Source organism: Eretmochelys imbricata, chromosome 16, assembly GCF_965152235.1.
Source record: "Eretmochelys imbricata isolate rEreImb1 chromosome 16, rEreImb1.hap1, whole genome shotgun sequence".
In the NCBI taxonomy this organism is placed as follows: domain Eukaryota; kingdom Metazoa; phylum Chordata; order Testudines; family Cheloniidae; genus Eretmochelys; species Eretmochelys imbricata.
In genome coordinates, this window is record NC_135587.1 from 21,811,847 (window position 1) to 21,883,935 (window position 72,089).

The 72,089-nt window shown below is 43.2% G+C and overlaps 1 protein-coding gene across 1 annotated transcript; it reads left to right on the forward strand.

Annotated features, from left to right (window-relative positions):
- Window positions 1-5,269: 5,269 nt before the first annotated feature.
- On the forward strand, window positions 5,270-32,125 carry NACC2 (NACC family member 2). Its single transcript, XM_077836031.1, has 5 exons — window positions 5,270-6,134; window positions 17,314-17,481; window positions 22,056-22,161; window positions 23,167-23,264; window positions 26,257-32,125. The coding sequence occupies exons 1-5, from the start codon at window positions 5,270-5,272 to the stop codon at window positions 26,754-26,756; spliced, it is 1,737 nt and encodes a 578-aa protein (XP_077692157.1). The 3' UTR covers window positions 26,757-32,125.
- The last annotated feature ends 39,964 nt before the right edge of the window (window positions 32,126-72,089 follow it).

Below are 72,089 nucleotides of genomic sequence, written 5' to 3' on the forward strand. Positions count from 1 at the left end.
GAAACTCTCAGCAATTTCTTCAGGCGTGTACAGTGTCAAATAGTGTTTGTGGTTTTTATTCAGTCTTCCAAGATTACTTTATGTTCGCGCTCTGTCCACCAGTTGGATTCACCATGGTAGAACATGGGCCATAAAAGGGTGGAAGAAAGATAGCCAAGAACCAGAAAAACATTTTCTGAACACTGGGCCAGGACTAGTGCTTTGAAAAGCTTCCTGGTCCCGACAGCGTTTGCTTTGGTTTTCTCTTAGTGTTTCTAGACCTGGCAGGACGTGAAATATCAGAAATTAAAATTGTCATTTTGATTACTATCTTGCCTTTTTTCCATTTCAGTTTGAATTTGATTTCAGAAGCTTTTATCTTCTGAAAATCTAGAAGTAGAAACTATTATTTTATACTGTCTGAAAGACTGAGTCCTAACTCTAGTGGTTTGTGAGAGTTGTAGCTGCTACAATAGGTAGACGTGGAGAAAAGGCAAGATAGTAATCAGAATGGTGTGATTTTTAAATTTGGATCCTTCATGAAACATCATAGCAACAAATGAATATTGTATATAGAATGCCACTGGAAGTCCAGGTTCTCAGTTGCTTTCTAAGGGCTTGTCTGTATTGCCCCACAGTTTGGACAATGGAGGTGTGAATATCTGTGCTCATCAAAGTGCTGCACTGCAATTCCCTCTCATGGACACTGCGGTGCAAACGAAAACCGCCCACAGCATGTGCACGAGAAAATCACAGCACAGCACAACCCCATAGTCTGAACTGCTGGGCAGTGTAGACATGCCTTAAAAACTGTTTCAAGCTCTGGCGGTTCATGGGGGTTTAAGGTAAAGTCTGGTAGTACTCCTTGTGTCTAGTTGTGTTCTTTTGGTACTCATTAAGGAGTGTAGCCTGGACCATTGTGACTAATTCCTGGGGATAACAATGTGATGGTATCTTCTTGGCAGGACTTCTTTATTTTAAGGGAAAATACAAATTAAATCCTATTCCATCGTATCTAAACCCACCCAGCATTTCTAAGAGGTAACAAATATATTTTGAATTAAAATGGGGAGCAGACAGTAGGTTGATATCTTTAACAGGCTTGACATAGAAGATGATATTCTAGAATTTCATTGGAAGAGTGCTGATGTTAACTTCTTTTATTTTGCACCACTAAAAGAAGTTACTTCCAACTGATGTTATGGTAGATACAAAAGGTGAGTAGGCAACTGGGTGAGGTGGTAGATGAGGAAAGTTGCATGTAAATGTAAAGCTTTCAATGCTGTACTCCAAATCTGACTTGTGCTCTGTTGATTTTTTTTTTTAAAGGAAACTGTGCTGTAAGTTTCCCCATAAGATGTTTTTGTGTATTAAGTTCATTCCATTTTCCATGCAAAATAATCTTTGTCTGATATCCCCATTGACTCCATTAATTGATTAACCTAATAGTAGTGTTAAAGGAAAACAAAGCTTATCTACTCTACAGTACCTTTTCTTGGCTACTTCTGTTTCTGAAGATCAGCAGTCTTTACCTCTTTCCATTCATGTTACGTTGTCTAATTTTCAGAAGCAGGGGGATTGTGATTGAGTACCCTCCCACACACACAAAATAAATAAAAGTACCATCTGGTACTTCCCTAATCTCTCATATATCTCTGAGAGCTCTTACTATAAGAAAAGAGAGATCATTTTTGACCCAGGATTGGCTTTCCATATAGCAGTGGCTTCCTTCCTAGAAGGTGGAGTGGTAAACTTTTTTGCTTTTCGTTTTCCATTGCATGAGGACCCTGGGTTTGATACCATCCACTGCGATGTAATTCTGCTCAGGTTTCTTCTAGCAAGTGGGCAACAACATCAAGAGCAGCTGTTTTGCTTCCCTGGGTTAAGGTTGCTGTATAGTAATGAAATCTCTTGTGAGACCATGATCCCAAGCGTTTCCTCTTCTCCTTTAGTCCCAGTAGAGGTGATGACAAAAGAGAACCTGAAATACAATCAGTAATTTAGAGAGAATAACTGGTATGGGGAAAATCTCCGTTTTTTCAGGTATGATTGTTTTACTTTTAAAGCGATGGACAATTCTTGGAAGGCAAGATGGGGACAGTGTGGTTAGCGCCTGGGACTAGGAGCCAGGAGGTGTGGTGTCTGCTCCCAGCTGTGCACAGAATTGTTGTGTGACCTTGGGCACCACTCTGTGCCTTAGTTTCCTCATCAGCAAAATAGGGAAAACTTGCCTCATGATGTGTTCGGATTAAATTGTTAATGTCTTCTCAATGCGCTCTGAGATCCTTGGTTGGAAGGTTTAGACTAGAGGACTGCCAAGTATTGTTATGAGGTCGCTAGTCCTGTAAATGTGTTAGTGTCTTTTGCTGGAAGGAAAAGAAAAGCCAGGCTTGCTTCCAACCCCTGTAATCTCAAAAGTGGCAGTGTTTTGCTTTGATTCTGCACAGTTGAATTTCGTGCACCAAATATACATATGAACAGTAAAAACCAGGCATGCACACGCTAAATAAGAAGTGAGTGCGGAGAACCCCACATATTTGCATTATTTATAGCTACTTTTGACTAAAGGTGGCCTGATTTAATCTTTATTTTTTTTAAGTTTTGAATTTTATCTATGACACCATATGAGCAGAGGAATTGGAACCAGCCACAGAGCATTAATTGAAATAAAAAATGGTCTGTGCAGGGAACAAGTAAGAAAAGCCAGACCCCACCCTCTTTCCCAGAAAAAGCACCAGCATGCTCAATAAATGTTAAGGTAATTTAAAATCTGAATCTGGGAGACAATGTGACTAGGATTTCATTACTTAAGCAAATGGATTTGCTTTTAGTGGATGCAGCCACAGACTGAGAAGGGTTCCCAAGGGGTAAATGTTTTCCTGTGTTTGAAAAGCTTTCTTGTGTGTTAAGGAAGGGGGAGGGGGGCCATGAACGTTGCTCCATATGCACTTAGGACTCTGGAGCATCTTTATTTAGTACTGATTTGGGCACCCCCAAATATACATTTTTGGATGCTTGTTGTAGGGTGATTATTGTATAGGTTTTAAACCTTTCATCTGTGGTGGTGGGGCAGAGAGATTTGAGCCAGCGGGAAGAAACGAGGAGCCGCCTTGTCGGGATGGGTAGTTTTTTTTCTGGAGCAGATGTGCTTCCTTTGACTAATTTCTTCCTCACGCTGGAGGAGTTAAACAGCAGCAGTGCCAGCTCCGCAGCCTGTTTGGAATAGTTGAGATGCTTGGACTCTCTGGATGGACTGGATGGCAGAGGAGGCAGTTTACAGCGTAATTCATATGCAAAACTGCACTATAAATTTAAAACCTGTCTCAGTTGCTGTGGCACCACTAAGCATTTCATCAGCATACAGTACAGGGTTTCTGCCATCTTTGTTTGCATTGCAGTGACTCATCAAAAGTCTGTCTTGTACCAACACTGAGAGCATTCCTCTGGCACTGATATTTCTCTGTTTTTAAAGCTTCGGTTTGAAACTGGCATTTACTTCAGGTCCCTAATCAAAGGGCTCTATTCATTGCAGAGAGCAGCCTGAATGTTAATCTGCATCCGGCCTATTCATTTAGATGCTATGCACTGCCGTCGAGATTTGACTTGGTAAAAGCTTGAGCTACAGCAGATACAAACGGAGGTTTTGATACTATTTTCTCCCCCCCACCCCCTGAACGATCTTGGTTGCTGCAGTTAGTGTAGCAGACGGAGGCGATAAAAAGGGACTTAAGAGATCCTTCATTGAGCAGCAGTACCTTGGATCATTCGTTGTTTAAGGTATGTTCGCATGGTATCAGATGAGAGGGCATAGAAGTTCCTTGCTTTGAAGAATTCTCTCTTAAACCATGCAGATACAATTAAATTGGCTTTGTGCGTGTTCTCTTTTCTTCCTGTTCCTCAGTGGCTTTGCAGATAGGACTTTTTTCCAGCAGTGTGAACAGAGAAGTTCTTTGTAGGTTATTTTTCTTTTCAGAAGAGATTTAAAAAAAAATTTCAGGTAAATTTCTTTTTATGCCATTGTCATGAGGATTTGGTACTAGTTAAACACAGTTTACTCAGTACCGTCAAGTGCAAACATAATTTGAAATCTTCTGTTCTCTTAAGGGGGGGAGGGTTGGGTGATGGTGGGCAGGAGATTCTTGGGGTGTAGCCTTTATTTGGGCTAATAAGCACGGACTGGCTTTTCTGGAGTTTTATGCACTAAAATTACCTAATTTAATTTTACTGCTCCTGTGGGCTTGTTTCAGAGCTTGCCTCTTTCTGTACAGAAAAGGAGAAATTATTCTCATCCCCAAAAGGTGCCAATGTCCTAAAACAGTACACTCTGTGCTGTTGTTTGATGCAAAGTCGAAAGCCGTATAGGCTGTAGATGTATTTTTTTTCATTTGAGATTGTTCAGAGGCGTTCTTGATAGTACTGTTTCTGATTTCAGAAGATGGGGTTGTTCCTATTACGGGGTGCGTGTCTTGCCTTGGATTAGGCTTGCACTATGTCACCTACAGAATCCCTTTTTAATATGACCAGGAACAGAACATAGGGCACTTGCCACAGGGGGACGTATGTGGACACTCTCTTGCCCTAGTCTGTATTTACAATTAAAAACAAATGACTTGATGTTAAGTTTACTGCAGTACCTTGGTTTTGTTTGTTTGGGCTCAATTACCTGTCTTAATTTTGATTCATTTAAATTAAATGGCTCTTATAATTCCACTTAAAAGTAGTTTAACTCTGAATAGTTTCTTTTTTAAAACAAGTGTAGGGGCATCATCTAGGATCATTAAAATAGGGTTTTATTACAGTAACTGCTTCGATAGAATGCTATATTTATTTCAGACAAAATGGCACATCATTTTGTAACTATTTCATCTCGAGTTTCAGCAGGTTTTTTTATCCATTTCCAAAGGTCTGTTGAATATTAATAGGGCTACCTTACTATTCATTCCCACTCTGTTACCATCCATATTATCCTGTTTACTTTAAACTCCAGAGGAAAGAACCATTGATAATTTAAAAAATTTTTTTTGAGAATATTTGAATATTTAAATACGTTTTTTAAAAAAAAAATTTTAAAATGCATTAAGTAATTTTATAAACACTTGGTGTTATACATCAGCCCTTAGGGTTTAGTTTTGAGTCATGTTAGGTTGTTTGTTTTTGTTTTTATTTGTTTGTTGCAGAGAACTGTCTAAAAATGCTGTTTCTTTCTCCCTGCCTTCTTCATTTTTCAGATGTGCCCTACTTTGGATACTTCTGCATTGCATGTCTAAGGAGCTCCAACTAATCCTGAGCCATGTCACAGATGTTGCACATAGAAATTCCCAACTTTGGGAACACCGTCTTGGGCTGCCTGAATGAGCAGAGGCTGCTGGGGCTTTACTGTGATGTGTCCATAGTTGTCAAGGGCCAAGCCTTCAAGGCACATCGTGCGGTGTTAGCAGCCAGCAGCCTGTACTTCAGAGACTTGTTTAGCGGGAACAGCAAAAGTGCATTTGAGCTCCCAGGTACCGTGCCACCAGCCTGCTTCCAGCAAATCCTTTCATTTTGTTACACTGGGAAACTCACAATGGCCGCGAGTGAACAGCTGGTAGTGATGTACACTGCAGGTTTCCTACAGATCCAACATATCGTAGAAAAAGGGACAGACTTGATGTTCAAAGTGAGTTCTCCCCACTGTGACTCTCAAACCACCATGATTGAAGATCCTAGTTCGGAACCTCAGAGCCCTTGTAACCAATTGCAGTCTGCTTCTGTGCCCTACGTCATGTCCCCTTCCATGCCCATCCCGCTCCTGACCCGGGTGAAACATGAAAATCTCGAGCTGCAACCCACAGCTGTGTCAGGCCTTCCTGCCAAGCGACCCTTGGAAGCCAGCACTCGGGATAGTACAGGAGGGAGCGTTTCTAATGCTGCTCCGCTAAAGTTGTCTCGTGTTTCGTACTATGGAATGCCCAGTTTAGCTACTCTCATCCCAAACATACAGCAAGTGCAGTACTCCCAGGGGGAGCGGACGAGCCCAGGAGCCAGCAGCATTCCAACTACTGATAGTCCCACTTCCTACCACAATGAGGAGGATGAGGAAGATGATGAGGCTTATGATACCATGGTAGAAGAACAGTATGGGCAGATGTATATCAAATCCTCAGGAGGATATTCAGGTAATAAACCAAAACCTTCCCTTTCTCTAACCCCTTTGTTTTTCTCTTCCTCTTAAATCTTTTCTCCTTTGTCTAGAATATATTTTTTGGACTTTTCATCAGGTTTTTCTATATCCTGTTTGTTTACACATGAAGATTTGTGTTTGTGAATTTAATGCTGTTGAAAATTGCTGGCCTGACAGCCCAGGAAACTTGAATTCTCTATCCACAGAACAGGTACAGCATGGGCATAGGACAGTACAAACTTCACCACCACTCCACTACTGTGCCGCTTCTCGGAACTGGAGAGGCCATATGTAGGGGTGAGAGTGCAGTGCAGTGACCATAGTCTATTTAATCCTTAGCCTCCTCCTGTTGGCAGTCTCAGCCACGGACTCCATTTGTTTTGTGTTTTTGCAACATGGACACCTATCCATTAACTGCTGAACTGAGAGTGCCAACTAATTTCACATACAGTAGGTCATCCAAGAGCTACCTCAGCCACTACCCATCTCGGTTTGGATTAGAACAGGCAATCTGAAGGTGAAAGGCTTTGTATCCAATTGCAAATCACCTCATCCATTTATTTCCCCACTACTCCCTCCCTTTTTTACAAAAATCAGTTACAGTGTATGTCTTGCTCTCTCCATCCAAATACTTCAAATAAATCAGATTTCTGGTATATCAGAAAGAATTTAAACAAACCTTTCTCCCCCATCCCTAACATATATGTCCTTATTTTTATCTTGTACGCTGTCAGGTAAGTTCCCTTTTTCCCTTCAGAAATAATTGATAGGACTAGTTAAGTCCTCATTAACCTAACTCATCACCTGGTAGTACTGCACTGTGAAAGCATTAGCTAAAGGAGAAGATTGCTCCAGCAATGAATTGCTAGACAAGGAACTGCTGGGTTCTTCCACCAAGGACACACAGATGTTTTGATTTTTCAGTATGAGTATATGAGGGGACATTTTCTTTTCTGCTTCCCTTGCAAGCGATAAACTTTTCTGAAAAAGAACCGTTTTGGCCTTGTTCATCTTCAAGATTTTGAACTGACGTTTGGAAATGTCTCTGGTGCCTGTCGTGTTTTGGCTTTTTTGGAGGGCTAGAGACGAGGATAGAGGCTATGTGGTAGCAAACACTTGGGGAATCTAATCTCAACAGCTAGTATTTCTCAATGAGAGGCATTTCAAAAGAACATATATGGGGAGGTGTATGTTCTTTCTGCATTCCAAAAAGAGGCTCCTGGATGAACACAGGGGACTCTTAATTGGTGCTGCAGGTGTTTGAGAATGCAGCTTTGATTTGTATTCAGTTCCTGGGTGGAAACATATTTCATGGTTTTCTTGAGATTTGTCAAGCTGGCAACGCAGAATTTTCTTTAGTCTGTGCTTAGTTTTCACTGTTACTATTTCCCGTTGTAATTGCTGGATCAGAAATGACTAATTTGAAAATATTAACTCCCTCACATATGCTGAAAAGTTGGCTTTCTTTCCTTGGACCCATTTTATTTTTAGAGATGGGTAGAAAATGTTGCATTAACAACCTCTGTTTGATCCAGGTATGTAATTCATGGTGGTGGTAATTCTCAACACCAAGACACTCTTTCCAACCCTCTCCATAAAAACAGAACCCCAAACTTCTGTTTGAACAGTAATGTCCTTTCTGTACAAGTCTGTAAGTAGATAGATGAGAAGAAATCATTGCCATGTGTTTTACTGGAGGGGCAAGGGAAACTGTTGTGTTTAAACTAGCCTTTCCATTCTCACAGCAAATACTGCTACTGGCAAATTTTGAGGTTTTTTTTTTTTTAAATATTAGAACAGTCTCTAAAAAGCGGTCTGCTTTTTCAGTTGCTGTTTCTGAGGAAAGAGTCCAAATTCCTCATACTGACAGTAAACTTTCAGAAAGGAGTAGACTATTCTAGGGAATGGTGCGTGATTACTGTAAAGTCCTTGCCTGGCTAGCTAGTTGGTGGGATGGAGTGTGATGCATAGGATGTGTTTTAAAATGTCCATCTAACTGGACAGAGCTGAGGCTGTTTGCATGGATATTTGTTTTCCCCCCACACTGCAGAGCATTATGACTGAGTAGTGTTTGTCTTCACAGTGTTGAGCATTTCTAACATTGTTCTTTAGAGAAACGGGATTATACCCTTGTATACAATATTTTCTTTCTCAGCCATGGGGCCTATTTATATAATAGCAGAACAGAACAAATTCAATAGAAACATAGAAGACTATCATAGGAAAAACTATAGGATGGTATGGTATGCGATTACTAAGCAAGCAGGCTATTGCATATAACTCTTATTACTGTGTAAGATTAAAACAGAGCTGCTCCACTCAGAAAATTGAAAATGTGAACAGCTGACTTGGTGGCTTTGATAATTTTTCAGTTGTCCAGCCTTTAGGTTGGATCTGATGATCCAGAAGAAGAGTAATATTTTCTTTCTCCCTATGCAGATTGTGAGTAGGCTTCTGAATTGCTGGGTGAGGCATAGCCATGGGTAGTTGTTTGGGGAGGTAAGGGAAATGACGGAGCTCGCACCAAGTAGGAGCTCGCATTGTGTCACCATTCTGTCCAACTTGAAGGGCCAGCCAACACCCCCTCCCCCAGGGTTATAATCTATACAGTTCTAGCTAAAACATGTCTCTCCTGCACAAGCACATTGAAAAAGGGTTTTCTGTTTTAACCACAGGCATAGTCTCAGGGTTCCCCAAAATCTGGGGATGAGAGGGGGAAAGATTTAAAAAAGAAAATGAAAATCGAGGCTATTCCATCCTAGTATGGACTTGTGTAACTCTCACTGTGTTTTCATGACTCTGAATAAACCCTTCCTTCAAAAGACACAGAACAAAAAACCCTACAACATGGAAGAGCAAGGAAAAGCTAATCCTGCTCCTGCCACGTAGATCTTGACAATCTCACAAAAGACGGGGAAACAGTGTAAAATAGTGATTGCCAAAGTTTCTGAGAGCCTTTTGAGTCAAAACAAAAACAAAGCCAAAAAAAGAGCACACAGCCAGATCATGCATTGAATCTCATGGGAAGCTTCCCTCCTCCCCCCTTTTTTATTTCTCTCCTTGCACAGCTTAGTGTCATTCAGAATGGTGCCAGGTATCCATTGTTAGGGACGTTTGTCTGGTTCATTGTAAGGGGACATTTTAAGCTGAAACTCAAGTTTTTGTTCAGTGTCCTCTGTCGTCTTCCATCTCCATGTCGGGGCCTGGTTCTGCAAGGTGCTGAATGTCAGCGCTGAAGGCTTGTAGGATGGTCCAGGCCATTGTTCATTAGGTCTGTTCTGAAAGCATTTGGGTGTTGTAGATTCTTATTTATTTTTGTTTTCTCCTATATAAAAGCCTTTCTGAAAAACCAGACTAAATCTCTGAAACTTGGCACAAACCAAAGAAATTCATGACCTTGGCAAAGGGCTTTGATGGTAGAAAGTCAGAGTAAAGCTTAAGCGTCATTAAGTAGCTGACTTAGAAAACAATGGCACGGTGTGGTGAACCATAAGGAATACTGAAGTGCAAAAGAAACTGAAAATAAATCCAGGGGAAGGCTAACTCCCCTTCTAAAACACATTGCAGATGTAAGAATTAAGTTTAGCTGTCGTGAAAGAAGTCCCTAATTTACGGAGGGAAATATGGGAATTGCCATTATGGATCAGACCAGACTTCAGAAACTGGCCATTCCTCACATCACATTTCAGTATAGAGTCAGAGGATGTTAGGATTGTGTGTGTGCTTTTGGCTTTGGATGATATTAGTATCATCATCATCAGGATTTGCATAACTTTTGTGTGTGCATTAATAGCATTTCCATATGGTGGCTCTTTATTCTGTAAATAGGTCTAGACTTGGAGAACATTTAGGCCTTAAAGAAACTAGTTGGTCTTCATATGGGCTCTAGTATTTGATTTGAGAAGTATGCAGCTAGGTAGGATATTAAACAAAAGCAGAGTACTTATCGCTTTACCTGTAGCACCATGGGCCTGATCCTGAAAGGATTTCAGTGGAACTTGCAGATGCTCATCATCTTTCAGTATCAAACCATATTCTTTTCAGTCACCTTACTATTTACCAGGTGTATATGATTTTATTCCGTTTCAACAGGCACAAGTGAAATTGCACCAAGTGTCTTTAAATCCTCATGCAACAAATTGCTGGAGTATAAAGGCTGGACCTGAAAGTTATGAAATACCAAACTGACACATGGACATTTCATTAAAAATTCATCTAAAATAGCTGTTATAGGATACAATTGCAGTAATTAGCTAAGAGAATAGTTTTCTCTCCTGGCTCTCTGATTTCTTGACAGTAAGTAAAGAGGGCAAGAAACAATCCAAAATCTTTAGTGAGAGGATACATGGCATATTGTATGAAGATGATCCCAGACCAAGCTTAGAAAAGATATGTTACAATTTAAACCACAGCCAGTAGCAATGATCCCGTGAACATCTTGAAACCAAATAATTGCAATCTTTTTAAAACTGCTTGTTTTAACTGCAGTCATGGTTCTTTGAGTCAGTTGCCTCTGATACAGATCAATGAGTAGTCTGATCCTTAGGATCAGGCAGGAGGCAGTCAATAGAAGCCAAGAATGAATATATTTTCCAGGAAATATAAAAGAACACCAAACTAGGTACAAACATAGAGGAAAGGAGAAAAATGTGTGTCTGAAATGAACAGAGCGTCGCACTCATCAGACAGAGCTGGTCTTATCTGCTTCTTATTGTAAAAGTGGGAATCCTCTAATGGCTGCGAGGGAAAAAGGGGGAAGGTATAATGCTGACTAGAGGGGAAATCTTTAGCTTCATTGGCTGCCTCCTGTCTAATCAATGTGAATTGTTCTGAACTTATATCAACCACAGAAAACAACTTGCAAGCAAGAAATTCTCTTTCTTATTAAGGACCCAGCAGCGTAAGGAAACTTAAGATCCACATGGGTGTCACTCTGCTTCAGACCTTTTTTGGCATTAAACTTCTAGTCCCTGTTTCTTCACAGTAAAACACAGATGTTTAATTTTAGACTGGCAGATGTTTCACTCCCGACTGAGATGTGAAACAAAGGCAAGATGTGGGCATTTATAAACCAGTAATATTGTTCCTGCACTTCCAGATTAATTCTGTGTATAAATAGGACACGCATCATATCTCTACATTTGAGTATACTGTTGCAAATAGCACTATTAGTAAAATATGTATAGTTCAATGGTGGACTATATTACCATTTTTTCTTCTTGTGTGCACGCACGCGTGTGTGTATTTTTCTGTAAACATACATACCATTTGCCAGTAAATCTACTAAGAATCTGTGAAAATAGCTGCAGATGCTGGGTTCTGTTTTCATGTGCGCTCCCTACCAAGTGTGAGATAAGGATTCTTGTAAACTCTTTGTTTGAAAGGAAAAGTCTGACTCTTTGGGAAAGGGAGGGCAACTAGGTGTATGCTTCCAAACTCCAGTCATCCATGATAGTTGAGAAGAGGGTAATTTTGTGGATAAGGCAATGGACTAGGACCCAAGACTTCTGGGTTCATACTTCCTGTGTGACCAGGGTCAAGTAACTTCAGCTGCTCTCTCTGTCCTCTGTCTGTAACATAGGAACAATAATACTTCCCTACCCTGTAGAATAGTGAATGAGAAGAATAAGAAGAGAATCCAGATGAAAACCTCTGGAATTGTGAACTTCCAAGGGGGAATTGGTATTTCTGCTCTTTGAGTTGGCAAGAGCCAAGAAGATATTAAAGCAACTGGCCTTTAGGGAGTACAGTCAACAGTTTCAAATTTGGATGCCTGAAATTAGACATCAAAATCTTGGCACTGATATTCAGAGGTGCTGGGCACTCGCAATGCTCATTAAAAGCATTGGGAGACCTGGGTGCTCAGCGCCTCTGAAAATGAGGTCACCTATTTAGGTACCCAAGTAAGCGCCTAACTGCATGATTTGGGCACCCCAGTGTGAAAATGTTGGCCACTGACATATTACTGTCATTCTTTCTGAACTGATGCGTGTCCACGAGCCCCAATAACAGCCTGTCAAGAGAAATTTGAGGCCCTGGTACATTGTTTGCTGGGGCTGCAGCCCCTCCCTTTTCACCCAGTTACAGACATGGGAAGGGGGCTGAGCTTGGGGTTCAGGTACAATTGTCCCCCTTTTACCTTTCTTGTCAGCCCTGCCAGTTAACCTGTTCTTCATTGTCTAGGTAATCAGAATTTCATTTTTGCTGATAACTTCTACTTTTTTTAAGGTTTTTATATGTACACGAATTAATTTGTATTAGTTTTTTTTTAACATCATACGCATAATATTTACAAATGTATAGCCAGTCGGATTATTGCTTCTTACAACTGTGTAGTAAAAGGTAATAATAAAATACTTCTTAAGATCTAATGGTTTGTAACAGCCCATTGTCAACTAAAACAGTGATACTTAGAAATGGAGGACCTCATGTAACTGACCTCTGCAAAGCAGAGCGCATCTTAAAAGCGTGTGGAACAAAGGCACTCAGCCCCACCAAGCAGATGCTGGAAGGGTCCAATGCCACAAGTTGTTGAGTGCCACTAATTTCTATTAATTTCAGCACTTCCCAGGATTTGGCACAAAGTTTTTACCTAACCAGGTAGCTCTGAGGTAGTTTTCCATACTCCAGTCCTGGATGTGTCCTCTTGTAGGTCAGTTGTTGCTTGTTATGAAACCCTTCCAAGTTTCAGACCCAAATACGTGTGTGTGTGTGTGTGTGTGTGTAAATAAAATACATGGGTGCAGCCGCATAGCTCCTACTGCCTTTTTAATTATTTCTTCTTTTCCTCTGTGTTAGCTGGTAAGCTGCTTTCTTAGTCTAGTACAAAACTATGTGAGACAATACTTCACATTGTTTGCCATTTCATTCAAAGGAAGAGGAGCAGCTGCCCTCTGAAGATACAAATTAATTAGAAGTGAATACTATCCTGTTCTGTAGAGCATAAAGGCCAAACAGACTTGCTTTCTTTGAAAACATGGGACCCCAAAGTGTTTTGTACCCTGGTTTTTTTTTATGCTACAGTTCTGTGTGCAGTAATTTAATATATGTTGAATTGAAGTAGCATTAAAAAGACCTAAATCTTTGGTAAAGTTTGTTTAATCTTGTTTGAGTTGTACTAATTCTTTAACCAAAACAAAATCCACCAATGAGGTAAGTGTCCATATAGAAATGAGAATTTTTATAGACAGAGGCAATAAGCAAGCGAAACAGTATTTAATTATATTAGAACGGATTAATCTGGATTGTACTGTGTGGGGTTTTTTTTCTAGCACAAATTTTGGCTGAGGTCTCATGCGATGTTTAGCTTCAGAAAAGAGAATGCTATGACCTTGTTGTTGGTTCCTATGTTTAAACACAGGGCACTTCAAAATAAATCAGAAGAATATTTTTTTCTGCCAAAACGTCACTGACGTTTCCCAATATTGTGTGTGCGTGTATCTCCAAAAACAGTTTGGGTAGGTCAGTGTTGTCTGTACTGTTAAAGTTGTTTTTCAGAGCAAGTAGCAGGATTTCAGGAAATGGAGCTTGACACCAGCTTCAGCTGGAATTAGTTACTTTAGGAAGTTACCAAATACCAGGGCAGTACAGTCACTTGACTGCGTTATGTTGCTTTCTTTGCATTATTTATTATTGCAGTATCAAGACTGGCTGGCCCAAAAATTGATGCACCTTCAGAGTCACTCTGTGTGACGTGCACAGAAATTTACAATCCACTGTCTGTCATCTGGTGCAGTTTGTTTGCTGGTCTGAGTGTTGTGTATATTGTTTGACTTCCTGCAATTACAATAATAGTTTGAAAAAGAAATGCATAAAAGCTAATGGTGCAATGTACAAAATATAAGAGCGGGAGAACGAGGGCTTGGTTCTATTCCCAAACTTGTTGTATGACTTTAGGAAAGTCACTTAACCATCGTATGCCTCAGTTTTCCATGTTACCAACCTTTGTAAAATGCTTTGAAATATATGGATGAAAAGCATTCTATACGTGCAAATAATTATTGTTTGTTAATTCATTTATGGGGGGATCATGTTTTAGCTCTGCCTACTTTTAAAGCTGTTAACAAACTTTATCTAACAAGATAAATTAAAATCACATCTATGTGATTATGAAAAATAGTAATTAACCGCAATCTCTGTCTAAATGTTTTTGTTTAGAATATATGAGTATTTAGATGTATGACAGAAACCACAGTTTCTGTTGTGAAATGTTTCTGTTTTTGCTCTGTTGGCTGCAACTGTTCAAGGATACTTTCTCTGCAGTTACACCAGCTTTTTAACCTTACTTTAATTTTATTTTTTATAAAGACACTAACTTGGAATCATTTTAAAAGCCCTTGTGAAAATTAATGCCACTATGCACAACTTTTTGTTCTGACCCTTTTAACAGCTTACAATCTACCATTTTTTAAAGTGGAAATAAATAGTTTTTACATTTTTCACTCAAAGCCATTAATTAAAATTAATTAAAATTAAAATTGCAGCTTTAAACAAATAGAGCAGGGAGTTTTGTTTTTGTGTTTTGGTACTTCACGCCTTTGCTCAGCAGTATAAACCATGACTGTGTAGAAAGAATTGACAAGCTGCTGGAACACTTTCTCTGGCACGCTTGCCCACAATTAACACAAGCAATATGAAATAATATGGCCTAATCTTTATCCCTTCCTGTGGCTCTTGCATTTCAAAAACATTGTGGCTTCACTAAAAAAATCTGCTGCCCTGTTTTGAAATCTGTTGACTCCTAAACATATGCTGTCCTTTTCTTGAACAGCATCTGTTAAGGACATCAGACATCTAACCTAAGTGACCCACGTATCCCCTAATGTTGTGTGTGGTATTTGTGCTATACCTGAATGCTTCCCTGTCATAGGGAGACGTGTAAAGGTGTACAGTATATATGTGCTCTCATGGGCTCTAAATGGGAAGAACTGAAAGCAAGCAGTGTCCCCGAACCGGTCCCCAGGATATATTTTTGAAGTGGCAGTTGTGATATTGGTATGTGTTTATCTGAGCAATTTTGGCAAAACCAAAGGGACTGTAAGGAGACTAGAGTAGCTTTTGTCTGAATGTTAGTGCTGGATAATATGCTCTCCAGTTCTTGATTTATTTAAATTAAATACTTGAAATATTTTTCAGTTTAATATCCTTCCCGTCTCAATGTCCAAAAGCACCAGCAAGATACCAGCCCCTTTAGATACTTCCACTGCAAGAATGAGCAATTTCATTCTAAAAAAGTGCATTTGAATATTTGGAAATTCTCCTTATAGGAGCTTTGAAATAGAGAATTATTTCTATTGTTGAAAATTTGTTATGTAAGCGAGCTGCGCATCAGCATTACAAAATACTTCTACTTTGCATAGATAATCAGGCCATACTGGTAGGAGAAATTATGCTTTAAAATGTCATCTGGATTGTTCTTCCACTATTTGTTCCTCATCCATTCAGGGTAATGCCAGGCTGTTGTTCTGGGTGTACCGGTACATTGAGATGATCTTGTTTTAGGAAATACTTGCTGATGCCATGATTCTTAAAACAAAACCACACACCTCATACAAACAAAAACTTTCCATTTTAAAAGGCTTCTCACCTAAGAATAATATTGCAATACATTGGTACTCAATATAGCCTTACATTTTGTTGGCTTTTACAACTTTTTGTCCTATAATGTGCTGTCACATAATAATAGAACGTTGCAGGATATGTCCTAGTTAGAACACAAATTTCTTTGTAAAAGAGACCTTTCTGTTGTGGTAACTGTAGCAACATCTATACAAAAGTCCCCAGATTTGCTCTTCTACCTGAAGAATGGGAAACACCAAAATAATGAGAGTAAGATACATTTAAGAGGCTAAGTGATTGCATGTTTGATCCAATGCTTTTGTCTAACTATTTTTTTTTTTAGAATCATAAATCTACATCCAATTGTACTAAGGCTGTATTTATCCTTTTCAAGGAGCAGTCCTGATCATATGTATAGAGTTTGACATATGTTATAAAAACTTGTTGATCAGGGTGTAGAGCATTATAGAATTGGATGTATTTTTATATTGTATATATTTATATATTTATATATATAAATATATTGTAGATGATGCGGTTGGCACCTATGCACACTTGTATGAGTCCTCGTTTGCTGTGATAGGTAATTTTAAGCATGATAATGGACTTCCATTACAAATACGTTTTAGAAAGCTAATCCTCTGTATGTTCACAAAACCTAGCATTGTGCAGTGTTTGTTCATAGTAAAACTTATTTGTTTTAGCTTTTTAGTATTAACATCTGCTAATAGGCAGTGGTAGGCCCCATCAATTCTATATAAGGCAATGTTTTAAGGGAAATCACAGCAATATCCTAGTATTTCAGTGTAGTTTTTTTTTTTTTTTTTTTTAAGCTAAAGCTTAATAAAACCTTGGGTTTTTTGGTGGCGTTGAGATAAATTTTATGCACTTAGAAGTGGGAATGGGAGAGGAAAGGAAACCTAGGAATCACATTTTGATTTAGAAAAAGTGAGTGCTGACGGATAATACTGAGTTGCTAAGATTAACTTTTGTTAGTTCAGCGTGTATATAAGGTTTTTCAGCAGCAGAAGATTAAAGAAAAGAAGTTATAATAGGGAAGTAGCTACTAACCTAATCGGACAATTTATGACCTATTTGGGAAACCTCTAATAGATGTGCATAACGTTTTATTTTTTGGTTAGTTGCATACAATAGTTTGTGTCTTCTCTTTAGAAAGCTGATTCTGTATACTTGTCCACATTTAGACAGTGATCTCAGATGTTCAGAAATAGCAATTTTTCTAAATGATTAACATTTAAAAAAAAATAAATGAAAGCACTGTTAGGTTACATTAATCCCTCTCCCAAAATCCATTCAAGGCAAAGCTCCTGCAGGAGCTCTTCTTTCCGAAAGAGAGCGGGAAAAAAGGAAGGCCTTAGGTTTAAACTTCAGGACAAGAGAAGCTTCATTCTGAAGATCACAGATATTAGCCCTGGCTCCAGCATAACGGTGCCCATTGCCTCCGCATATAAAATGATCATGCTTTTTGAGTAGATGACTGTTTTCAAGAGCAATGTTGTGAAAAATATCTTGAATCATCAAAATCTAGCTGTGTTCATTTGGATCCTGCTCCTTGAAAGCATTTAATGATTCTCCCTGTTAATTCTTTTTTAAAGTGGCTCAAGAGAAGCCAGAGCAGATTCCACTAGAGAGTCGTTCCTGTGTCCTCATTCGACGTGATTTAGTTGCTCTCCCAGCAAGTCTTATCAGTCAAATTGGATATCGGTGCCACCCAAAACTCTACTCGGAGGGAGATCCCGGAGAAAAACTTGAACTTGTTGCAGGTAATAACTTTTATTTCTTTTTTACATTAGAATGATTGAAGATCAGCCATTTTTCTTTTTAGAATTTACCCCTTATCTCCCTTGAACCTTAGTTTCAATCATACATATTGGATGCAAATTTTCCCTTTTTGTGTATTACTATGAACAAATGTACCCATCGCTAATCGGTGGGGGGGAAAAGATAGAACATCTTAAATTTCATTTAATTCACTGTTAGAAGAATGTGTCATTAGCAGGAGTTATTCAATTGAATTAATTTAGCATTTAATTGAATTCCGTAAACTTGTATTCTCCCTGATTGGTATGGGCTGTATCACAACTGTGTTTTAATTTCGCTTCACAGATGAAAAAAATTAGACTTTTTTTTACCTATCAAATTTTAAGATTTACAGAGCAGGGGATTAGGATTTATAGAAATGAATACAGATTTAGACATTTTAAAATATAATTAAAACAACAAATACTTTAATAGTGGGTAAAAAAATTATACTCTTGGGCTTGTGGGTTTTTCCCTAGATATGAATGGCAAGAATCGATCCCTAGTGACATATTTGGTGTATCTGTGGCAAGGATGAGGCTGTAATCTTCTGGCTAGTCACAGATGGAATTGGTCCCTTTTTGCAAGCAGTAAGGCAGTAGGACCCCAAGGCTGGAAACCAATTTAACAGCTCGGGGGGGAGGGATAACTCAGTGGTTTGAGCATTGGCCTGCTAAACCCAGGCTTGTAAGTTCAATCCTTGAGGGCGCCATTTAGGGATCTGGGACAAAAATTGGGGATTGGTCCTGCTTTGAGCAGGGGGTTGGACTAGATGAACTCCTGAGGTCCCTTCCAACCCTCATATTCTATGATTCTAAGGACAGATACCCTTGATATTGGGGGATGTTCGAGAGGAGGCAAGGTTTTTAGAAGCATTTCCCTCTTTCCACCAGATTATTCTCAGTCTTCTCGAGGTTCAGCCGAATCCAGCTATTGTTTATCCGGATACATATTTTGGCTAGGCATTCAGAAAGCTGGGAGATGGTACTGTTTAGGTTTGATATATTGGAGTTGTAGACGGATATAAAATATGCAAGACTTAAAACTGTAGTCCTGTCCTTTAGTGGCCATTAAACATCTCATGGCACTGTATGTAAGAGGGGTGTGTTGACCTTGATGATCAGACCAAATTCCAATTTGGGTAATTACAGTCTACCTCCCTAAATGCACATTGCAGTTTCAGTTGGATATGCCCTCCACTGTTGTATAGTGTTATGAACTGCTGTCTTCTACCCCAGAAGTGACTCTGTTTGGGTGATGTGAATCCGATATAATGGTCCTTACTAACTTCACAGGTTGTTGTGAGGATTAATTAATACCTGTCAAGTGCTTTGAGTTCCTCTGATGGAAAATGTTACAGAGGGAAAAAGTGAGTGAGCACGATCTATCCAAACCAGTTGTCCTTTCTTTCTAACCATTTTATATCTTAGATACAATGTTATGAATAGCACACGTTTATTCTCAGCCTGTAGTAGGAATGTTAATTTCAAAAATTAGCTGGACAGGTTTCTCTCTGATCAAGGACATATATTTTCTTCACTGGAAGGCAGAAATAAAACGCACCCACTGTACAATAGCATAAAACCACAAGTATTTATTTTGTAGCTGGAATATTCATTTTGCATCTGCTAACATTTTATGCAAGACTTAAAAACACCAACTTACTTTCACAGTGAGAGCTGCAAATTGACTCGGGGCATCTTTGCTCGATTTACATTTTTCAGTCTGGAAAAAAGTAGATTAACACCGGCAGCCACTGTCAGAGAGATTATTTTTTATTTATTAAAGTGAAGTTACCCTTGGTGGCATCTGACTTGCTCTCTGATGGCTTATCCCTTAAAATGCTGTGACTGGATAAAGGCTCAGCGGCTCATTACAGTTTCAAACTTAGCCAAAAACCGATGGGGGTTGGTTCTGCCCAAAGTACATAAGAAAAATCTTTCAGTGAAAGTTTAGTAACCTCCATACACTAAATACTTTCTTTCATCTCAGATTTTTCATGCCATAATTGATTCTGAAAACTTTGACAGATTTCTCTGGAAATGATCATCGTAAAGTGGATTGATAGATATAGTGCACCGAGCATGGAGAGAAGCTGCAAGGTTCAGAAATCCCACAGTGCCACTGGCTCTTCTCCCCTCCTTACCCTTATATTCAACAAATGTGTGTAAGAGGAAAGGAGCTAACCATCACCTGGTGAAAGATCAAGCAGTCATCTTACCGCCTGCGCTAGGACAGCACAGATGTTGTTTAGTTCTCCATTTCCCCACAGAGGAAAAGGGTCAAACTCTGATCTTCTACACTGTAAATCGGGAGTTATTCTATAGAGCTCAATGCAGTTGCTTCAGATTTACTCAGAGTCTGTCCCACTCATTTTTTAACTATTCTTTTATTCTTCATTTTAAAGGTAAGTATAGAACTAGTCATGCGTAGGCTTTCCTGGAAATGCAAGAAGTAATTTTATTTCTCTGTATATCTCCGCTTCTGCAAGAACTTAGTCTGTTACAGCTCTAGATATGACCTACTATTTAAGCTTTATTTAAAAAAAACAACTTTTATATTGTAACTGTGCTTGGAAAGAAAATATGCACGTCCACATCTTTGTGTAAGCAGGCAGATTCTGAGGCATACAGTAGGTTTTACTTTTGCAAGCTATGTGCTGTATAAAAGTGTTTGATAATGAAAGGGTAAGAGATCTACTATAAAACACTGACAGTCTGTTTCTAAACCTCTGGACATGTAAAGCTTCCTTAGAAAGGTTGATTTCTCACCTGCAAACATACTCTAAGCCAATATATTTGCATACTTAAAGCCAATATATTTGAGACCCAGCAATTCCTAGGCACTAGAAACTAAATTCCCAGCTCACCAAAATTACCAGTGGGGGTTGTGCTGTGTTTCTTGGAAATAAATGCATTTGTAAAATAAATATATATCTTTTCCATGCCAGCCTTCTTTTTTTAGTCTAAACGTGTATTCTACAGCTCTTTCCTTGACAGAAGGAAAGGCCAAATGGATGGTTGCTCTGGAAGGATGGTAGTAGTCTGCTATGGATCATTTTTAAAATAAAATAAATCATAGCACTGTGTGTCTTTTACATAACTAGATCCTTTCACCAGACTGCAGTGGATCTTCTTTCTGTTTGGATAAAATCAGGAGATTATTAGTATGGGCTGTGATTCTCACTAGACCCCAACGGAGTGAGTGCCCAGATCCCATAGACCCCTAACTCACTTAGGCTTCTTTGAAAATCCCAGCCATGATTACTGTTGTTTATATGCATTACAGTAGTCCCTTGAGGATGCAACTGAGATCATGGCCCTGTTGTGCTAGGCACTGTATAAGAACAGCCACACTGGGTCAGACCAGAGGTCCATCTAGCCCAGTATCGTGTCTGCCTACAGTGGCCAATGCCAGATGCCCCAGAGGGAATGAACAGAACAGGCAAATGATCAAGTGATCCAGCCTGTCGCCCTTTCCCAGCTTCTAGCAAACAGAGGCTAGGGACACCATCCCTGCCCATCCTGACTAATAGCCATTGATGGACCTATCCTCCATGAATTTATCTAATTCTTTTTTGAACCCTGTTATAGTCTTGGCCTTCACAACATCCTCTGGCAAAGAGTTCCACAGGTTGACTATGCGTTGTGTTAAAAAATACTTTCTTTTATTTGTTTTAAACCTGCTGCCTCTTAATTTCATTTGGTGAGCCATAGTTCTGGTATTATGAGAAGGAATAAATAACTCTTCCTTATTTACTGTCTCCACACCAGTCATGATTTTATAGACGTCTGTCATATCCCCCCTTAGTCGTCTCTTTTCCAAGCTGAAAAGTCCTAGTTTTATTAATCTCTCCTCATACGGAAGCCGTTCCATACCCCTAATAATTTTTGTTGCCCTTTTCCCAACCTTTTCCAATTCCAATATATCTTTTTTGAGATGGGGCGACTATTTCTGCATGCAGTATTCAAGATGTGGGCATACCATGGATTTCTATAGAGGCAATATGATATTTTCTGTCTTTATTATCTGTCCCTTTCTTAATGATTCCCAACATTCTGTTCGCTTTTTTGACTGCCGCGGCACACTGAGTGGATGTTTTCAGAGAACTATCCACAATGACTCCAAGATCTCTTTTCTGAGTGGGAACAGCTAATTTAGACCCCATCATTGTATATGGATAATTAGGATTATGTTTTCCAGTGTGCATTACTTTGCATTTATCAACACTGAATTTCATCTGCCATTTTATAGCCCAGTCACTTAGTTGTGAGATCCTTTTGTACCTCTTCGCAGTCTGCCTGGGACTTAAACATCTTGAGTTGTTTTGTATCATCTGCAAATTTTGCCACCTCACTGTTTATCCCTTTTTCCAGATCATTTATAAACACATAGTAGGAGACTGCCCCTCCCCTGAAGAGTTTGCAGTCTAAATAGGAAAGCAGAAATATTTTGTGTTGCATTCTGTAGTGGGATTTACACCTTTAGGGAAAATAAGGGTGTGGATTTTAAACTCTGTACACTTTAACTCTTGCAGGCTCAGGTGTTTATATCACCCGGGGGCAGCTCATGAATTGTCATCTATGCGCAGGTGTCAAACATAAGGTTCTTCTGAGACGTCTTCTAGCCACGTTCTTTGACCGGTATGTTCCTTTTTGAGTTTATATCAGGTATTAAGGACCTCAGAGTGGTTTCTGTATTTTAAATGTACTTTACAAAAAAAATAATTTGAGCCTTTTTTCCCCATACTTGTTTTTGCTTTTCTGCTTTATGGTGGGTTAGTCTGGAGCACGGTCGCTGACTGTTGTTTTTGCCAGTGGGTGCATTTGAAGAGGTGTGTGTTTGGGGGGTGGGGGAGCTCTGCTAGTTTTGGAGGGAAGGTTATTTTCAGCATATTTGTACACTTCTTTCATATTCCAGTTATTGAATATGTGTCTATCATTGGTATCGTAACAATTTAATCATTATTAAAATAGTAATGAACTACATAATTACAGTATCATGAATTACAGTATATTAAAATCATGCACTCACCTACAAGTTGTCTTCACTAATGTCCCAGTTTAAAGATATTATGTCTCCTGTAGCTTTTTGGATGGGAAACTGTCAGCCACACTGTGGCTCATGGGTGCTCAGTACCGGGTTTACAGTGGTGCTGTGGCACCAGGCCCACACACAGAAGGGGCCCCAGTGCCAGGATTGTGTCCCTTCCACCCGCACTCTGCCCTGAAGCCTTTTCCCCCCAAAGCCCCATCCACCACTTACTCCTCTCCACCCCCTCCTCCCGCTCGTTCCTCTCCGCCCCCTCCTACTCCCGGGAAAGCCATGCGGGGCCTCAGGGAGAGGAGGCTGAGCAGGGTTTGGGTGGAGTTGGGAGCGGTGCCAACAAAAAATTAATCCAGCCCTGCACATGCAAAGCACCCCCTGGTTTTTTGTGGTGGGTGCTTGAGTCTCAGAGCACGCAAGAAGTCAGCACCTATGAGCTGAAGTGCCAGCTTTTCTGATTCCTCAACTGAAAAATATACAGTTCGGTTGCTATCTGAAAGAGAATAAACTCGACCAGACAGTATCTCTCTGCATCACTGTAAGCTTTCACTCTTACCTGAAATCCTGGATATAAGCTCCGCATTTCTCTCCCTTTCTTGCAGGAACACACTTGCCAATAGCTGTGGAACTGGAATTCGGTCCTCCACTAGTGATCCCAGCAGGAAGCCCCTGGACAGCAGGGTTCTTAATGCAGTGAAATGTAAGGGGGGAGTGATTTACTGCTGCTGTGTTAGAACAGTCTGGCAAAAACAAAAGCCTAGGAAAGAGCTGAAATTTAAACAGGGCAAGGCCATCAAGAGTGTATAATAATTGTGAATATATACATTGAAATCGGTTATGTGAACATTCAGATCTTTTCACTTAAACATTTGATATTTTTTTAAAAAATACTTTAAAGTTTTGTCCAAAGTTAGTATTTTGTGTTTGACAATATCACAGTGTGAAACCGAACATTATTGTTCACATTATCTTGAATTTTGTTTGGTATTTTTTTAAATCGCTAATTTTGCAGTACAATGCTTTTATTACTAGATGAGATTTTTGATCCTGGCCATAGCTGTGCCTGAAAGTTGCAGTGCTTTATGGCAGTGGTTCTCAACCTTTCCAGACAACTGTACCCCTTTCAGGAGTCTGATTTGTCTTGAGTACCCCCAGTTCCACCTCGCCTAAAAACGACTTGTTTACAAAATCAGACATAAAAATACAAAAGTGTCACAGCACACTGTTACTGAAAAATGGCTTGCTTATTTTTACCATATAATTATAAAATAAATCCATTGGATAGAAGTATTGTACTGACATTTCAGTAAGTACAATACTCATGGAAAGAGTATCCAGGGGAAATATTTGATCACTTGTAAAAGAAATCCTTTCGATGCCCTTACATTTCAGTGTGATACTGAGGCTGTTTTTCACTTGTGAGCCTTGTTTGAAGCCCAAAATCTGCTGCCAGGGCTGAAGCATGTAACTTAGCTTTCCGGGGGCCCCCTATGGCATGGGATCCCAGGCAATTGCCCTATTTGCCACTTGTTAATGCCAGTCCCGGATTTGCCACCCCCCTAAACCCGTCCCAGAGGACCTTTGGGTACCCCCAGGGGTACCTGTACCCCTGGTTCAGAGCCACTGCTTTATGGCACACAGTTTTTTGTTCTTAATGAGTAAATTGGCGAGTGATCATTAGAAATTATGCAGTCTGCATCAGAACTTAATTGTGGATTAATCTGTTTCATCATCTGGCTATAAGCATTTGTGATTCACAGCCTATTTCCATGAAAATGCTTGTTTATAAATCTTTTTTTTGTTATTATTTGGTGAGTAAAGAAGGGAGTCTTTCTGCAAATAATTACATTTTAACAGGGATATACATAAACAATAATAGCTTTTTTTTAAAATCATTTTTTAAACTTGGAAACTGACCAAGGTTCTGTATAATATCAAGCAGTTTATCCAGTCCGTACATAGAGGATCTAAAATCCATTTTAGAGCTGATAGTGTAATAGGATCAAGTGTTTCAAAAACTGAAACTGTCCCAAAAGGCCATAAGGTAAGAGACTGTACATTTTAACTAATAAATAATGCTCTTTAACTTCAGTGATTCAGTGTCGGAGATGCTAAAAACTAATTCCTGTGTTTGTGATCTCTAAATGCATAGTGCCAGCCCCCGGAGCTCTGCTGATTTATACTAGCTGGCCCATTTTTTGTGTTCTGAATATGGGAAAATAATGATCACAATATAGAAATCCTAATAGAATTATCATCCTAAAAAAAAATAATGAATTTTTATACTTAAAAATATGTCCCTACAAGGCACAAAACAAGTGGTTAAAAATTTGCCTATTACAGTACTTTTTTTGAATAAAAGAAGCATATTAGTAGAGCAAATGGTGCTTGGTGTCGAGTGCGAGTGAGGAACTCTGTGGTTTAGAAAAAGCTGGCGTTTCAGTACAGTGAAGCCCACTTAATATATGCTTGATGTACAGTACAAGCCAATGTCCTCTCATACTTTCCCCCTCAGTGGATTCTGTCTGGATAGTAAATATTTATGTAAATATCTCACTACAAGATGAAAGTGGAGTGAATTTTTTTTTTTTTGGATCTGTTAAATCTTTCCTCGCCCTAATTGTTGTTCTGCTGCTGAACTCTGAGGGCCTTCTAGCCCCAATTGCAGATCTGTAGGGCGTGGAGGGAGGCAAAGAGGTAGTAAAAGACATTGATCTGTAAAAGTCAGAAATATTGGACTGCATTAATTATTACCTGGGCCATAGATTGTTTGTGGTGCTTTACAAAGCAAAGCCCAAGTCCCTGAGAAGGAAGAACCTTCCTACTAAAGGCTCAGTCTTGCAAGGTGCTGAGCACCTCCCAAGAGGCACTGAGCACCCTCCACTACTGCTGTAGGAGATGACAGCACCTTCCAGGGGAATTTTAATAAATAGCCATGGATGCCCTGAAATCATAGTACAGGGCCACATGGATTCCGGACAATAGGGCAAGACCCTATGTCCAGAAAAATCCTGGGGTTTTTAATCTGTATATTACCCATTTAATTACTCATAGTTAAATGAAGGAATGAGTTGAATACCCCAAATATACAGTGAGATCTGAATGAAGTGACCACCAAGAAGTAGTCACCTGATACAGAGACTGATGGTGTACCTTTACTGTCCTGATAACATCTCATTCATCACTGCTGCAGAACTCTCTCCTTCTGCCCACAACATATTTAGTGATGATTTACCTCTAAATAAACGTCTAGTAAACTCCTACTCAAAAATTTGGGAGCAATTTAAGGCATGAACTTCCCTATTGGATAGTAGTGATACCATCTGGAATACAAACTCTCGTGTTTCAGTGTGTAAGCCAGCTGGTAACTGCTTTGGTTTTAGCAATAGACTTCCCCTATGGATAAGTTGTCCCATAATTGTCCATCAAGGGATTTCTTGTACCTTCCTCTATAGCATCTGGTACAACTACTGGAAACAGGATATTGGATTAGATGAACCAGTGGTCTCATCCAGTGTAATAACTATGTTCTTGTGATAAAACCATATATTTTCTGTCAGATATAACCGTAGCTGCATGTTATTGATATCTTGTGGTACAGTTCTGAGATGGGACAAAGGCTGTGATCACACAAACTTCTTTGTGTTGCTTACTGTAGTAGTCCTCAGTGATATGTATCCCTGTCTTTGCAGTGTATTGTCAGAATTTTGCCCCAAGTTTTAAGGAAAGCGAGATGAATGTTATCGCAGCCGATATGTGCACCAACGCCCGACGAGTCCGCAAGCGCTGGCTTCCGAAGATTAAGTCCATGTTGCCAGAGGGGATGGAGATGTACCGCACAGTCATGGGCTCCACAACAAACAGTGTCCCCCTGGATCCGGAATTCCAGCCCAGCACTGCTCAAGTCTTTGAGCAGCGAATCTATGCAGAAAGGAGGAGTGATTCGGGAACTATCGTAGCTTTGAGAACTAACGCAGTAAATGTCGATCTAAGCAATGGATCCAACCAATCATTTGAACAGAGTGAGGATGCCGAAGGGGCTGGCTCTGTTATACAGGAGGCAGCTGGAACAGATGCCATGGCATCAGATACCCAAAGCACTCCACAGCCTTTTGAACAAGGTGCCGGTTCCACTAGCCGGCCAGAAACTCCCGTGAGAAGACAAGATGGTACTTATGGAGGGACTTTATAAAAGAGTTTGTGACCTATAAGGGATCTGTAATACTAAAGCTGCTTGCATGCATTACTAATACAAAAAAATGTGATCAAGCCACTTACCTACTGAACTGCTACTGTTGCCTGAAAAAAATGTGATTTTTATTCTGCTTATATTTAAAATTTATGAAGGAAATAATCGCATTCGTTACACTGTAAATGACTAGGTCTCTGCCGACCTACTGAAGAAAAATATTGGACTCCTTTTTGATATTCCTGAGATTAGCCTGTAAGATTGTAGCTTTTTTTTTTTTTTAAAGAAGGGGAGGAAAAAGCTTGACACTCCCTGCTGCTGCGCCACATCATCACCCCCTGCCCCCCCATGCATTATTCAGCTCCGTAGTAAAACCATCATTAACTTCTGCCTCTAGAGAAAGTTTTACCGTCACTTAACAGGAAAGAAAGATGTGTTAAGGTAGAAGTCATCTGACTTAGTCATTTTTGTGTATACACTTGGCTCTAACAAGGCAGGGTGGGGTGGGGAGAGGAATTGCTAAAAAAAAAAAACTTCTGTTAAATGATCAGAGAACAGATTCTTAACATTAGTCTTACTAAGTGTGATGCTGTAACCAAGTTCGGAGGGCTCTTCAGTGTCTGTCCACTGATATATATATTTTTTTTAGTTGCTATAGGATAGGGGTGGCCACACCTTTTATTTTATATTTGTATGAGTCGGGAGGACTGCGTGGTACTTGCAGATTGAGACCCTGGGTGTGATATTCTTCCACAGTATGACTGCTGTCTTTCTCTCCCAGAGCTACTCCTTTTTCCCCACCCTCCCTTGCCAGAACGTGGTGTAGCTTTATACTACTGGCCTTCTTGATTTAATCAGCTTCTACAACCTGACTTCCAGCTGCCACCTCTTTTACCTTGTGGCAATGACGAGAGCGAACAGTCAGTCAACTGGCCCACTTACCGGGCAACCCCTTGGCCACCTCTTTACTAGGCTAATACTCAATATTTTATATCAGTCCAATCGCTGAGACAGATTGTAACAGTTTCAAAGAGAAACTGAACTGCAGAAATGGGAAAATAGATCTAGATCTACATAGATATGTTTTTTTTCTTTAAAAAGGTATACGCAAAGGTTGTAGGGGAATGATACTTGGAAGTAAGTGTAGCAGGCAGATGGAGTGAGCCTCAGTGAGAATTCAGCTATACCTGGTAATGGTTTGAATGAACTTAGCTTCCAGTGGTGTGCTTGTTACATGGCTTGGAGTGAGGGAGCGATCTGATTTAACTTGTAGGCATGCACTAATAACAGCTATCCACTGGTTGGAATGCACCGTTGATCACACCCTCCCTCACATTTAGGTGCACGAGATAGGGTTAAAGAAAATGAAGATTCCCCAACCACCTACCCACCTCTTTTAAAATTTAACTGGGCCCTGCAGGAGCCAAGTCTACAGTAGCTTTCAGGAACCTGGTTTTCGCCAAGCCACACAGCAGAATGTAGTTGTCAGCTTAAGAGGATGCATTCAGCCCCTCCAAAAGCAGTATTACTAGCAACAGGAACAGAAAGCCACCTCGCTCTTTTTACTCTAAACAACAGAAAACTTTGCTCCAAAGAGACCATACTTGCTTGAAATAGCAACTCTTCCTCCAAAGATGTCTGTCAAAGTCAGACTGGCCTAGGTTGAAACACCTGGTTTCCTTGACAGCTGCCACAGTCTGTAAGCTCCTAAAGAGGCCTATAACCTGCCCTGTGCTTTTAACATTTAAAGTATATTAAATACAAAGGGAAAAATCAGATTTGTTTCCATAATGTTTTGTTCTATCCTTCCATGAAGTGCTTTTTCCTTCTGCATTCTCACTCCAAATACCTCTTCATGGAAAGGGTATCCAGGGGAAATATTTGATCACTTATAAAATAAATCTTTTCGATGCCCTTCTGGGTACATTTTATGGCACTTTGCCTTCTTGGCCATGTGTCTAACAAGACACTTAGGCATGCATTCTTATGCAATAACACACACTGTGTTACATCTGACTGTTAGAACCGTGTGCTAAGTGAAGGGGCAGCTGGTATGTATGTAGGTATATGAGCAAGTCGTAATGGAAGTTTTGTCCTCCAGAGCTATGGGTGGACATGTGTGCTCTCTCTATGTTGACTTCTTCTGAGTGCTTTCATTTTTGAAACCGAAGGTCAGACGAGATCAGAAAATCTCCAGAGTGACAGTAAACCTTTCCTGAAAGTAACGACATCCCCACAACTTCTGAAAACATACCGAGTGCAAAGCATGGCACGCAGTTCCCGGATTGCGCTTCTCATTACCGTGCTTCTTGCGTGAGTTCCATGATTAAGTTTGTACTACTTGCAGAGGCGAGAGAGGATTGCAAGGTTACCTGGATGGGAGTCAGGGAGTCTGTGAGTATGTGCTGAGAGCCAGCATGGAGACAGTGGTGTATGTAGAAAAGGGAAATACCAGGTGCTCATCGGCATGACGCTGATGCTTGATAATGCCAAGCTTGGAATGCTTTTAAGATTCAGGGAGAGGGGGAGTGATATAAAAGCCAAATACGGCTTGTTTTTGTTTGTTTTTCATTTGTTTTTACTGTGACTAAAATGCCTCCTTTAAAGTTATTTACAATTCCTTGTAAAAACAAAGTTTGAAACTATGAACAAGTGCAAAGTGCACAAATAGTCGTCATTTACAAAGGCTATTGATGGCTATTTAGAGTTGGTTTTGGTAACTGAATTCACAGACAGCGCTTTGCTCAGGGGTTTACTCCTCTCTGTATGTAAAAGCGGAGAATGGGGGTGACCCAGCCTTTGGCCATTTTTTTCTTCAATACTTGAAGCTGTGTTTGCATCTTACTAGCTAAATTCTCCAACACTTAAGGTGTTCCAACCTCCTTCTCAATTTGCCCTGAATAAAATACACAGCGGGGTCTATTCTACCTTACATCTTGTGTAGCTCTGAATTGTGTATGATTTGAATCTGGCTCTCTTGAGATGTAACTGAGCTGGTATTCTGCCCTCTCCAGTCACATGGATTGGTGCCCTTAAGACCTATGCAAAGTTTTGTGGCTGAGTGGGTATTGTTTGTGTGTATTAAAGAGCAGGGCATTTGTGGGCCTCACTTTGCCCAACTCTGCAAATTAAAATTTTCCTCTTGCTATGTTTGAAATGCCCATTCTCTCCTACACGCAGTGCCCAGAGCTCACCATGTGCTCTGTTTGCATGGTTTATCCAAGTGGCTGGCAGAATATCACACAGAGTATGTACCTTCTGAGCTGCATAGTAGATTGGTGCTTATGTACCACTTGTTAAGATATGGCCCTTGGAACAAATCTTATTAGGAACCATAGAACGAGACTTGCATGGGGCTGCTTTTTTCAGGGAATTGACTGGTCCAGTTCTTTAGCCATTTCACTGTCACCCCAGATTAATGCTGGGAATCTGTCTCAAATAGACTGACCCAAAACCTCATGGTAGCACGTCCCATATGAAATGAGGGTTGGTGGGTCAGCAGTGTTCGCCGTAAGCCTCCGTTCTCACTGCAAATCCTTCAGCTACTTGGCAGAGTTCATTGCAAGTCAGCAACTTTCCTAAATCTGAGATTAAATGAGCTGGGAAATAGAGATACAAGATTTAAGTCTCTGCTTTACATACCTGCCCTGTGGAGTTCAGTCCTATAATCAGAATGACAGTTTAAGTACTGACTATCCCTTTATATATTTTTTCAGAATGATACTAAAAATTCCCACCTTTTGTGTGGCATTTTTAGTGTTTGATAAATTTACTGAACCCTCCAACTGAGATTCACAGTTGGCTAAAGCTTCTCTGGACCAACCTGACTGCAAAACAAATGCATCTAATGCCCTGAACTGGGAGACCCTAGCCTGAATTAGCAGCAGAAGTACTTGAATGATTTAGAATGGCTTAGGACAGAGAATCAGAAGAGAGTCAAGTTGCACAGTGAAAAAATATATATTTTTATATCTAGCACAACTTCCTGTAATTTCTTTTTATTTTTTTTTTATTATTATTTTTTAAATTAGGAAGGCAAACTTTTAAAATGTGAAGGGTGGAGGTTTTTTTCCTTATCTGGTAGATGAGGGCAAGCATTTTGCACTAATGTTTCCTGTGTGTGGAGGATTAATGATATGTTTGAAAATGTATATGGATGATGATTGTATTCTTTGGGGGAAAATAATCCCTTTAAAATACTGAATGTAAAGTGATAACAGAGCAGTCCATTGATTGTATGGGGCTTTCCTGAGTGCCTTAGAATTTTTTGATCATTTTTTCCCAGGAAAACCGATTAAGAAAATCAGATCATAACCAAATCCTCCCTCCTCTTTGTTTACGACACCCTTTTAAATCATAGAATTTGGGGCTGCTTTATAATGTGAATATGAAACTGCATTCATCTAGGTCTGGTAGTACAAATCGAAGCATCAGTATTTATGGGATGTCTGCACCTTTATTCATATGCTTGACTATTAGCAATATTACATGTATATTCTATATCTAAAGTTATATCAAGCACCTTTTGAAAAAACTGAATGGCGTTCAAGCTTACAAGTTATATGCAGTTGCCATATGGTGTAGATCCCGGACTCTCTCCTCCTTGCTAGCTCAAATTAAAGAACAATGTCCAGATTACAGTTGCTGTGTAGAAGGGTAGCATGACCTTCTATTGTACTTCTATCTCTGTGTGTTAATAGTGTGCGATTCCAGTTTTAGCTAAGATTCGTAACGAAAATGTTATCAGCATGTGATGGATTTAATGCACTGATAGGCAGTTCCACCGTGCCCCTCCTTACTGCAGGGTTGACTCAATGCCAAGCCTTCAGTTTATTGGAGGTTGCCCAGTCTTTCTGGACCTGACCTCCTCACCTACGCAGGTGGGAATCAGTAGTAAGGTCAGTGGAGTTACTAAGGTCAGTGGAGTTACACTGCTGGAAGTCCCGTGAAAGTGAGAAGAAAAACAGGCCCCCTGTACTTTCCTAAGAATGCTGCTTTCACCGACTGGAGAGGGGGAGACTAGGGAAAACTCATGAAGAAATTCACCTTCGATTCTCCAAAAGCAAAACATGGGTCCACTTTTCCCTGTGTTGTAGACTGTTTGCTTTGATACTTCCTTAGTGAGTGTAACCTTTTTGCAGTCTGTTCTTACTGAAGACTCTCCTAAGGGGGCTAGAATTATTGCTGTGTAAATTCCCAATGGATTCACGCCCAATTGCATACACTTTAATCTTTCTCTTTCCTCTTATTCATTCTCTTGCATAGTGCAGCGCTTTAATATGGAAAGAGAAGCAAAGAATTAAGCTCATCTTATTAGTCTTTTTTTGAACAGCGACACAAAACTGGAATTGTTCCCTATTTAACACATGTTTAAAGTACCATAGCATTCTAGACATGGTATCCTGGAGAGGACGGATGCATTTCCTCAGTCATTTTACTGCTAAGGTTTTGTTCAGATTGCTTATTTTTATGGAAATATCTTGCTGCAAGTGGAGAAGGGTGTATGGCCCATTAACCAACTGAAAACTTATAGACAACCCTTGTTTGCTTCTCCTGGCAGTAAATTCTAAACAGAAAATTGAGAGTTCATAGCTGTCTTGGGCTTCAACTACTGTTTCAAAGTGTTCCTGCTGTATAAATTCGTCATTATGTCAACAAGCAAGCTCCAGACATGATTATTACCATGCCCAAGGTATTCATGGCTTGCTATGATATGGTTATAAAAATGAGGGTTTAAAAAAAAAAAAGTAAATATAAAAAAAAAATGTTGAAGTCTAAAGCACTCAAATTGGAAAACCTTCAAGTGTTCTGATCAGTTTCTTCCATTCTAAGCATTTTGCACACGATTGTGATTTTTATGTCAAAATAAAAGCCAAAACTTGCAATACTATTTTTAGCAGACAAAAAACAAAACAAAAAAAACCTAAGTATAAATGTATAAATATTTTTGACTTGAACATGTGGATGGCACTTGATTCAAATAGAACATTAATCCTTTGGACAGAATGTTTGGAAAAAAGACTTAAAGTACCAGGTTGTTTTTAAAGAGTCTGTATAGGGTATTAAGTAGTACTGTAATTCATGACTGTTTAAAAAAAACAACTTTCTGTTCTGTAAGAAAAATTTCACAGTATCACTGAGTTACGTTTCTCAACTGTCTCAGCCACGAAAGATGCTAGCTTTTTTAAATTGTGCATTATTCACTAGTATTTATGTGCTGTTACTCCGTATAGTTAAGACTGTTATTTTGTAGCCATGGCTGACACAATATATCAGTAACTAAAAAAATAAATAAACCCCAAGAGTTCGGAGTGTGCTCATAGCTGTTTTCATATGATGAGAAATCCATTAAAAAAGAACCAGATGTGATCATTAATTGTAAAATTCACATTTACAAAATAATAAATTAAATTAAATTAAAAGCTCTTCTGTGCCTTATTTCCCCCTCACCTTTTGGAATAGGGACTCTAAGGATGGTTAGTAATCATGAGTGGGTGGCTTGGAGGTAGAGAGATGAGAAATCTCTGATGACTGGACGAGGCGGCACGGTGGTCTTCAGTGAATTTTGGCTTTGAAAAAATGATTGAGATGTTGCACTGAGAGGCAAGATGGGGGGGTTAGGAGCTAATCAAAACTGCAAACAAACATCGCGGAAGAGCAGCAAAATGACTGCCAGTTTTCTATGCCTGGGTCTAAGTGTTTGATGCAAATCCATTGAAGTCAATGGAAAGATTCCCATTGACTTTGTATCCATCCCATAACACCCTGCAGTAAGAAAAACAGTTCTACATTTTAACCTCTGCCTGGTTCTTGTAATATGCCTAATACTCGTCTAAATGGTCCATTCTTAGAATTAAAACAAAAAAACAAAACAAACCGGTATGTCGTCTTCACAAAGGCAGTGACTGCTAATTGCCTGGAGTTGCAAAAATCCCAGGTGTGTACACTCTAGCATTTCTGTGGCCCCACAGGAATTTTATAGAGTTGGACATTTGAATGGGTGTCTGAGCCCTGCTTTGCACTATGCAGGCCAATGTGGATGGGTGTATGTAGACTTGTTTAACTGCTTGTTTGCCAGGAGGCAACTGGCCAGCAAGAAGGGTTTCAGAAGTCTCGAGTAAAGATGACTAACGTTGCTCGGTAAAGGCCTATGACGTTGGTGTATATAGTATTGACTGCATATTTTATTTTTTTTAAATGGACATTACAGTATCAAATTCAGCACAGCTGGTATGTAAATGGGTTCTATTGGTATAGTACTAATAGAAAATACCTGTGCAAACCAGTTCCATAAATAGTATTACATGCATAATTTGAAATCCTAGCTAGACATTTCCAAAAGTAGCACGGTGTGAATCACGTTTTTGGATACACTCCCTTGTTAGTATTTATTATTTGTATTGTACAGTCTGGGAGCCCCAGTCATGTCCTGAGACCCCATTGTACTCAGTATAAAAGGGCAGTTCATGCCCCAAAGAGATTACAAAGTATAAGACCAAATACAACAAATGGACACACGCTGGGGGGAGGTACAAGAAAACGATGAGAAAATATTGGTCAGCACAATAGAGAGTGCACGCAAGCCATCTACATGTCACGTTTGATGTAGGCAACACAGCAAAGAAGAGTTTTAAGACACAATTTGGAGGTGAATGTAGAGGTAGCTTTCCCGATGTTTAGGAGGAGCTCCTCCCAAATGGGAGGGTCAGCGTGGGAGAAAGCACAAGGGGGGGAGCTTGTTTGAAAATGTAACAAGTGGGTGATGGAGGCTAGGATCGTGAGCTGATCTGTGTTCCCAGTCAGTTTATATGGAGACCTTATCAATAAAGGGTCAATCTTTCCTTGCATACACACAAAGGAGTCAGACAATTCAGGGACTTCTGCTTCATAGAGCCTCTGAGGCTTGTTTTTGTACTGCACAGACAGGTACATGGATAACTTTAGCTGACCGCAAACCGTGCCCAGAAATTTCACCACTTCAGCAGCATTGTGAATTAGAGCTGAAGCTTCCATTGCCCCAGGGGGTAGAGGGCTCCCATGATGTGTAGAGCGGTGCACACCCACCCTGCTTCCTCGTACCAGCAAGCTGAACTCCATTGCACTTGTCCAACGTGCTGCTGTCTCTATCACAGATTTGCCTCCTCCGCTGTTCCAATGCCAGATTCAGATGGGTATGCCCGCTGCATACCGTATCTGCCATTCCTTGTCCCGTATGGCTAATGCGTTATTAGAATAACGTATTCCTGGTACCATCCATCTTCATTTGCCAAAGAGTGAGCCAAAAGAAATCCCCAGCGTCCACAGAACTGAGAGTGTGCACAATGAAGTCCCCCCAACCAACCCTAAATGAATAAATTAAATTAAGGAAATTAATTTAATCTAAAAAATCAAAAAGAGAAGTACCACAGGCTTCGATATTGCTATTGGCTTCACAGGGAAGGTACCCAGATACCATGGTGATGGGCAGTAGTATAAAATTAAGATAAATGGATAGGAGATAGCAATACGGGAAAGCTGAACAAAACAAATTAAAGCTTTTCCCCCATACAGCTGAGCTTATGTTGAAAGCAAAAAAGGTTTAATTGATTAAAGTACTGAGCACGTGGTAGCACTCCGGGAGTGTCTCTTCTCCACAGGGACCCAAGATACGGCATTTTATATGAGTAACAGAGCCTGGCAAAAGTTAGAAGGGGGCATATCTACCCCCTCCATGTGGTTGGGCTTATGGAGAGATTCAAAGATAGAAAATAACCGGCTGGGAGTGTGGTCATGGGAGTCAATAATGCTGGAGAAATAGTGCTCTTTGGCAAAGAGGGTGGTAGAACTGGAGGAGGAGAGAACAAATTTGTCTCTGAGGAAGTCTGCATGGTCATGGGGCTTTTAGACATTGAATGCCCTGCCCTCTGCCTCCAGCTGTATGAGAAGACAGTAAATCACATCTCAGGAGCTGCGTTCTGCAGGGGCATGTGAGAACTGCCTCCTAGAACACAAACTTTTTCATCTGGTTTCTTTCAGGACAATGTGTAGCTTGGTAAGATCATCTTTACTCCCGCCTGCTTTCAAAACCTGTTAGGGAAGAGAGGGCAGAGCCTGCCATGCACTTCACATTCTGGAGGAAACCCACTTTTGCGCAGAGCACCAATATAAGGTATATGCACCACATCAGCCCTCAAAATAGGACTTACATGGGTGAATTTCACCCACAGTGCACAAAACAAAGAATACAGGAGAGGTCATTTTCCTAGTCTGTCACTTTGACCATGTTACCCCCTCTTTTAGTCCTTCCACTGGCTCCCCCTTCTGTGGCTCGCAATCAAGCTGTTGATACTCTCCTCCGATCTCTTCTGAAAGTGAATGGGTTCCACCTTCAATCCCCATATAAGAGGGTATTTTCCAGTGAATCAAATGGGCTAGTGAGATGTTGCATTCAGCCTCTGAAAGTGAAGTATTAATGCTATGTAACCTGTCAGCTGTCTCCCTTTGCTCACCATAGCAAACCCAAATACTACTAAGTCTTACCCAACCAGCCTCCAGGGTAGACACGATGATGGGCAGTTCACTACCCGACGCACATTGGAGCAAATCTTATTGGTCCTGCTATGGCAGAGCCTTTGCCGGGTGCATCTCGCATCCTACCGCCGGCCTGTTTGGGAGTGATGTACCATCCAGTGGGAGGTGCCTGAAAGGGTTGTCATAGAGATGCATACCTGTGAGGAGGGGCTTGGAAGGAGACGGAAAGCCATATTGGGCATTCGATCAGCTTAGACCAACACCAGAGAGAGCAGCTGAGGAATTCTGTCTCCTGGGGAAGAGTTTTCAGGACATGCTGGGGTCTCGCTAACTTCATTTTTCTTTCATGTTGCTGCCTGTGTCCTGCTCACTGCTGCTTTCCCTAGATTTCTTCCCAGTGCTACTGGAGAAAAGGTTGGTATTTTTCCTTATAGCTGCTCTCTGCCTCCCTCCCAAATCTGCCACTGATTCAGTGTGTGCCTGTTAACCTCTGTGTGCCTCAGTTTACCCATCTGTAAGTGATGCTTCCTTTTCAAACAGGGTGTTTTAGGATTGTTTCTAAAGTACCTCTGTTGGAAAGGGGTAGAAATGCAATATTGCTATAACTTCCAACAGAAAGAGTGGCTTCTGGATAACATATCCTTCCTGAATTTCGTCAGTCTCTTTGCTGTCTGCTCCTGGAGGAGTTTGCAATGATTATCTGCACCACAAATGCCTTCTCTGTGACATCACAATGCAGCAGTGATTGCAATATTGAACTTTAAATTGCACCACTGCTAGTAACTGCTGAGATTTTGTATTTTCCAGGGGGCGGCTTTTAGGATCCAGTACGTGTGTGTGCCTGCCTCCGGGAAATGGGTTTATAGATTCATTTACAGGAGTTGCAAAGGTGAGTGTACTACATGGTGGGAACCGATAAATGGGTCGAGTGTGGTGGTTTTATATAGATTCCAGCTATGAGAAACATCACCACAAAAATTAGCATTTGTCAGGGCAACGTTTCTCCAGACTTGGTTTTACTGAAGAGCCTCTCCAGCTCCCCTCCACATCACCATCTTTTTTTTTTTATTTGCTGCACCAGTTTCTATGGAAATAACTTAAGCCTCAGAATCAATTTATTTTTTTTAAAGAAGAAAAGAAGTCACAACCCCCAAACCCGCTCTCCGGCTCTTTGTCTGAGTCAAGTGCTGAGGTCCAAAAGGCTGCAGTGTCAGCCAAAAAATGTGGCTTCTTTGCTTCGCTGAGCGCTTTATGCAGCTTCATAAAGGAAAATGTGAAACATTTTCCAAAAATACAGGCACCTCAATTACTTTTGTTGGGGCAGGAGCAGCTTTTGGAGTCCCCTTAACTCCTCCATTGTCTCAGACACTGGATACATGTGCAGTGCAGGGCAGGGTTTTACTGGATCAGTGGTGGAGAACACAACAGAGTCAAACTCAGAAACTCTGGAAACAGAGGGTTCCCTCCTAGGTCCTTGCCTTGAATTCTGGTCCAGGTTGGTAGTGTCAGAAAGCCTTTACCGGTCAATAGCTTAGTGTGCCCTGTGTGAAATGAATTTGCTGGGTCTCAGTCCAGTTGCCTAGTGCAGTGGTTCTCAACCAGGGTTGCGTATACCTCTGGGGGTACACAGAGGTCTTCCAGGGGGTACCTCAACTCATCTAGAGATTTGCCTAGTTGTACAACAAGCTACATAAAAAGCACTAGCAAAGTCAGTACAAACTAAAATTTCATACAGTGACTTGTTTATACTGCTCTATACACTGAAATGTAAGTGCAATATTTATATTCCAATCTATTTATTTTATAATTATATGGTAAAAATGAGAAAGTCAGCCATTAGTAACAGTGCACTGTGATGCTTTTTTGTATTTTTAGGTCTGATTTTATAAGCAAGTAGTTTTTACGTGAGGTGAAACTTGGGGTTACGCAAGACCAATCAGACTCCTGAAAGGAGTACAGTCGTCTGGAAAGGTTGAGAACCACTGGCCGAGGGTAGTACACAATCACCCGTTCATGTCATACCAGATTCAAATGCGGCAGGCTGTAGCAGCTGTGTATTAGAATGGGTGGCACAACGGAGATTCCTGCGATTGATGGCACTTGTGAATGCAACTCAGGCCCCCTCACACTGCCTTGGGCATGGGAACCAGAGGTCTAGGTACCCGATGCTGACATGAAGGGTGTTCTTGCTGTGAAAGATTAGGAGTTGGGAGATCTGGGATATGTCCCCAGCTTTGCCATGGCCCATGTGTTTTTCCTAGGATTTTCTACAGCACCCAGCTCCGTGCCTTAGTTTCCCTATCTGTAAAATTGGGATAATGATAACAATCTTCATGGATGTGGGTGCAGCTTAACTCTTTAATCATAGAGTCAGAGACTTTAAGGCCAGAAGGGATCACCAGATCATCTAGTCTGACCTCCCGTATATCACTGGCCACCAACCCCACCCAATGTGCTAATGCTTGGAGAGCTTTCTGTGAACCTGGCAGGAGGGCAAAGCATCATGGTGCTGCTTGGGGGATACGGGATGGAGAATGTGTCAGGGTTTCACACTGTTACTATAAAAATGTTCTCCCATTGCTCTTTCCATGTCACTAAAGCAACAACAGCCTCTAATGTGGAATCCTCTGGATTGTCTCACCGTTTCTCAGGGAGGAGGGTTAAAAGTGGATTCCTATAATGACAGGGAATCAACCCAATCTGTCTGCGGCTGATCCCGTTAAAAAGACCACTAAGCACCATTTATCATTGCTCATTTTCCATCAGTGTTAGATGCAGTTAGCATTTACAGTTCTACTGCTACAGTAAGAGCATGTGTGGGTGCTTCCTTGGCAAGGCATTCTATGTCAGTCACGTTGCTTAATGCACTGCTGAAAGGTGCTCGGACATTACAGTGATCATGATGGTGGGAGAAAGAATAGAATAGAATGGAGAGTGAGCCAACTGAGAATCTTGATCATTGCATTTGCTTTTCATGGGTTCATTTGTTTGCATTTCTCTCAGCTAAGACAATCGTGTCACTTTTGTTTATAGTCAGATGCATTTTCTGGCTCTTACTATTGCAGACAATGGAGGAGGAAATATTCATTTGTTTTCAAAAACATCTGTTTGATGCTGGAATTGTGAAAAGCCATTCCAAAGTTTCCATTGATCTTAGGGTTTTGTATAAACAAGATCTATATTGAGAGCTAAATTTCACAGTCTCTATATGGATGGAGTTCTTAGCAGACTAATACTTCAGCAGCTGCCTAGGAAGTTATTTTAATCCTGCTTGAATTAAATTTGCCGTAGCAATGAAGCACACAGGTACAGCAGTGCATGCAGTGCCCGGGTGATGTTTTACCTTGAAGGTCATGCAGTAAATGGATGTGAATTATCACAATCAGACTGTATCACAAGCGTCTACAGAAATATTTTGGCCGCCACTTTTGTCTAAGCCCCTAATTCTGCAAACGTTCTGAAGCCAGTGTGTAACAGGATGGTTTGCCTGAGAGCTGGAGAGACTGAGGCTAAGCTGGCCCTGATTACAGGACCAGCCGCACCTGGGTGAATCGGGTGATTTCCCCATATGAAAAGAGCAGGAAATTTCTGTTAAAGGGGGGAAGCCCAGGAGACTGCACTATGTTTGAAGACACTGCAGGGAGCAAGACAGCCCCTGCAGGGCCCGGAGTCAACAGAGGAAAGCTGAAAGAGGGGGAGTGAGTGGGAGAAAGCTCTCCAGGTAGGTAGGCCTGGGAGAGATGGTAATGGTCAGATGGGCTGGAAAATGTGTGTTTGATTAGCCCCAAACAACGTACAGCACAGAGAGAGAGAGACTAAACTGAGTTTGGGACCTAGAGGGCTTGTATGCACCAGAGGACTCAATACCTTGGACCACAACAGAGGACTGTTTGAACTATTGTTGTTATGAGTGAGTTCTTAAAGGCCCTCAAGAGGGGGAAAACTTGGGTTTACAACTTTCTAATTGCACAAAACCGAACACTCTTGCCCCGCCCCTTCTCCAAGGTCCTGCCTCCACTCACTCTGTCCCCCCTCCCTCCATCTCTCGCTTTCCCTCACCCTCACTCACTTTCACTGGGCTGGGGCAGGCAGTTGGGATGTGGGAGGGGATGAGGGCTCTGGCTGGGGGTCCGGGCTCTGGGGTGGGGCTGGGGATTAGGGGTTTGAGGGGAAGAGGGTGCTCAGGGCTGGGGCAGGGGGTTGGGGTGTGGAAAGGGTTGTGGGCTCTGGGAGGGAATTTGGGTGTGGAAGGGGGCTCAGGGCTGGGATTGAGGTGCAGGAGGAGGTGCGGGCTCTGGCTAGGGGTGTGGACTCTGGGGTGGAGCAGGGGATGAGGGGCTTGGGGTGGAAGAGGGGGCTCAGGGCTGGGGCAGGGGGTTGGGGTGTGGTAAGGGTTGTGGGGTGTGGGCTCTGGGAGGGAGTTTGGGTGCAGGACGGGGCTCAGGGCTGGGGCATGGGGATGGGGTGCAGGATCTGGGAGGGAGGGGGTTCTGACCTGGGGCTGGGGCTTGGGATGTGTCAGGGTTCCCTGCCCACTCTGAACTCTAGGTGTGGGGAGCCATATGAAAGACCCTCTAAGCTTATTTCTACCAGCTTAGGTTAAAAACTTCCGCAAGGCACAAATCCTTCCTTGTCCTTGGATGAGTACTGCTGCCACCACCAAGTGAGTTAGACAAAGATTCAAGAAAAGGACCACTTGGAGTTCCTGTTTCCCCCAAATATTCCCCCAAGTCCCTTCACCCCCTTTCCTGGGGAGGCTTGAGAATAATCTACCAACCAGATAGGTAAACCAGGTGAACACAGACCAGACCCTTGGGTTTTTAGGACACTAAAAACCAATCAGATTATTAAAAAACAGAACTTTATTATAAAGAAAAAAAGTAAAAGAAGCACCTCTGTAAAATCAGGGTGGAAGGTAATTTTACAGGGTAATAAGGCTTAAAACACAGAGGATTCCCCTGTAGGCAAAACTTCAAAGTTACAAAAAACAGGGATAAACCTCCCTCTTAGCACAGGGAAAATTCACAAGCTAAAACAAAAGATAATCTAATACATTCCTTGCTATTACTTACTATTTCTGTAATATTATATGTATCATTTCAGTAGGAGCTGGATTACTTGCTTGGTCTCTTTCTTTGTCTCGGAGAGAACACACACAGAGCACAAAAACAAAGCCTCCTCTCCCCCTTCCCCCCCGATTTGAAAGTATCTTCTTTCCCCATTGGTCCTTCTGGTCAGGTGCCAACTAGGTTAATTGAACTGATTAACCCCTTACAGGTAAGGGAATTCTGTACCTCTGGCCAAGAGGGATTTTATATTACTGCATACATAAAGGTTGTTACCCTTCCCTTTATATTTATGACAGGGTGCAGGAGGGAGTTCGGGGGGCGGGCTCCAGCCAGGCTGCACTTACCTCAGGCAGCTCCCAGTTGGCGGTGCAGTGGAGTTAAGGCAGGCTCCCTGCCTGCTCTGGCTCCACACGGCTCCTGGAAGCAGCCGGCATGCCCGGCTCCTAAGCACAGGGGCAACCAGGCAGCTCTGTGCACATGGGCGTCGCCCATTCAGCTCCCATTGGCCACAGTTCCTGGCCAATAGAAGCTGTGGAGCTGGTACTTGGGGCGGGGGCAACGCGTGGAATTTCCCTGATCACCCCTGCGCCTAGGGGCCACAGGGACATGCCGGCCACTTCTGGGAGCCACACAGAGCCAGGACAAGTGGTGCTGACCGGAGCTGCCAGGGTCCCTTTTCAACCAGGCATTCCAGTCAAAAACCAGATGCTTGGCAATCCTAGAAAAACAGAGGCAGGGTGCTGCAGACCGATCTCCAGCCATGAGGGGGCACTTGGGAGAAAATTGGTATAGTACTAAAGTTACACAAAGGAATAAGTCTTTGCAGGATTTGGGGCCTAAGAGTGCAAACTAGTAATGGTGTGTAAAATACCATTTATCGGGGTGTGGGATAATGTGGCATTAAAATCATAAGCAAGAGCAGGAAAAAATAGACTCAAATTTCGGTCTAGCTCTTGAAAAATGATTCCTAAATCAAGGAAAGAGTGAGCAGGAGAGGCTGTGAGGACTAGAATTCTGCTCTCTGTAAATTTTGTCTTGTTTTCTCCTCCCTCGCCCAACTGGCCACAAAATTGCTGAAATGCTGGATTTCCTCTAGTTATAAATATATAGATATATTAAAATTCAAACCCACCCAAACGCACTGGCATTTGGGATTTCATTTAATCTCATCTCTGCGAAGGGAGAACACAAGCTTGGATTCTTATGTACAACACATCCCGCTGAGTTATATAAACCGTTTCAAACTGATTTATTCTAAATGGGTTGTTATAATCAGAATTTTCCTTATGAGCAGCTTTCTTGCAAACGTCAGTATTTCAGAAAAACCATCATGTGGCTGCTCCAGAATTTCAAACTGATTACATATAAACACCATTTCTAAAATTAGGTCTTTGGTGTACGCTTTTGTCAGAGTGGGTGTATTATGATCTGCAGAGTATAAAAAGAGAAATGAGTTATTTAACCAAGTAAACGATGTCACTGGAGAAATGCGGAGAGGGAAAAGGGGGGGAGGGATGGCCTCTTTTAAACAGCGATACAATGTTTGTTTCATTATACTGTAGAAATTCTAGAAGCTTGAAATGGGCTAGGCCAGCAATCCCTAGCCCACCCCAGACAAACTGGTGGAACCAACCCAGTGCAAATAGGAAGAAGCTTTCTTCCATTTAGTATTATTATTATGAAATGTCTGGCCTTCCTCTGCCTGTCCCAGGGAGACTGAAGAGCTGTGATTTATGTAGACTGCATAAAATTGTCAATATCGTACCTAGTACCAGTGAAAGGAGCAGATGGCAAGACTACAGGCAAATGGCCTCCTGTTTTTTAAATTTGCATTTCAGCAGCACCTGAAGGGTCCTGCCTAGATCAGAGCCCCACTGAACTAGGCCCTATGCAGATATAGGCCCTGCCTTGAGGCGCTTACAGTCTACAGTAGACAAAGACACAGTGGGAAGGCAACTTGCCCAAAAGCACAGAGCAGGTCAGGGGCAGAGCTGGGATTAGAACTCAGGTCTCCTGAATGCCAGTCTAGTGCCTTGTCTCCTGGACTTTGATCTCAACAGGAGCACTGGGAGCCATATGAAACTCTTCCCATACATAGAGTTGCCAACATTATAATATTTAAAAACTGGACACTCCAGCAGGCATGCCAGAGCCTCCCCTTCCACACCCCTTCCACCTGAGGACCCACCACTGCCCCGCCCCTTCCCTCCAGGCCTCACCCCTGCCCTGCCTCTTCCCCCAAGGTCTCACCCTAGCCCTGCCCCTTTCCCCTGAGGCCCCGGCCCTGTTCACTTTTGTTTCACCCTCCTCTCGCTCGCTGCTCTTCCCCTCCCTGCGTGGGTCGGGAGGGACTCACCTGCAAAGCCAGGGCTGGGAGCTGCAGCTACCTGGTGCAGGTAGGAGGCGGCCCTGGCTGAGTAGGGGCTGGCGTGGGTGATGACTTAGCGCCTCCCCTCCTCCCCTGCCTATAGTAACTGGACTTTAGGTGTCCGGTCAGTAGATCTGACCGGACGCCGGCAGGTCCCCTTTTTCAACCAGACTTTCCAGTCGAAAACCAAACACTTGGCCACCCAGTTTGTTGAACTTGGGGCAAACTTTTTCGATTTCCTTTTCCCTAACTTGCCATCCCCGGAGCATTGGGAGAAACATGCCACCCACACCCCCAGTGTAAATTAAATTGAGCCTCCATCCATGTTAATTTAGCCCCATGGGACTGAGTGGAAGGATGATGCCAAAGGGAATATCTGCTGCCAAATCCCCTCCCCACCTGTAGACTTGATCCTTGCAGATCACCCACAGCAGGATGCCCTGGAGTTGGAGGGGCTGAGGCTCTGCATTTGGGCTTGAAGGATTTTCCCAGGAAACGTGAGCTCCTGGCCTAATAATTCTGCAGAACACTGCAAATATTTTCTACTATCACAATCAATGTCTGCTTGAATATGTATGACGTCACATTAAAATGATTCCCATGAATAAATTAAGCGCAGGCGGATGACTTACGAGGGAGCCCGACTTAAAGCTGTTCACTTGCAAATCCTGTGTTTTAGTCATTAGACGTTTTTGGCACGGATGCTAGAAAGAGCAGATAGTTTATAACTTGGCCTGTCCCAAAAGTTTATCTCTGTGTCCATGAGGCCACAAGTTCATAATGTTCCATCCAGTGGGCTGGGTTTTACGTTTTCCTCATGAGAAGTTATTGCTCAGCGTCAAGACTCTATGATCCGCTTGTTTTTCATGTTAAAAGTCCCTACAGACAACAAAACGTCCTCCCCACGGACTGAATCATGTTTTCATGTGGACACTTTCAAGTGCTACTGCGGGCAGAAAAGGTCATGTAAAGGCGGCTGCCTCTTACCCAGCCAGTGTGCTCATTCTGTGCAGTCGGAGTCATGTTCACTGACGTCAATGACCAAAATTAGTTTTTATTCCTATTAACCCTGCAGAGGCAAAATTGCTACTGGAGGGGGAGCTGGATTCTATTCTGGCTCGGCAACATCGTGACAAAATTGACTAAGTTCCAGATGCAGAATCTTTACCTTCAGATATGCAGCCACATGCCCCCATTGCACACTAACTCCCCCTGTGATATACCCCCTCTTCCTTGCTAAATCGGTGAGAAGTCTTGTACGCCATGCAGATGGACCGCCTGTGTTTCACAGGACTCTTCCCTACCTCATCCCATTGACATCTCCTCTAAACTTTTCTTGGTGACTTGATCAACTCTACGTCTGTCGCCCGGCCCACTTGCTGTCACGGCGACGGAACTCTCTCCTAATATTTCACTTTAAAACACTGCCTCCCTTAGCATCAGGCCACTGCTGCTTTTCCAGTTCGACCAGTGAAAACCAGCTTTTCAACCAATAGGAAAATTTTCATGGGTAACTCTTGTTTTGATCAAAACGTTTCTGATTTTTGAGGAAAAAAACAAACCCCTTTTGAGTAAACGTTTTAAAAAAAAAAGGTTTTTTTTGGACATTTGAAACTTCTTACTTGAAAACTGATTTTTTTTGTTATTGAAAAGGTTGTTGGAAAACATTATTTATCAGGTTTGGGTCTCATTTTTTGTGTCAAAAAACATACATTTTTTTCAGGACATTAAAAAATATACAGTTTTCAAAATGCCCTAAGCAGAATCATTGGTGTTTTTCAACTTGCTCTAACCCCAGCTTGGCTGGGTCAGGTTTGCGGGTGATGCCGCGCGACAGAGAAAGGCAGAGCTCAGTTTGCAATGCTCAGGCTGCTCACAGGGCCGGCCGGCAGCGGAAACATTGTCACGTGTAAGCTGAACATGTGTGATTGTGACTCATTGATGGAGCCTCAGAGTGCCCCACAAGGCCAAGCACTTTCCATGTACCACAGTTGATGGGCCTGATCCTGAGCAATATCAGGGCTGGATCCTCCCCCCTGCATGGGCTTGTCTATACAGGGAAATTCACCAGCACAACTGTCCTGATATCATTATACATCTGTCATCCCCTCTTATCGCTTTTTTCGGTTTAGCTTATACTGCTTCCAAAGGGACACATGGCCTGTTCAGTCCTGTCCGAGATCACCAGTTACAATGGAGCTTGTGGTCTGGGCTTTAGTTCCTAGTGGACATCAATCAGTGACTGCCCACTGTGGTACAATTCAATAGGATGGGCACTTTGCAGTGTCAGCTCCCCAGAAAGCTAGGTCTATTGTAATAGATGGTAGTGCAGGTCAGCACTGAAGCGCACTGGCGGAGCTGGGGTAGTGTAGCAGAACAGTGCTGCAGGTGAGGGCTGAGGTCCATCAGCAGAGCCGTGTAGGGCTAAGGGGTAGAATAGCAGAAGGGTAGGTTACTGCATGCCTTCAGAGAGGTGTGCGGGGACGTTTGTGCAGTATTTGGCTCATGGCTATGCTAATATTACTCCTCGCTTTCTGTAGCACCAAATTCTGCTATAGATTTGAGGGCTGTCAAGGTTCCTCCCCCACTCTGAACTCTAGGGTACAGATGTGGGGACCTGCATGAAAAACCTCCTAAGCTTATCTTTACCAGCTTAGGTCAAAACTTCCCCAAGGTACAAAATATTCCACCCGTTGTCCTTGGACTGGCCGCTACCACCACCAAACTAATACTGGTTACTGGGGAAGAGCTGTTTGGACGCGTCCTTCCCCCCAAAATACTTCCCAAAACCTTGCACCCCACTTCCTGGACAAGGTTTGGTAAAAAGCCTCACCAATTTGCCTAGGTGACTACAGACCCAGACCCTTGGATCTTAAGAACAATGAATAATCCTCCCAACACTTGCACCCCCCCTTTCCTGGGAAATGTTGAATAAAAAGCCTCACCAATTTGCATAGGTGACCACAGACCCAGACCCTTGGATCTGAGAACAATGAAAAAAGCATTCAGTTTTTTACAAGAAGACTTTTAATAAAAAATAGAAGTAAATAGAAATAAAGAAATCCCCCCTGTAAAATCAGGATGGTAGATATCTTACAGGGTAATTAGATTCAAAAACATAGAGAACCCCTCTAGGCAAAACCTTAAGTTACAAAAAAGATACACAGACAGAAATAGTTATTCTATTCAGCACAATTCTTTTCTCAGCCATTTAAAGAAATCATAATCTAACACATACCTAGCTAGATTACTTACTAAAAGTTCTAAGACTCCATTCCTGGTCTATCCCCGGCCAAGACGACTACAGACAGACACAGACCCTTTGTTTCTCTCCCTCCTCCCAGCTTTTGAAAGTATCTTGTCTCCTCATTGGTCATTTTGGTCAGGTGCCAGCGAGGTTACCTTTAGCTTCTTAACCCTTTACAGGTGAGAGGAGCTTTCCCCTGGCCAGGAGGGATTTCAAAGGGGTTTACCCTTCCCTTTATATTTATGACAAGGGCGGATTCTTTTTTTTTTTTTTAAGTGCTTTGCCGCAATCGCAGTTAATTTACAGAAGGAAGGATCTGAAGGTTAAAGGCCCTACTTCAGCAAGTCTTCAGTTTCTTGAGAATCCTTCCTGAAGGAAACATGGTAGAGGAACTTCATCCACTAAAACTTTACACTGTCAGTTAACTTAGTTCTTCCACCACATCACTTTAGGCTTTTAATCACTGGAATCATTACCGATCTATTCTAGATGCTGTTCGGTGTCCCTCTTTTAATACATTCAATAATGATAATGTAGTATTACAGCCATGTCTGAAATTACCATGCACTGTGCTCCCGAGAGAACTCTGTAATTGACTAACAACTTGAGATGAAAGATGAGGAGAGATAGACCTGACATTCTGGAGATAAATTAGAGAGCTAAAGATTCTTGAATTTCCAGGAAAAAAAAATCATATTCTCAAGGCTTGGCAATGACCAGTCATTTCCTCCCACCCCCCAAAAGTAAAACTGATTGGCAATTGTTCCATCCATTACAGCCTCTGCTGAATTGCAAAGATTCTGGCGGCCTCTTGTTTCTTTATTGATGGGTGCTCATCTTTTTGCCCAGCGAGGTGCAAAATCAGACAGCAGTTTTGGTTTTGCAGAAGTGTTGGCTTTGCAAAAGCCCAGGGTTGTCTTAGACCCAGATCCTTCTATGTCCTGAATGTCCAGCGCTGGGGATAGTTCCGATAAATGGACCTATCCCTAACTCTCGTGATGGTTCAATCATCCAAAATATGTATCCGCTCGCTGAGTAGACAGTTTCTTAAAGAAGCTGATTGGCTGAGTTCACATGGAGAAAATTGTTCCAGATCAGTTAATTCACCTAAAAATATGATCCCCTTCTACACTTCCCAGGTCTGTGATATCTAGGGTGATGTGTAAATGTATAGACATCCCTTGCAATCCCTCTTTGGGAGACGAGGTGATGTAATACGTAGGGAAGTTAAGCTGGGGAACTTCTCGCTGTTATAAGGATGCTGGCCAGTGAAGAAACTGCAATGGCTGCCTTATGTCAGATGTCGTCTTTTCTGCACCAACCTGCTCCCTCGCACACCACAGCATACCTGGAGCAGTTGACCTCCACCAGATTTCACATGCCCACTCCAGTTACCCCAAAATTCCCAAAAATCTTAACTGAGAGGATGTCTGGTACCTTCATTTGTTCCTCTCTCCCACTTGTCTTGGGCTGTGACATCACCATTTGACCCCGTTGTCTCTAGGTCTCCCCTCCATTACACGCACTCCCCTGACATGAAGAGAGGGTGACAGCCATTTGCCTTTTTTTTCCACTCTGAATTTTGCCAGTCGCTCCCTTCCCCCGATACATTCAGATCCCACTTTGTGTCACCGGTGAGTGATGGAGTCCGCATAGCTCATGAATATCAAACAGGCCTGACGCTGGAAGCGGCTGTGAATTCTCAGAGAGGAGCCAGCAGGTCCCTTGTTACATTGTTATAGATACATTATTTATTTAAATGTGACTTATAGGCCTTACTTTTTTTTAATGCCCAACTGATATTTTATTAACCTACTATAAATGTCTTATTTAATCTAAATTAAATCCTTGTTTGAGATACTTCCTAGAAAGTGTGAATAAATTTGATTATATTTCAATTAATATTTACTTTGGCCCATCTCATTCTTGAGAACCAGATTTAAAATATGGGAGTGGCTAAACGATCTATAACAGCCCTGCCTGTTATACACCCAGACAGAAAATGGCCAAGCAGCCAGTCTGAAAAGAGACCAAAAAAACGGATCTTTCTTCTGATCACTGCCTGGCATCTTCCTGCAGATTAGACCTTTTGGAAAACACTGAGACTCTTTGCAGTTTATTCTATGATATAAGCTCTGCTGTAATTATCTGGGGTTCCTTGTAGGGCTCAGGAACCCCAGCTGTGGCCTCACTGTGCTAAGCACTGTACAGACCAGTAAAAACAGACAGTCCCTGCCCCAGAGAGCTCACAATCTAGGTATTGCACAGGATCCGACAGGTGGATGAAACTGACAAACAGGATGAGAATGGGTAGAAGACAAGGTAATAAAACAGGTGTGGGCAAACTACGGCCCAGGGGCTGCATCCAGCCTTTCAGATGTTTTAATCCAGCCCTCGAGCTCCTGCTGGGGAGCAGAGTCCGAGGCTTGCCCCATTCTGCGTGTGCTGTGGCTCCGCGCGGCTCCTGGAAGCAGCGGCCTGTCCCCCCTCTGGCTCCTACACATAGGGGCAGCCAGGGGGCTCTGCATGCTGTCCCTGCCCCAAACGCCACCCCCGCAGCTCCCATTGGCTGGGAACCAAGGCCAATGGAAGCTGCAGGGATGGCACCTGCGAACGGGGTAGTGAGCAGAGCTGCCTGGCCATGCCTCCGCATAGGAGCCAGAGGGGAGGACATGCCGCTGCTTTCAGGAACTGCTTGAGGTAAGTGCCATCCAGAGCCTGCACCCCCTGCCCCAGCCCTGATCTCCCTCTCACCCTCTGAACCTCTCAGTCCCAGCCCGGAGCACCCTCCTACACCCCAAACCCCTCATCCCCAGCCACACCCCAGAGCTTGCACCCCCAGCCAGAGCCCTGCCGCCCTCCCCCCGCATTCCAACTCCTTGCCCCAGCCTGAGGCCCCCTCCCACACCCTGAACTCCTCATTTCTGGCCCCACCCCAGAGCCTGCACCCGCAGCCAGAGCCCTCACCCCCTCCAGCACTCCAACCCAATTTCATGAACATTTGTGGCCCGCCATATAATTTCCATACCCAGATGTGGCCCTCGGGCCAAAAAGTTTGCCCACCCCTGTAATAAAATAAACAGCATTTAACAGAAAACCAGGAGCCTCAGCCATTAGCTTGCTTAATCAATGACAGCTGGGAGTGACTAGGAGGTATCATGGTCACAGGCCTGTTTTAAGGAGGTGTTTAGAAAAGGACAGGGTGATTTCTAGAGTTGTAGAAACACTGGTTTCTGTAACTCTCTTCCTTAAGGGTCTGATCCTATTCCCATTTAAGTCGCTGGGAAAAAATGAACGGGACTAGGATCGGACCTCTCAGTAGCCATTAAAACGTTATTTTTTAAAAATGGCTTTTTTGCTCCTTGGCACATAAGAAGTGATAAGAACGTTGCGGAAAAGGAAAAGCTATAAATAGCAACATGTTAGACGTACTCTGAGCTCTGGCTCCTGTAACATGCTGAGTATTTGTAAAAATATATAAACAAATGCAGTTCTTCTAGTGTTACCTTCGGCTTTGTGGCTTAAAAGATGCAGACTGTTTGAATGGCAGAAAGGGGTCAGGGTGACCCGGGGTGGGAGGTTGGAGAAGCGACATAGGCAGCGCCAGAACTGACTCTTTGTCTTTAGAAACCACTTGGCGGAAGGGGAGGGACAGGACAAGAGTCTATCCCAGGAAGCTCACTAATGCTACAGTGCTGGGAGGTCACACAGGTAGCGTGCAGTTGCACCTGCCAGCAATGCCCTACAGAGGGCAGGCTTTGCTAGCCCAAGTCATTGCTGTTGGCGTCTATTGTTTGGGGGTGGTTATTTTTTCCTCTCCTAATATTGTGATTGTTGGCTGTCCGTAGCTTTACTTAACACGGTCCTGGTTACGTAGGTCTTGGCTCTAGATAGGGGGGTAAAAAAAAAATGGCTAGTTAGTCAGACCAGTGGATGAATTTTGTTTATCACGTTGAGGAAACAATGAGTTTGTTCTAAGAATCGCGGAATCAGAGAAATTTCTCAAGGTCCTGTCTGGCAGTTGAAAGAGATTAAGGGCAATTCCCAATACAGAACAGAGTATTTGGTCCATATCCGCGGCTGGTGTAAACCGGGTTAGCCATTGGAGCTGCGGTAACCCACACCAGCGGAGGTGCTGTCTCTTTTAAAACACAGCTGTACTCGCTGTTCCCAAGCCAGGCTGAGCTGGCCCATCCCCTGCCAAGTGTGCGCGACCCCGGGACAGTAGCTCTTTGTGGGGAAGATTGCAAGGTTGAGACGGATTCTTCTCACTTTGATCCGTGATGTATCGTCTGCAGCATAGACCTTTGTTGTCACAGGACTTTATCTGCCCAGAAAAGGGGAGCCGTTCTGCACTCAAGGCGTGCTTCTTTTCTTTTTTACAATGCTGTGCATATTGATGAGAGACTACATAGCTCTGGGGGGAGCCAAGCGTGGTGTGGGCCGATATATGGGTCAGCTCTGCCAGGGTGCTTCAATCCTGACCAACAACTCTCTGCTATTCGAATCCCAGACTTTCTCCTAGCTCTGCTGATGCCCCTCAGTCCTGAACTGCAGTGCCCCCAGCTGTTCCCATCCTTGGTATTCACGCCGCACTGCCAGGGCATCTCGCTCTCCACCTCTCCCCCAGTAATCCCAGTCCGCGGCCTCTCCTAAGTAAATGCTAACTGTTGTGCCCCATCATACATGTGATGTGCTTTGTTTCACAGAGAGGCCCCCGTTACTGCCGCAGGTGAGATACCAGCATGCTTTCCCTGGGTCCTCATTGGACTAGGATCTGAAGGCAGGTCCTGGCAGGTAACAGGGTCATACACCAAACTATCTCCAGCCCTAACGTTCCATTCGTGAGCAGGACAGAGAGTAGCTCGGCCTCTTGGAGAACCTTTGCGAGCCAGGGCTGGAAAGTGCATTTGCAAATTGCAAATCCGCTGCCCTCTGTTCAGTATTGATGGAAAGCAATATCAGCATCTCAGTTCCTCCTTTGTGCTGGAGTTCACGAAAACGTCCTAGCTCCTGTCGAAACCAGGTCTGAGCTTCGAATGTTGCCCTATATAAGACGGTGGCTCTTTTTAACACTTCCCCAAACAGTCTTTTTTGGAGACAGGTTGGTTTCTTAATGAAGAATCCACGTTATAAGGAGCCAGGGAAGTTAAGTGTCTCCTTAAATTCAATGACTTTATTTGGGCTTCTACATGCAAATCCTGATTGTTTAGCCGCCATCATTAACAGAAATGAAAGTGGCTTTGTCTAGTGACACTCGGCTGTGAAATCTCACTCTCTCTCCACCCCATTATGGCCTTGGCAAAGACAATCCTCAACCACTGTACAAAATTGAGGGCAAGTTCATTTGGCACATTTGATCCAGTGTGCGGGCCCTTTTATGTGATACTCTGCATGTGCATATAGCTGGATTTGCCAACTCAGGAGCCTGACTTGGAAAGAGAGCTCCCAGTGCTAGGGTTTCCATTATCTTCTCACAAAATGGCTGTTTTCTTGGGTTACAGTTTCTACAGCACAAGCTGGCCTGGGCAGGAGAGAACCATTCTTAGCTCTAGCATGGGAAATCCTTGGAGCTGTAGCCAGCATGTTGTTAATGATTCAAATAGCACATTCTGATTCCTGTGTTGGCACAGACCAGCAGTCAATCCTCTCCGGCATCCAGGCTCCATCTTGAGAAGAGCACAACCCTTCTCCCCCACAATAATGCCTGTCATTGTTCAGCGCTATGCTGGGTGGAAGAATTCTTACTCGCCTTCTTGATTACTTTTAGAGAGATGGTTGGAATTTTTTATTTGAAACTTTTTTTTTAAACAAAAAATGCCTTTTTGGGGGCTAAAATGGAAATTGCCACAGGACATGTCTCTGCTTAACCAAGTTTTTTGGGGGTTTTCATTGAAAAAATGAAAAGCAAAACGATTCGGCTGAAAAGTAAAAATATTTCCATGTTTAGCAACCAAAACCAGATTTTTGTTGTTGCCAAAACTCAAACAAGTTTGGTTTTCTGCCACCATTTTTAAATCACTGAAAACAGATTATTTTGGGTCTGCATTTTTTCAATAAAAATATGAAAACTTTTTTTTTAACCCAAACAAAAAGTGGTCATTTTCATTAAATATTTTCAAAGGAACAAAAGACATTTCCCAAACGACCCTACCTGGCTTATGCCCTGGTGTTATGAGAATCACTGGCACTTTTCATTTTTCTGATCCTATGAGCCAGAACCTCAGATGGTATAAATGAGCACAGTTCCACTGGCTTCAATGGAGCTACGCTGATTTGCATCAGCTGAGGATATGGCCCTAAAATTAAATGTTGTTCTTTTTTCATGTGAATGTCTATTCCTTTTCAAACATGTGCTAAGCTATTTGCCTTCGGAATATCTTACAGCTGTGAGTTCCAGAAGTTAATTTTACACAGATCAAAATAGTGTTTACTCTCAGCCATTTAAAATACTTTGCCTTTTAATTTAATCTCTTGACCCTTTGGCAAAGAGCAAATAGTGGCACGGAAAAGGATTTTCCGTTTAGTTTTCATTGGGCCTCCTTAATGTCTTGTCACCGTTCAGTGGTTCGTCAGCTTCTGTGACTTCCAAGAGCATAAAACAGCTGCAGTGGCGCTAGAAGTAGGGGTTGTGGGGGGTGCTGCCGCAGCCCCTGGCCTGAAGCAGTAATAACAAACACCAAACTCATGGTTTCCATCATCAGCACCCCCACTAGAAAAATTGTTCCAGCGCCCCGGGCTGCAACTAGAGTAATACATTCCAAATAAAATAAATTAAAACCCTGAAAACCTGATGGAAATTTGGGGTTAAAAGGATATATTGGGGAAAAAAGGAAAATCTGTCTCTTTAAAGCTCTTTGTGAACCTCATCACTTCCCAAGTTAACAATTAGTTAAGAAGACTGGTCCTGCAAAGACATATCCATGTGTTGAACTTCAGTCAATGGAGCTACTTGTGTGTGTAAAGTTAAGCACATGTCCAAGTCTCTGCAGGATTGGGGCCCGGCTTTGGAATCTGGACTGACTGTAGAGGCATGTTCTGTTTTCTGAGAGCTCAAATTGTGCCAACCCGTTGGTGATGAGCTCAGCAACTTCACAGCACCTGGCCCGAGGGAAAAAAAAAAAGAGAGAGAGAGGAGATGACAGATTTGGAGTCTGATGTCCCCAGAGATGGCCGAAGTGGCAATAAACCCGAGGGAGAGGGAACATTAATATTTTCATTGATATTTATAATACAATATAATCCAAGTACTGTACTATAAAAGTCTGATTGCAACAATTAGTCAAAGGTAAACCACTAGATCAGTAAGACAACCCCAGCAAACGTTCTGTCTGAAAGATAGTGCTGGCAATGGGCATGAGATCATTGGAGAGTCTGGATCTTGGATGAGATCAGGCTTCTTATCACTATTGGTATCACAATAGCACCTAGATGCCTCAACCAAGAGTTGGTGCCCACTGTGCAAGGTGCTGTACAGTACAGATCCTGCCCCAAAGAGCTCAAAGTCTAATTAGACAAAAAAACAGGGAGGAGCCATGGTAGCTGCCTGTTACAGCTGGGGAACTGAGGCTAAGCAACTTGCCCCATGGCATTTTTTGCCTCCATGGCTAGTTAATCTCCCAGTAGCAATGAGGAGTCCAAAAGAACCTTGGCGCTGCTGACCAACTTTGCGGAAGCCAGAGGCCCTTGAGGATGGGACATGCCAATGCATTAAAGAGCTTCCTGGGGACAATAATACTTAGCCACCTTTGTAAAGTGCTTCAAGATCCATGAAAGAAAAGCGCCATGTAAGTGCTGAGCATTGTGGGCCAGATCCTTAGATGCTGTAAATCAACACTGATTCAGTGGAATCACACTGAGCGACACCAGCCACACAGCTGTTCCTAGAATTATTCAGGATTTGGTATTTCCGAGCTCTTTCTTTCTTTGGTTTCCTTCTGCAGAACTTGTTTTCTTGAGTATCCTTGTCAAACGAGGCCCAGTCCTTCCTTGATATCTCAGCTAATGGTGAATCCAGTACCAACATAAACAGATATGATCCAGAGGCAGAAGCATGTGTACCTTTGACACTAAACGCTCCCTAAAGGGAGGATGCTCAACTGCAAATCATAGCCTCAGGATCTGGAGGTATCTGCTTCCTGCTTTCCTTATTTCTTTACATATGAACGAATTGTGAGATTTATGTCAGAAAGAAACATTGCGCAGATGCCATAAATCACTGCAGAAGAACATTCACTGTATCAAAGGCTGGGGAACACTTCATGGAGTTCCTTATTTATATGCATCTTTTGCACCCGGCCATTTTATAATAGACTGTGGAGCGGCACTCCAGCACTAGGGATGGCTGATATATACCGCTCGTGACAGAAAATACAAATAAAGGGTGATGGGTAGGAGCCGCAGCATTTCCTAACACACACAATTATGCCAATATTGTTCTAAGGCTGTGACTTGGACCCGTCAAAGCATTGAATTAGGATTGCCACAGCTCCTTGTGCAGACAACACCGCTCCGACGCTATTGTAGGGCAGCTTGTAATAATAATACCATGACTTTTGGTAACAAACAGGCGTGCACATCTCAGTGACCATGACATATGCATACCTACAGTCACAAGCCTTCAGTACTCACCATGAGCAATGCTACAATAACAAATGGGATCTGCTGCTAATTATGAAACTGTCTGAGCAACCCTACAAAAACAAACCAGCGAATGCACACACTGCACAGACGTTTTGGGAAGGGGAACAGTGATCAGCATTAATGGAATAATTGCAAAGAGCAAGCAAAACTGATCATTTGATAAATTATAGAATGTTTCTATACAATGTCTTTCTAATAGCTGTTTTTAACAGCTGTCGGACAAGTAGTTAATAAACAACTTTGCCCTTTCTTCCTAGCAACTCTTTGAGATGCTGAATCTCACCATGTAAAGTTGCAGCGAGCACTGTCTCATTTCTACCCCAGGTCCAGAGCCCACTGCAACAGTTCTAATCAAATAGAATCTCTAGACCCCCCATAAGCCATCCAAACAACCCTGCCATCCTGACTTGTCTGATCCAACACTGGGCAGCAAGACGTTCAGATCTGGCATACTGTTAGATTAAGGGAAATTTGGAGAATGCGACTGTCTGAGCGAGGTATGTGTTGTAACCCGCCATCTGCCCTGGTCTGTGTCCCTTCCCTCGGGGCGCACCACCCGGGGCAGGTGGAGGGTCCAGGGCTCCCCACAGCAGCCTGGGCTCCCTGGGCAGCTCTTACTACTGCCCACCTCTGGCTTCTGGCCTGGCCAAGGGCGGGGCCTCGGGGAGCAGAAAAGAAGCAGCGAGTTGGGACTCAGGGGAAGAGGAGGGGTAGGGGCAGGGCCACAGCAGGGGCCCAGGCTCTTATATGTGTCTTGCTTTTGCCTTTTGAAGAGGTGGTCACCCTACAATTACATCACATACCTCAGACAGCCACTTTCTTCTGTCAACCTGGCTGCATCCACACAGGGTTTAGGTCAGCCTAGCGCTGGAGTGCTGGGTGTGCATTTTTCACACCCCTGAGCCCTGTAGCTATGGCAATCTAACTTTTAAGCACAGACCAGGCCCCGGTCAAGTGACACTAACGCTGCGAAAGCTAACGCCATTCACTGGAGTGGGAAGGGCCAGTGTTTTTGAAGCAGGCACCTATGAGGGTGAAGTAGGGGTGCGGGGGAGGGGGGCGTAGGGGTGGAGAGGGGCAGCTCTCTTACAAGAGTAATCTGGGACTTACATGCACTTACCAAGGGGGAAATAAAACCTTCACCGTTCATTCTCTCCCAAGCAGAGTGCAGCCTGCAGCATCAATCAATGGACTTTGGAAACAAAAAGAGGGCAAACAGGAAGCGTGGGCATATACTAGGCCCTATTGGCACATATAGGACTGCTGGCCCACCCACCGCCCCACCCCGTGCTAAGACTGCCAGCTCTGTGTGGGGAGGACCGCTCTTGGTTATGCTTGTGTACAGCCTTGAACCCTGATGGGGGCCTCCAGCTGCTACCGCCTTACAAATAATTAATGCCGGTAATTAACTATTGTCCTGCCCAGAATTCTGCAGACAGTTCGTAGCACCCCCATGGTGCATGGCTTTGCTGGGAAAGGGAATTAAATTGACATGCTGAAACCATGAAGCTCTTCATTAGAAATTCAAACACATTCATTTTCAAAAGGAAACTAACCAGCAATTTCAGCAGCTTGATTTAGAGGAGAGGTTTGAGTGGGAGTAGTAAGGTGCAAATACCATGAGGTTATAGACAGTCCTGTGTCCTCACCGGAGGGGGCAGGTTGTGGGTGCCAGGCAGGGTGTTCACGCCACTCAAGATTAATTAAACAAAGCAAGACAGGGGACAGAAGTGATTAAACAAGCATTGTTTGTTTGAAATTTCAGGTGCACGTTTTTATGTTTGCTTTAAGTCATCAGAACGGGGAGAGCAAGACAACTTTAATCGGCTCCCCTTTGGTTATTCCGTTACTGCCACTCCGTGCTGGTAAGAGAGGCGGCTTCTGGGATCTAGTTAAAAAAATTAGTCTGTGGTTTGCTCCTGCCTTTCTCCAGCCCGGGATATTGATCCCCACCAGGAAGACAGAGCCAATAATGAGGGAGAGTTCCTCAGGAGAAGCCCTGGTAATGGCCACGTCCTCAGGTAGATGCAAGAGCCCGTGAAGCAAGCAATGGCATGACAACAACTAACAAATTTATGAAGCAGATCTGCAGCCAGAATTAAGGTAATTAACTTGTGGTCTTTCTCTAAGTGTCTCACACGGACGGATGCTTCACGGATGGGATTTAAAAGACTGAGCCATGTAATTTCTGGCTGCACGTGACCTTTTCTCCTCTCAGGGCTTGATGGCAGCTTCCAGCTGTGCTCGTGGGGAGGGGTTTGGTGGAAGGAGAGGGAACACATGGACAGCTGTGCGCTCCCCCGGATCCTGATCCCACCAAAGCCCCTGGGCTCTGTTGCGCTCTGAGGTCAGACAGGTGGGGAGAGTGGCTAGAGGGGGGCAAATGGGTGCTACTGTCCTACTGTCCTACCTCTACCTTCAAAGTTTCCGAGCCTGTATTACCTTAGGAAGTTTTCACCTCTGCACCATGAACCATCCCTAAAGGTGGGGCTTTGAGGGCAGCAGGTGGCCAGGAAGCCATGGCACCTGGTTCTCGAGGGAAGTAGGCATGGGGAACATTGTGGGGGCAGGGGGCCTCTGCACGAATGCCCCAGCCCTGCACAGCTGTTAGCAAAGTGCATGACATTTCCCCGTCTCTGAAGATGTCTTCCGGCTTGAAGGGTCTAGCTCCCTAGGTGTGGAGGATGGGAAAGGAGACTCTTCTTCACCCCTCTGGAGCCATCAGCTGGAAGCTTTGCAAGGAGGAGCCTGGTTTCCTGACATGGTGCATTTGAAGCAATTTCCACCATCAGAACAACAATGGATGGCAATCAAGGACAGCACATGGGTATTGTGGAAACCTGGCTCTGCTAAGCCAGGCCTGAAAGGGGTCAGACGTCAGCTGACCCACTGTCGGTTTGCTTGCTGAAGATGCAGCCACTGCATTTTGGTGCCTTGTCTGCAATATGGCTCCAGACCGAGGCAAATGAAATCCATGTGCTGATTAAGGAGATACAAAGGCGCCTTTGAAATGTGGGGAAGGGTTCTTTCTTTGCACTGTTACCAAATCCTGCTCGGCTTTCCCAGCCCAGCAGCTCTCAGTGAGTTGGAGTCAGGTGCGAGACATCATCTACCTTTCTGCTGGTTTATGGACCTAGTTACTGAAGGCCAAATCCCCCTTCCTCTTTCAGCCTTCTTCCTCTTCTTGCCTCTTGCCTTCTAACTACTTAATAGTCTCCATCACCAGAGTATCTGAGCGCCTCTCAATCCTTACAGGATATTATCCTCATAATATCCCTGTGTGAGAAGGACGTAGCACAGGGTAGATTAAATGACTTGCTCAAGGTCACCCAGGAAATCTGTGGTAGATCCTAGGTCTCCCAAATCCCACTCTGGACCATCCTTCCTACACCCTTTTTCACTCAACCTAACAAAGTCTGTGCTGCTGGTTTCTCCCTAAATTCTGCCCTGGCCTCTGCATTCAGGGGAGGGATTGCTGGTTGCCTTGCACAACCCAGCCAGTGAAAATAAGACATTCTCCATAGAGGAAATAAAATGAGTCAATGTACAGAAGCAATTCAATTCTGCAATAGAAAAGTGGCAATTCTTCAAAAGGAAAGAGCATTTTTTGTCAAGGATAAGACTTCAGCTGTGGCTAAGGAAGGGGGTTTTTCTGACCTGATTATGTCTAACTTCTCTGTGATAGCTGCCTACACCAGGCTTTCTCCAGCACATTTAGCATTCCAAACCCCAAATGAAGTTTGCTTCCACTTCGAAAAGAAATTAGATCAGTCTAATTCAATGCAATGGGAAAAGAATGCTGAGCCACAAATTAAGAAAACAGATAAATCCGGGAGGGGATTTGATCCTGTGGCCCGATACAGAAGTTACAATACATAAATTATTGCGCCTAAAAGCTTCTATAATTTAACTTCTATTTGATTCACCATAAAGTACCACAATGCCCTCTGCATCTCATCGTTTGATTATACATTTGTGCCAAGACACAGCCTATGCTTAAAATAACATTACTGGAATAGAGATGGACAAGAGAATTCATCTGAATGGAAATCAATCTGATTAGAAAAGTAAATTATCCAGAGTATATGAGCAGCATGTTGCAGCTCTGAACATTAAAAAAAAAAAAAAGTGACAGCAAAGTTTTTAAAACATTTTTTTTAAAAAGACTCACTTCCGGCAATGAATGATCAGTGTTTGTCTCAGAATAAGCGATCGGGTCTGATCTTCCACTCCTAATCACCTACACCCGTGCCACATGCGATCAGCTCAGAACGTATTCACATGGATGGGAGTATCACACATCCACTTTGTACAGACGTCAGTGTTTCTGCAGGTGCCAGGCAATGGAGCAGCGGGTTCTAGATATGCCAAATGGCCTGACATCTTCTGCAGACCTGTACCAAAATGGGGATTTTTGTTGACAGTGCTGCTCTAGTCCCCAAAATGACCCCTTGCTCATTGAGCAGATCTGCTTCCAGTGGGTACCAGAGTCAGAGCCGCTGACCTGACTGACTAAACTACGCTCTTAGGGCTAGTTCCCCAAGGGGGAGGATTGCAGCAGCTCATTATAAGGCAGTCTGCTGCTACATGGAATTCACAGCCCCGAGTTAGGCACCCAGGCTCCCGGTAAGAGGGTGTCCGGTGCCTAAAAACGGGATTCGTGGAAGCCAGCACACTGAGTGGGGAGCCGCCCAAGCTAGCCAGTAGGAAATGTTGGGGCCTAAGCCCCACCCCTCCAACATAGTTAGGTGACTAACTCTGCACTAGGCACTGTACACACGCATACTGAGGCACACCCCTTGTGCCCCAAAAAGCCTGTGCTCTGAAATACACAAGGTAAAGAACGGGCGGGGAAACAGAAACCCAGAGATTGTCGTCTTCCATCTGATGAAACACCTGCCTATCTCCAGTGATCTTAATAGAGTGTGACCCACTGCCCTGTTCCCTGTGCTTTGCAGGCACCTGCTCCATCAGTAATCTTGGCCTAGCTCTTGAAGTGCTCTTTGCTAGTCAGCTAGCTAAGGTAGTGTCGGACCATGGCATGTTGTTTCATGTAGGTCCCGCTAATACATGTTGTTTCATGTAGGTCCCGCTAATACGGTAGCTAATATTTTTTACATTTTTCAATGAGCAGTTGTGGGTATTTTTTAAAGGGGCAGTTTAATGCAGAAAGAACATTTTATAGTTATAGCCAGTGTAAAATGGGCTTCATGTAGGGTTCTTAACTAGCTGATCCTGTCTCCATAGCTAAGAGACCTGTGATATGAAAGGGCTCTTCTGTAAGTGCTAATGATGTTATAAGTTAACATGAAGGGGGTCCCTTCCTGCTTTCCAAGCAGGCGTTGGGTCTGATGCGTGATGTATGACTGACATAATCGCCTAGGGCAACAGAACTGACACTTACTTGTGGTACAGGCAACGAGGGAAAGTTTAACTGCAGCAAGAACAAGAACAAGGACTCACATGGAAGATCAACATGAAATTCCCCGACAGGTCCAAACTTTTCCCTCTGCTTCACCCATGCAGCCAAATGGCTGAATATCAGATTAATCAATGATTGTATAATGTAAGGGACTTTGTCTACAGGCACTAGTATATACTTCTAGGCAAATAAATCAATGAACAAGGAATCTTCCTTTCAGTGTGGTGCTGTCTGTCTAAGGAATCCCTGCTGGGAAGACACCCTGGGATGAGAATCAAGGTTCTCTTCAGCAGATGAAAACCTGCTGGCTTCTCAAACTTTAGCATTCTTCAAACCCCTTTGTGCTAGGTTAGATACCTGCTGTCCTAGGGACAGAACATCCACTGGTGTGAATCAACCTAGCTCCCTTGAAGTCAATGGAGCTTGTCTAGCTACATCAGCTGAGGTTCTGGTGTGTGTGTCCCTGATATTGCTCAGGGCGAGAGGAGGAGAGAAGCAGTAACTCCGTGTCAGGATGAAATTGCTGGGATGCAAACTGTAAAACGCAAAATAATCTGATGCACTAAAGGAATAAGCCTGGAGTGGAGTTCTTCCTGTGCAGCAAAGCAAATTGTGTATGCCATGCAGGGAAATGGATGACTCTCTTAGAGGGAAGCATTTTTAACTACTGCCCTATGCCAATGACACTGCCATTTCACAGGCATCTTTGGGGCAGAGGAAATACATGGGTGCAGAACTGCTGCTTTATCTGGTGGGGCAGCAGGATCAGGCTTGACAGGCCTCATTGGAGGCCAGGTCAGGTCACACGCAGTTCTGTGCTGTACTGGTTAGCTGTGGGATCTGCGAACTACCTTTCCTTGCCTGTCTGGGCTTGAAGTGGCCTCTTTCTTCTGAACTTTGAGGACTATCTTAAGCACTGCCTGAGAATTGATGAATCCCCTCCCAGCTTCTGCCAGCTTTTTGGCTGGTAAGGCACTTAACACATAAGGCTAATCACAGGAATTACTGGTGTCTATGTGAATCATGCTAGCAGTTTCCCACAGCCCCGAGTGTCATTGACCTGCATTCCCACGCTGGAAATCAGGGTTTGAATCCTGGTTCCAAATTTCTCTCACTGCCTGAGCTGAGCAGGCTGAGGAAGGCAGCTTGTGAGGAGAGCGAGGCAGTGTCACCCCCTGCTCAGTAGCGGCCCCTCTGGGCAGCATCCTCAGCTAGGAAGATGGCAGTGGTGTGTGGCAAGATGGCCCAGTTGGGAGTGGTGGTTAGTCCATGGGGCACTGATGCACTCAGCTGGGCCTGCTGTCACTTTCACTGGCTCATCTGGCTAGTGACTCCTTCAGGTCTGCTAAGCACCAGTCTGGGATGTTGGGATGGGCCCTGAAATCTGGGTAATTCCTACTTTTCAGTCACCACATGGTTAACCCCATTGTAGGCGGAGTAGGCAAAGAGGGATAAACCAGGCTTTGACAAGGCTGCAGAAGATGCCCCAGTGAGAAATGAGCTCACACAGGCTTGAGAAACCATGTAATCTGGCTGTATGGTTGATGTACAGTCCTGAGCAGAAAGAGAACAGGGCTCAGATATCATGTGGAAGAGGGTGAGTTAAGAGGCTTGGGGCTTAATTTCCAACATATGCCGCTATCCTATGAAAATGAACCTTGGGCTTGAATAAAGGCTGCGTGTTACATCAATAGCAGCTGATTATTAAAAGTGTGTTTATTCCATGTCAGTTATCATGTAATAAGATGGTCGAGTTGCACCATTTGCTGAGCTGCAATATATTTTATAAATGATCAATTGGTGTTTAAATCCCATGTGATAACTGTCTTATTACATCTAAATTTAATGTGTATTTGGGAAACCCTAATTTAAAGTGTTTCTGCAGGCACCAGCTGGTGTGCTTTCTAAATACAAATGCAATCACATAATTCAGAATTACATCATAAAAGTAAGTTATAAGAGATTAAAATGCACAACTATGTTCTTCAGTCAAGGCAGCTTTTATGTTTTTTCTCCTTATTCAGACACAAATCAGAGCAGAGCATCTAGTCCCTGATTAAGTGATACACTGGGGGGATTTTTTTTAATGGCAAACAGGCATTCACTACAGGGAAGTTATAGCAGATCAAAAACAGGCAGTTGTTCCTTCTTTGCTCCGCTGTGAGGGACAAGTTAAAACCTTAAAACATCCCTGGAATTATTTGTGCACTCATTGAACTTTGATTGCATAGTGGTACTGTAAGTACTTTAATGAACTGGTTAGTGTATATATGTGCTCATCACTCCTCCACCATGTGCCATAGGCACTATACTGCTAACGTCGGTGAAGATTCTCCTGACCTCAGGTGGGAGGGGGCTTTGGCTTTTGGAGTAGGAGGAACTGAGTTCTAAACCTATGCCACAATATAAGCCACAAATGAGAAGCTCTGAGGTAACAATGGAATTGTTATAATGCTGTTCCAACCTCATGTCAGTTTGACTTTGTATTCACATTGGAATCCTCTTTTCTACATTTGCCTGAAGAAAAACAGTCCTGCATTTAGGTCCCCTCCTTTCCTCGGTGCGGGATGCACAGTATTTCTGGACAATTGTGGGAGTTGGCTGCATTTAAGTGATGGGTGAAGAGCGCCCAATAATATGACAAGTTAGATCATCTTCCCTCCCAAAGCATTTTGAAACAACCAGTGTAAATGTATATATTGCAATTGCATCCGCATAGACGAAGAAGTTAGGCATGTCAGTCTTACTCATTCGATAGCCGAGGGAAGGGCATTGTGCAAGTTCGTGAGGGAGCTAGGCAGCGCTCGCAGATACGTGCAGCCAGCAAATATGCCACCTACATCTTCCTACTGGCCACAGCAGCAAAGGGGAGTCAGGAAAGCCCCATTTACAGTCATCAGCGACACATCTGACCACTCCACAGCTGAAGCGATTGACCTTTCCCCACAGATGGCGTGGAAGGTCAAAACCAGGGGGCTAGACTGTTGGATATGTCACAAGACAGGCACTGGTTATGTTTGAAGCTTGTTCTTGCCACCTCATTCACCATCTGGAGTATAAGTGATCCTTTGCTATGGAAAATCTTCAACAGCATGTCAGTTCCACAGTCACTTACCCAGGGAGCCTATGGACAAGCTACCATCTCACTATGGCGAGCTCAAAGCTCTGGAATTAGAGGAATAGATGTGACAATGGTACGCACCAAACCAACTTTTCTTTAAAACCCAGTCAAATATAAAACATACTTAAGTGCATGAATGGTCTTTTATAGCTGCAATAAATCTAATATCTTTACAAAGACCAGTATTTTCTCTCTACATTGAATGAAACATGAGATTCCTTAATAGAGAGGGAAATTAAAATCTAGTTTTATTGCAGTTCCCGTAACTGGTATCTAAGCTATTAATAATCAATCCATTCTTGCTTAAAAGCTAACATTTATCATGCCAGCTAAGACGAGCTGACAGGCACGGGGGGGAAAGCACAATTGTCTGCAATTACACTTTGAAAAATGTGATCTGTGCTACTGACCACCCGGGATAAATGATGAGAGTGAGTTTGTTTTTTCAAGGGGGAGGTTTGGATTTTTTTCTTTTCCTATAGATTGTTTAGATGCCAAGCTAATCAATACAAACATTTGCCATAAAGGCGCTACCCAACACTGGGTCTGTGCCCAGGAAAAAGATGGATGCCCATTTGAGCTGTGCTGCTGAATAGCCCTGAGTTTTATCTTCAGTCAACAGAAGTTAGGGTTGTTGTTTTTTTTAAGGAGAGAGTTGTAGCTCTTGGAAGCTGTCTCAGCTGGAGGTTACAATGAGTCCCTTCTCCTGAAAGGGTATCCACAGAAAGCATGCTCAGAAGCCAGCATTTTCCACACTTTAGATTCTATTCACAACATCAGATAAAAGCTCTCCAAGCAACCTGTCCAGCTCAGGGGATTCTGAGCGCTGAGTTTATAGATTGTGTTAACTTGGCTGGTAAGCTATGTGCCTGGAGCGGGGTTTTTTTAACCACTTGGCATAGTGCAGCAGGAGTCTACCCAGATGGGCTGCGTTAGGGATTTTCCTTTTCTGTTCCCACTTGAGTTTGACACTTGTGGATGTGGGGAACAAAGCTAGAGCCAGATGTTTCACAGCCAGATGCTCTGAAACCTTCCCCATGCAGCTCTACCAAAGAGTTTCACTCCTGGTACACACCTCCTCCTGCTATTCCAGTCCTGGGCCCCCAGGCAGCTCTGCCAACGCATTGCCCCAGGCCCAGCCTGCGGTACGTCCTCCGATTCCTATTTGGGAAACCAGGCAGCTCTGCCAAAACACCTCTGGCCTGACCCGCAGCCCTCTAGGGTGTTTCCTCCTCAGCCCCCCCCCGCCCCCCCCCCCCCCACACACACACGCTGGCAATTTACCAGCATCCTGACCTGCAACCGTCCGTCCTTTGCTGGCTTTTAACCCCCGACATGGCAGCTCTTCCAATGCACTTGGGTCTCACTCTGCCTGTGTAGCTCTGTCCTGATCTCCAGCAGCCCCTGACATCTGATCTGAGTGCTGGGCCCTGTACACAGGTTTTCTAATGCACTTCATTCCTGACTTGCAGCAGGCATCCCTTTGCCAGTGCAGATTCTGTGATGTGGCCAGAACTCTATCATGGATCGAAATATGACCCCTGCACTCTTTTTCCCATGTGAGCATAGACTGGATTTGAGCACTGGTTTCTAGTGGTGAAAAGCAACTCTATTCAAACCACTGCATGCGCTAATGGCCGTATGATCTCCTACAGCAAGAAGGAAAGACACCCACAGATATATGATAGTGCTAAATGGTCTCATGTGCAACCTTTCTGTAAGGTCAGTATTATCAGCACTATTGAACAGATGGAGAAACTGAGACAAAGAAAAGGGAAGTGACATGCTCAAATGCAACAGAGAGAGTCAGTGTCAGAGCCCGGATTGGAACCCAGGAGTTCCTGGTGCCCTGGTATATGATCTCTGGTCACTAGCCTGCATCCTTCACAGCTGTTGGCTTCAGAAATCACCATGTTGCGTTTCACTAAAGACTCTGGCTCCTGGCTGCATGCAGATATTAATGTGCTTGAAAGTGTTGAATTAATTCTGCAGGCATCGCTGCTGCACAGTGTAAGGTGAATGAGGTAACTGTGGGAAATAGGTACCCAGAGACCCGGATCAACACAGGTGTCCTGCCTAAGCAATAGTACCTTCTTGCAGGGCATAGATATGGGGCACTTGACTTGTGTGTCCCAGGAGCACCCTCCAAAATGAGGCAGAATTCTCTCCCCTTCACCGCTTCATGCAAGTGAAGCTGGGCACTGCTCACTTATGTTTCCAGCCATGGAGCTCTCAGCCGAAAGCTGTCTGCAGCACTCTGTAAACACCCACGGATCCGTGCAGCGTCAGCACCTTCTGCCAAGATCCTCTAATCCTTCAACAGCTTTCTTTGCAGCTTGGCAGGCGTGAGCTGCTGGAGCTGGACGAGCACCAACACGGGCTCCTGATTCTTGTGGCAGCGATGAACAGTACAGAGATCAGGCTGGCTGGAAGAACGGTGGAGGGATGCTTCCTGGGGAGACCAATCCCTCCCACCCACTCACGCCCTTCAGGAATCCTGTGCAAGGTCACACATGCAGATGGATTTGAAGTCCTGGTACTGGGTCGCTTGCTAAGCTGGGCCAACCGGAAAGAAGCTGCATGTCCCAGGAATGAGCAAGGCGCCAGACTCTGGGCAAGTGCCACGCTGCCCGTTGGAGAGTTCTCTTGGCTTAAGGAAGAAGAAACACACAGAAGTCCCAGTGCATTGTGGCCCAGTGGAGTTAGTTCTCTGAGGGTCTGTAACTCTAGGCTGTGCGAGGCTGTGGCCTCCCAGGTCTTTGCTGTCTGTGCTCCTTGCTCCCATGGCCAGCATCTAACCAGCAGAGCTAGGGCTAAGTGCTTCCCCTTCCACCTCGCCCTACTTCCATCCAACACTCCCGCTTAGCAGCCCACCCCTCTATGCTCTGTCTTCTCCTCATTTCTGCCTGGGCATGAGTAACGAGGAGATGCAGACACCCTGTGTTGGGAGCGAGCTTTGGAACTGTACTGTCAGTGTGTGCCCATAAAATCCTTGTGCTAAGGCGTAAGAACATAAGAACAGCCACACTGGGTCAGACCAAAGGTCCATCTAGCTCAGTATCCTGTCTTTCGCCAGTGGCCAATGCCAGGTGCCCCAGAGGAAATGAACAGAACAGGTAATCATCAAGTGATCCATCCCTTCTCGCTCATTCCCAACTTCTGGCAAACAGAGGCTAGGGACACCATCCCTGTCCATCCTGCCTAATAGCCATTGATGGACCCATCCTCCATGAACTTATCTAATTCTTTTTTGAACCCTGTTATAGTCTTGGCCTTCACAGCATCCTCTGGCAAAGAGTTCCACAGGTTGACTGTGTGTTGTGTGAAAAAAATACTTCCTTTTGTTTGTTTTAAACATTAAATGTCATTTGGTGACCCCTAGTTCTTGTGTTATGAGAAGGAGTAAATAACACTTCCTTATTTACTTTCTCCACACCAGTCATGATTTTATAGACGTCAATCATATCCCCCCTTAGTCATTTCTTTTCCAAGCTGAAAAGTCCCAGTCTTATTAATCTCTCCTCATATGGCAGCCGTTCCATACCCCTAATAATTTTTGTTGGCCTTTTCCGAAGCTTTTCCAATTCCAATATATCTTTTTTGAGATGGGGCGACCACATCTGCATACCAGGGATTTATATAGAGGTAATATGATATTTTCTGTCTTCTTATCTGTCCCTTTCTTAATGATTCCCAACATTCTGTTCGCTTTTTTGACTGCCGCTGCACACTGAGTGGATGTTTTCAGAGAACGATCCACAATGACTCCAGAATCTCTTTCTTGAGTGGGAACAGCTAATTTAGACCCCATCATTTTATATGTATAGTTGGGATTATGTTTTCCAAGGTGCATTACTTTGCATTTGTCAACATTGAATTTCATCTGCCATGTTGTTGCCCAATCACCTAGTTTTGAGAGATCCTGTTGTAGCTCTTTCCAGTCTGCTTGGGACTTAACTATCTTAAGTAGTTTTGTATTATATGCAAATTTTGCCACCTCACTGTTTACCCCTTTTTCTAGATCATTTATGAATATGTTGAACAGGACTGGTCCCAGTACAGACCCCTGGTGGACACCACTATTTACCTCTCTCCTTTCTGAAAACTGATAATTTATTCCTACATTTTGTTTCCTATCTTTTAACCAGTCACCAATCCATGAGAGAACCTTCCCTCTTTTTCCATGACAGCTTACTTTGCTTAAAAGTCTTTGGTGAGGGACCTTGTCAAAGGCTTTCTGAAAATCTAAGCACACTATATTCACTGGATCCCCCTTGTCCACATGCTTGTTGACCCCCCACAAAGAATTCTAGTAGATTGGTGAGGCATGATTTCCCTTTACAAAAAAAACCTGTTGACTCTTCCCCAACAAATTATGTTAATCTATGTGTCTGACAATTTTGTGCTTTACTATAGTTTCAGCAAGTTTGACCGGTACTGAAGTCAGGCTTACCGGCCTGTAACTGCCGGGAACACCCCTGGAGCCCTTTTTAAAAATTGGCATCACATTAGCTTCCTCCAGTCGTCTGGTCCAGAAGCTGATTTAAATGATAGGTTACAAATTACAGGTAGTAGTTCTGCAATTTCACATCTGAGTTCCTTCAGAACTCTTGGGTGAATCCCATCTGGTCCTGGTGGTTTATTACTGTTTAATTTATCAGTTTGTTCCAAAACCACCTCTAATGACACCTCAGTCTGGGACAGTTCCTCAGACTTGTCACCTAAAAAGAATGGCTCAGGTTTGGGAATCTTCCCTCACATCCTCAGCTGTGAAGACTGATGCAAAGAATTCATTTAGTTTCTCCGCAATGGCCTTATCGTCCTTGAGTGCTCCTTTAGCATCTAGATCGTCCAGTGTCCCCACTGGTTGTTTAGCCGGCTTCCTGCTTCTGATGTACTTTAAAAAAAATTGGCTATCACTTTTTGAGTCTTTGGTAGCAGCCTTTTCAGTGCGCCTCCCTAGGTGGCGGGTAGCTGTGCCTAAGATCGCCGCTGGGTATCGTTAAAGGAGTTTGTATGTGGTGCCTGTGACTGGAGACAGAGTGTCAGAAGCTGCCAGCATGCCAGTGTTGGCTCTGTCTTACTCTTGAGTACTCAGTCCTGATACCATTTATTGGCACCACAATTCTATTGCTTGCAGCGGGCCAGATCCACCCTGCTAATATGAGGGTGGGCTGGGGGGGGATTTGCACCTCTTGCTATTCACAGGCAAAGCTGCATCAGCGAGAGCATCACCTTGAGGTTCCACCCAGTTTAAAATTTGCTTCAAGCTCCATCAGCGTCCTGCTGGTGGAGGCTGCCCTCTAAAACAGCTCATCTCCAGCCCGGCCCAACCTTCTCCCAGGCCAGTCTGGCTCCATCCCTCCCAGGCCAGGATGGCTCATGCTGCCAGCTGCAGAGTAGCTTACACAACACACAATTTAAGTGACTTTACCATCATGAACCAAGCAGAGCATCCATGTCTGGAAATTGCTCACCACATTTTCTGCTGTGTCCAGTATCCTACTGGCAGGTTATGGGACATGCCACTTGTCAAGAGCAAAGAAAATCTCTCCAGCTGCATCACTAAAGACATTACTGGTCAGAGGCAAAGTGACACTCAGCATCCAGCGCCTCCTTGGCTATCACAGTGGAATGAAATATTGCATTTTACTTTCTAGTTATAACCACCCGGGGCTGCATGCAATTTTTCAAGGGGCCGAGGGTGTCTGACTTTAATGCGATAATAGTTCTTCACAAGGAGAGGCTCAGAATGTATCACACGGTCATGGGAACCTAACGTGACATTTAAAACATAACCCGGGAAGCCATGTTAAGGTAAAGCAACTGCATAGCACAGTGGAGGTTCGGTCAGCATGTTAGATGGCCCACTGTGACTTGCCTTAATAGCGGTTGTGCACTTTACTTAAGAGCACTTTCAAAATCTCCCCTATATGTGGCGAATGCTCACTTGACCAGCTGAGGTTATAGCACCCCCTTCTGGAATGCTCCCATACAGCCTGGGGCAGCAGAGCAGCCACCCTGATGTGTATCAATCTATCAGATTCACTTCCAGGTACTAACCGGCTGAGACGGGAGTCCATACTAGGGCTGGAGGTCAATCTATTTATCTGTGGGGTTGTTCTTTCATTTGTCTGAGCAGAGTGGCTCCCCCAGGCTAGAGCTGACCATGCTGGGATTTCATTAGGTCCATGTTGCGCCATGCATTTGTTTGGTAAAACAATTAAAAACCTGTGGACATCTTGCTGCTATCCTTAAAGATCCTAGAGTCAACGGGTGAAATCCTGCCCCTTTTGAACTCAATAGCACAACTCTCATTGACTTCAGAAGGGCCAGGATTTCACCCAGTACATCTCCACAGGAAAAGGTGGGACTGGTCCCTTCAGAACATTTCCAGGGCCTAGGTTTGAATAATTCCGCAAGAGAGATTCTGCATCTGCATTGTGAGACTATCCTCACAGAACACGTGTATGATAAAACTTGGTTATTCCATGGCATTTTTCATCCAAAGAACACAAAGCAAATAGAAGTAAGTCAGGATTATTATCTCCTCTTCACAGGTGTGGAAACTGAGGCACAGAGTGGCATGACTTGCCCAAGGACACACAGCAGATTAGTGGCAGGGCTGGAACTAGATTCCAGCTCTCCTGACTCTCATTCCAGTGCCCCAACTACTGGACCACATGTTCAGTGGCAAGTCATCTTGCTCAAGTCCATCACAATACCCTCTAGCTTTTCCTTCTGAGCCCACAATCTACAACTTGGTCTTACTCTTGAGTTGCAGACTGCTACCATATCCACTCTTAGCTGTCACTTAGCTAGGCAATATATGTTTAGCCTTTCCTCAGCAGGTCCGTATCTGCAAGCTCTTAACAATTATTTTTTTATCCTAGGTAGGCAGCAATTTAATACTACAATCAAACATCAGAATCATGGGCTCAGCTGGAAAACCCAGAAAAGCCACATGGACAAGAGACTGCAGGTAAGCGTCAGTCTTCCACATATTACATTGGCCTTGCTGAATTTGAAAATACCATGTTGCTTTTTCTGCTGCATGGCACAAGGATGATGCACACATGATTAACGTGATGCTGGTACTTAAATTTGAGCTTATTATAAAAGCGTCTACAGAGTTTTAAAAAAAATTAACACCCCCCCCAAGTTCCTTTATCCACTTATCACACTAAAACTAAACTAAGATACTATCATTCTTGAAAGGTCCCTATTGTATTTACCCGTTATGCATTGATTAATGAGCTTCCAAGTCACTCAGTAATTTGTTTGTACAGGTGTTAGAGTGCTTTGTTTATAGCTGACAAAGAAGATCCAAACCAAAGTTTTTGGCTTTAGGTCTATTAGTTTTAATTCTTTTTTTACAGGGGGCAGGAGGGGAGAGGGGTAGGAATTGATTTGCTTGATGTAGTGGTATTCATGAAGCATCTGACCATAGATCTCCAGTGATATTAAACTTGCCGTGACAATTCTCCAGACTCCAAACTTTTCAAATGAGTTTTTTGCCATTTAAAATTAATAATTGTTCTGTCTAGAACAAGGATAATTAAACGCCTGCTCATCCTCATTATCGTCAGCCTTGTGATTTGTTGTATTCTCTGTAATAAAATTAACCAGTTTAACTAATGGATGCCAAAACTTGATAATTAGAGCTAAGCAAAGAATTTGCAACAACTAATTTACCCATTGGCTTTGGCTTTTTTTTTTTTTAACTTGCTTCGGGCTAAATTGAGGCTTACCCATAAGCCCCATATAAAGGGCAGCGCATTGTTGTTCTGCTCCAGGACCAAACCAGGAACCAGATTGTGACTCCAAGAACTCAATGACAGGAGTGTGGATGCTGGTTCCAAAGACTCCATAGTGCAACACATGTCACATCACTACATGGCATGTCCCTCTTCGTGCCTGACCCAACTCCCACTGAAGCCAATAGAAAGATTCCCA

What these genes read in the sequence shown, in the direction of transcription:
- NACC2 (XM_077836031.1), top strand. Translation starts at nt 5,270, where the DNA reads ATGTCACAGATGTTGCACATAGAAATTCCCAACTTTGGGAACACCGTC. An exon ending in ATCCTCAGGAGGATATTCAG is followed by an intron (nt 6,135 to 17,313) that starts GTAATAAACCAA and finishes TCTTTTTTAAAG; the next exon opens with TGGCTCAAGAGAAGCCAGAG. An exon ending in GGTTCTTAATGCAGTGAAAT is followed by an intron (nt 23,265 to 26,256) that starts GTAAGGGGGGAG and finishes CTGTCTTTGCAG; the next exon opens with TGTATTGTCAGAATTTTGCC.